Genomic DNA, 71,900 nt, shown 5'->3' on the forward strand with positions numbered 1-71,900 from the left:
TTCAAAGCGTTGCCCCTTTTGTGAAATCATTTTATTATTAGGGGTTTTCCTTCTAGACTGTAAGTCCCATGAGGGAGGGACAATGACAGCTTTGCTCAGTCTTGTATCTCCAGTGCCTAACACAGTGCCTGAAGAAGCTGGTGTATAGTAGGTGCTCAATAAAAATGGACTGAGTGAAGGAAAACTTGGCCGACAGACAGGAGGAAAGAGGGAAAGGAGGAAGAATGAGAGGGAGGGAGGGAGAGAGGGAGGGAGGGTGGGGAGGGAGGCTGGCTACAAACAGTAACAACCAACTCCAACACTACGTGAATTCCTCACCATTTCTAAATCCCCAAATCCCTGAATCCTATACATATCACTTCTCTTCTCTTCACACACTTTTAAGTGACTCAAGAATGCAGTGCTACAAAGAGGAGAAGGAAATGAGAAGAATGGCTGGTTCTCATGATGACTGGCCCATTCAGTCTTTCCACAGCTCGCCACGCAAAGGGCCCTGTGCTCAATGCCGAGGAGAAGCGTGTGGCACAAGGGTGGGAGCTGGGGGATCTCAGCTGAGTCCACCTTACCCAGGACCTTGACCAAGTCACCCACCCGCTCTGAGCCCCAGTTTCCCCCTTTGTAAAGTGAGGAGGTTGGTGACTCCTAACGACACTTCCAAAGCTAGTGTTCTATTGCCCCACACTGGATAATGATAATAATAATAATAACAAAAGTATTATTAACTGAGTGCTTAGTCGGTGCAAGACACTGGAGTTTCCCTACATGACCTCATTTGATTCCCAGCTACCCTGTGAGAGAAGTACAGTTATGCGTGACTATTTTAGAACTATGGGAAACTGAGGCAAAAGCGGTTGGCTGACTTGCCAGTGGACAACAAGCTAGGCAATGACAGGGTTGAGATGTAAAAAAACATCCCCGACTCTCCTTTGCTACACAACCTCAAATTGCACAAGGCCCTCTAACAAGTCTAGAGGTGGCCAGTCTCAGGGTCACCGTGCGAGATGACAAGGCACATTTAGTTCTGTGTTTAAAGCAGGAGACTGTCTCCACGTGGGGTGACCGCCTCCCATTGGTGCCTGGGAGACGTCTTATCCAGATGTGTGACTGCTTAACTGGACTTCGAGCTCACAGGTGCAAAGCGATGGCATCAGGCAGCACGCTCTCACCTGACCAATGTTCACAGCTGCTGCGGGCATCGTCCAGGAGCTAGTTTCCCCCACTAGACAACTTCCTGACCCAAACCTTCCCTGGTTGTCTCCTGCCTCCATCTGAGGTCATGAGCTGGGGGCTCTCAAGCCAGATATGATTGCAAATAAATTTTATTTGGCCTCACAACATCTGAAAATTGGAAGATTTTACATAAAATTCCAGATGTGACTTCGCTTGAAAAACCAAAAGATCTGGCTACAATCCCACATGGCAACAATCAGCTGGATCTGAGCAGGAACTGCCCCTTTAGATAGACAGGCTCTCTTCTCTCTGGCTGACCTCAGAAGCCACCACACCTTATTGTCTCGCAAGGACACTTGCAGGCCTTTGAGTTTGGCAGCCCTGGACCTCAGGACAAAAGCCAAAGACTTTAGCCTGGCATCCAAAGCCCTTTGCAACCCGGACCCTAATTTCTCTTTCCAGCCAACTTAAAACCCTGCTCCCCATCTTTCTGGAGTGGGCCTGCCTTGCAGACTTATCTTATTTTATTTATTTTATTTATTTATTTTTTTTTGCGGTACACGGGCCTCTCACTGCTGTGACCTCTCCCGTTGCGGAGCACAGGCTCCGGACGCGCAGGCTCAGCGGCCATGGCTCACGGGCCCAACCACTACGCGGCATGTGGGATCCTCCCGGACCAGGGCACGAACCCATGTCCCCTGCATCGGCAGGCGGACTCTCAACCACTGCGCCACCGGGGAAGCCCCTGCAGGCTTATTTTAATCACACCTCATCCTATGGGTCTTCCCTCTCTTCCCAGAGAGGGTAGGTAACTGCCCCTACCCCCAGTTACATTTGCTTCTGTAACCTCGGTTGTCTTTCCATTTGCATGTGGCCTAACTGCTCAGCTGGACAAAGAACAAAAGGGGTGAGGACCCTGTCTTTTTCGGGTCTCTGCACGGGAGAGCTACTGAAGGAGGGCCTGTTGCCTGATTCCTTGCTGCTAATCAACTTGTGATCCACGGCCCAGCCACTTTGGCATTGCCTGGGAGCTCAGTAGAAAGGCAGAATCTCAGGCTCCGCCCCACAGTACTACATCCAAATTTGCATTTTAACAAGATCTCCCAGGTGGACAGTGTCACGATAAAGTCTGAGGGGCCAGGGCCAAGTCAAAGCCAGGCTCAGCTGCAGGTCCGGGCTTCGCCCTTAAGCCCACCCCTTATCTCTTCTCCAGGCTTTTCAGCTTTTCCTGCGTCCCAACAGCAGACTCAGCGCATGGCCAGTCTCTGAAGAGGGCAGAACAAAGGGGCTCAGGGCCCCAGGAGCAAAGGCCCTGCACAGGGTGAGCGCTAACCCTGTATGAAGGCCTAGAAGGTGGCCCCCAGGTCTCCCCAACCCCGCTGGGGTTCCGCCCCTGTGTAACCCCCTTCCCTTCTGTGTGGGTCACACCTGGTGACTGGCTTCTAACAAACAGGAATATGGCAAAAGCACTAACACGTCACATCTGAAATTAGATCACAAAACGCTGATTTCCGACTCTCTCTCTCTCCCCGCTCTCTGGCCTCACCGTGGAAGAAGAAAGCTGCCGGGTGGGAGGAGCCCTATAGGCCCATGTGGCAAAGACCTGATGTCTCCGGCCAACAGCCAGCGAGGCCCTGAGGCCACCTACAGCCCTGTGAGTGAACTTGGAAACAGACCATCCACAGTGGAGCCCTGAGATGCCCGCAGCCCCAGACGCACTTTGACCATATTCTCGTGAGAGATTTGGACGAGGGGCACCCAAAAGCAATGCCCATATTTCTGGTCCACAGAAACGGTGGCATTAGAAGTGTCTGTTATCTTAAGCCACTAAATTTTGGGTAATTTTTTTACATAAAAGACAATACATTATATAGGCAGGTACTATGATGCATCCGTTTTATCTATGATAACACTGGAGCACAGGGAGGTAAATTAACCTGTCCCAGGATGCAGAGCAAGTAATCGTCAGAGCCAGGGTTTGAATCACAGCAGTCTGGCTTCCAGAGCCCATTGACTGAGGACCACATGATGCTTCCATAAATGATCGCATTTGATAAAGTATCTATTTGTACATCTGCTTCTCTCATCAGACTGTGCTCTCCGTTTTAGTTCTTCGTGCCTGGCCCCTGGTCAGCACCCAGCACACACAGAAAGCACTCAGCAATAATTGGCCAAATGGAGCCAGGAGGGTGGCAGTGAGCAGTGCAGGCTGCCCAGTGACTGTGGCTTTGCACCAGAGATGGGAGATGCAGTAGGGGTGGGGAGAAATGTCCCCGGAGTCCTCATCAGCCCCAGGTCCCCTGCGTGGAGATGGAAGCCAATTTTTTGCTGAGACATACAGCTCCAAGCAAAGCATGCTAGATTCGGCCCAAGTTTTATATCCTTGATATGATCTCCTAATCTTTTTCAGGTGCATCTCACATTCAGGAATCTTTATTTGGCTTCCAAACAGCAAGTTGTCTCTTGTACCAAAAAATATGTGACTTGTATCTGTTTATCTTAAGTAACCACTGAAAGATATGTTTATAACTTTATGGGAATGTCCTACAAGCCTGTTAAACAACATCTGTTATTGTTGTGTGTACACTTTCGGATCATATATTTTTTAAGATGAACGGTTAGGGAGAATTTTTTTTTTCACTTTTCTGGGGCTAAGTAAATGTGAACTCATGTCTCCCAAGCGTGTAGCTTTGCCCGAGAGGGTGAGAAAGTCCAGGGAGCAGACCCTGGGCGGGGGTGGGGTCAGGTGAAGATTGAGCTGGCCTTGGGGCGGGGCTCCAGGGCCAGGAGGCAGGAGGTGCAAGGAGGGGATGCACGAGGCAGGAGGGACAGGGATGGGGTGGAGATGGGGTGGGGTTGCCTCTCCACCCAGCTCAACAGATCTGTGTGATGATGAGAGCATGCCATTAGCACCAGGTTGAATCCTCCCGCTGCCGCTTCTGCTGTGGACTTTGTCTCTGGGCCTCAGTTTACGGATCTACAAAATGGGAGTCTTAATAAACCCCTAGACAATACAAGTAGGGGTTTGCCTCGAATACATTCTCTCAAAGTGACACCTTTTCAACACTGTTTAGGTAATAGATGAAAAGGTATTAAAGGAACCTGCTTGAGAACAAAATGTGCAATGCTGAGAAGGGGACTAAAGGGGCACCTTTTTCTGTGCTAGTCCCCCCACCCCCTGGCTTGCCCTCCTTAGGTGGAACCTGTCTCCCTCACTGGAGGTAGGTCAGGAAGGCTTTTCTGGAAGCCTGCAGTGTCCTTGGCTCTATGAAACAGATGCAAGTAAAAGAAGAATTTGGTACTGCCTGGGGGTGCTGAGTCCGTTCCCTAGTGTCTTGCAATTCCAGGCGTACCTACATATGCATGCTTTTTTTTTTTAATTAATGGGCTTTTTGAGCAGTTTTGGATTTACAGAAAAAAACTGAGTGAAAATACAAATTCCCATATACCCCTTCACACACTCCGATTTCCCGTATTTTTAACATCTTGCACTAGTGTCGTACATTTGTTACAATTGATGAGCCAATACTGATGCATTATGATTAACTAAAATCCACAATTTACATTAAAGTTCATGCTCTGTACTATACATTCTGTGGGTTTTGATAAACGTTATAGTATCATATAGAAAAATAGCTTCATTGCCCTGAAAATCCCCGGTCCTCCACCTATGAATCCCGTCTTTTCTCCTCAACCCCCTGCGCTCGCAGCCATTGATCTTTCTCCATCTCCATAAGTTTGCCTTTTCCTGAATGTTCTATGGTTGGAATCATATAGTATGTAGCCTTTTCAGATTGGTTTCTTTCACTTAGCTATACTCATTTAAGGTTCCTCCATGTCTTTCTGTGGCTTGAATGCTCACCTCTTTTTATCACTAATATTCCATTGTACGGATGCACTGTAGTTTGCTTATCCATTCATCTACTGAAGGACATCTTAATTGCTTCCAAGTTTTGGCAGTTATGAATAAAGCTACTACAAACATTTGGATGCTGTTTTTTTATAAACAAAATTTTCATCTCGTTTGGTTAAATACCAAGGAGCACAATTGCTGGATCAAATGGTAAGAGTATGTTTAGTTTTGTAAGAAACTACCAGACTGTCTTCCAAAGTCGTTTTACCGTTTTGTATTTCCCCCAGCAATGAATAAGAATTCCTTCAAAAAGAGTCATGTACCAAAATGTTCATTGCAGTTCTATTTACAATAGCCAGGATATGGAAACAACATAAGTGTCCATTATCGGATGAATAGATAAAGAAGATGTGGCACATATATACAATGGAATAACATTCAGCCATAAAAGGGAACAAAACTGAGTTATTTGTAGTGAGGTGGATGCACCTAGAGTCTGTCATACAGAGTGAAGTAAGTCAGAATGAGAAAAACAAATATCGTATGCTAATGCATATATATGGAATAAAAAAAAATTGTCATGAAGAACCTGGGGCAAGGTGGGAATAAAGATGCAGACCTTCTAGAGAATAGACTTGAGGATATGGGGAGGGGGAAGCGAGAGAGTGGCATGGACATATGTACACTACCAAATGTAAAATCGATAGCTAGTGGGAAGCAACCGCATAGCACAGGGAGATCAACTTGGTGCTTTGTGACCACCTAGAGGGGTGGGATAGGGAGGGTAGGAGGGAGGGAGATGCAAGAGGGAGGAGATATGGGAACATGTGTATATGTATAACTGATTCACTTTGTTATAAGGCAGAAACTAACACACCATTGTAAAGCAATTATACTCCAATAAAGATGTTAAAAAATAAATAAATAATATCTCAATAAAGCTGTAAAAATATTATTACCCAAAAAAAAAGAATCCTATTATTCCACATCCTTACCAACATTCGGTGTTGTCAGTGTTTTGGATTTCAGCCCTTTTAATAGGTGCGTAGTGATATCTTGTTGTTTTAATTTGCAATTCCCTAATGACATGTGATAATGAGCATCACATCCATCATTTTATTTTTTTAATTTAATTTAATTTATTTATTTTTTATACAGCAGGTTCTTATTACTTATCTACTTTATACATATTAGCATATATATGTCCATCGCAGTCTCCCAATTCATCCCACCACCACCACCACTGCCCGCGCTTTCCACCTTGGTGTCCATACGTTTGTTCTCTATATTTGTGTCTCTGTTTCTGCCCTGCAGAAATCTCTACCATTTTTCTACATTCATCTGTACCATTTTTCTAGATTCCACATTTATACATTAATACACGGTATTTGTTTTTCTCTTTCTGACTTACTTCACTCTGTATGACAGTCTCTAGGTCCATCCATGTCTCTACAAATGACCCAGTTTCGTTCCTTTTTATGGCTAATATTCCATTGTATATATGTACCAGATCTTCTTTATCCATTCGTCTGTCGATGGGCATTTAGGTGGCTTCCATGACCTGACTATTGTAAATAGAGCTGCAGTGAACATTGTGGTGCATGTGTCTTTTTGAATTATAGTTTTCTCTGGGTATATGCCCAGCAGTGGGATTGCTGGGTCATATGGTAATTCTATTTTTAGTTTTTTAAGGAAACTCCATACTGTTCTCCATAGTGGCTGTATCAATTTACATTCCCACCAACTGTGCAAGACATCCATCATTTTAAATAATGAAATAAAGGAAATAAGTAAAAACATAATCCGCCTGCTCTAAAATGTGTGCTATGCAATCGTGTATTAGTGTACAAATACCACTGAGGATCACAGGAGATAATGGTTCAGGCCTCCTTGTCAAGAAAGCTAGGCTTCTTTTAATGATCAACCTGCTCATTTTCATAATCAGTCATGTGCTTTGTTTACTTTTTTCTTTGGCTACCAGGAATCTCAAAATGATCCCTAAAAATGACACCAGATTTATTGTAGGTATTTCTACACACCAACTTTATCCCTTATTTTATCTTATAGTCTATCTCTATTTTTAAAATTTCCTAATTTATTTGGAGCTGAGGAATGGACGAGGAACTAAAGTAATAAATATGTACACACAGGCTTCTATTGTGTTGGACCACATGTTGAACTGGCTTGAGCTGCCAGCTCCCTCCCTGGGTCCAACCTAGAAGAGAGGAGGAGACTGGTGACCCCAGAATCTATCACAGAAACTGTGGGAACTCCTTGAGAAAACAAAAAGAAAACAAAAAAAAAATGCACTCCTGAAGCTGTGGCCCTGGGGGTGGCCACTGATGAGTGATGGGAAATGAGAACTAATCATAAAACAAATGAAATAAATAAGATAAAATGAGAGGAAATTTGCATGAAGAAATTATGCTCGCCATGACATGCCATGAATTGCTCAACCCAATTTTGTACACCTCAGTGCCAAATAACAGAAAAATGAAAAGACCTATCAAAATAATAAATGCAATCATGCTAAACTATAAAGCACGTTTATGAGCATTGGTTGTTACTATCATGTACTGATTTGATTCTTATTTGAAGCCTTGTAAAGTAAGCAGGACGTGCATCATTATTCCCATTTTACTGGTAAGAAAATTGAGACCCATTATTCTTAAATTTAAGAGGCCATTTAAATCTACCTGAGGATTCAGGCCCAACTACCTGACCTAGGATCTAGGGAGCAAAGGCTGGATGGGCCTGTTTCCTAAGAAAGGACAAGAGGAAAGTTTCTGAGAGTCAGCCCCAGGACCAAAGGTGAGTTGCTGTAAGAATTTGCAATACCTTTGATGTGACTTTGGGGCTTTCTCTGCATTTTTTACTGTTAGCATTAATTGGTGTTATGGGTTGAATTGCATCACCCCCAGAAAAGATATGTTGAAGTCCTAAACCAGTACCACACGATGTGACCTTATTTGAAAATAACATGGTTACAGTTGTAATTAGTTAAATTAAGATGGGCTCATACTGGAGTAGGATGTGCCTTTAAGCCAAGATGACTGGTGTCCTTACAAAAGGAGGAGAGAGACAAAGAGGGAAGATGGCCATGTGAAGACACAGAGACACAAGAAATCACCATATGAAGATGGAGGCAGAGATTGGAATGCTGCATTTACAAGCCAAGGAAAGGCAAAGATTGCCGGCCATCAGCACAAGCCAGGCGGAAGGCATGGACCAGATTCTCCCTCACAGCCCTCAGAAGGAAGCAACACTGTCAACCTCTTGATTTCAGAATTCTAGCCTTCAGAACTGTGAGAGGACAAATTTCTGTTGTTTTAAGCCACCAGTTTGTAGAATTTTGTTATGGCAGCCCTAGGAAATGAACACAGTTGGGGTAAGCTAAACAGCTGTAACCAACACACCCAAGATGTATCATGGCCCAAACACAACGTTAAGTTTACAGTAATGGTCCAGGGCCGAGTTCCATATTAGTGGGTAGATCTGCTGCACACAGTCATTCAGTGATCCAGGCTGACAGAGGCTCTGCCATCTTTGACGAGTGGTTTCCAAGGCTGCCCTGGTCCTCACCATTCCAGCCAGTGGGAACAGAGAAAGAGCATGAGAGGTTTGATGGGTCAGGAAGAAATGGCCATATCAATTCTGCTCACATTCCACTGGAGGGAACTTAATCCCATGGCTCTACCCAACTGTAATGGGGGGACAGGGAATACGATGCAGCCGGAGATCCAGCCTCAATGATTAGAGCTCCTATTTGAAAAATAGTCCACACACTTATTCCCAGGAAGGCTAAAACTGGGGTCTAGGGAAACAATGTCCAAGTCTTTGGCTAGTCTTGAGGGTAATGAAATTCAGGAGATGGATCAGATCAACACTTCTGGGAAAAGAATAGGAAACTAGAGACAATCAAGGAAGTGGCCCATAGGGTAGAACCATTAGAAAACCCATGAGAATGCCCCATGATTTCATCCAGTCTAAGGAAGCATGAGAGGAACTCTTCCCCATGACTTTGCTATAGGTCTGGTGACATATTTCTGTACTTCCTAACAGTAATCTCTCACTTGAATTCCCCTGCAGCCATCATCGGGTGAGGGACCCTCAGCCTAACCTGGAGGAGTTCCCGTGGGCCTCACTGCCTCAAGCTGACATTGGAGAATAGGCATGAACACTGAGCAGAGTCATCCTGCTTCCAGCCACAGAGAACTTGAGAGAGGATAAAGTCAACATGGCATGGCCAGAACTGAACTCCTAGGAAGACTGCTGTAAAGTAGACATCAAGGGCCAAGATGTTCACCAGAGAAGATTCAGCTTGTTAGTTGCTTGTGTGTTGGTTTGAACCTTTGCTTTGGTGGTAAAGTGTCAAGAGTGCATGTTTGGGAGTCAGATAGAGCCGGATTTAAATCCTCCTCTGTGATCTTGAGCAAGTTATACATCCTCTCTGGGCAACAGTTTCCTCTTCTGCAAAAGGGAGGTAGCAAAAACCAACTTGCAGGGCCACGATGCAGAGTAAATGAAACAAAGTTCGGCCCGATAAATAGTTATCTTCCTTTCCTCCCTCTCCCTCAATTTTGGAATCAGTGCGTAGACCCCATGTTGTCTTCTTATAGCAAAGTGTACTCATGGGGAGACAGTAGAATCTGTAGTGAGGTCACCTGCCATCACATTTCACATGTTCATGTGATGGAAATGTACATAGTTTATTTCAGGTTTTGCTCACACCCTGCACCTATAATGACCTCCTCACTCTTTTCCACCCACCAGAATTCCTTCCATATTCCAAGGCCAAGGTCACAGCCAGCTCTATGGTGAAGCCCACTCAAGCGTTCAAGTAGGATTCGATGTCCCCAACCTGAGTGTAAACACCCTGAGGGCAGGGTTTATGTCTATCTTGTTCACAGCTATATCCCCAACACTTGGGAGAGTGCCTAGCATAAAATAGGTACTCAATATCAGTTAAACGAATTTATTAATTAATTAAACATTCCCCTCTCTAACACCTACAGCCCTACTCATCCCATCACCATTCATTCGTTCTCTCATCTGTCAGTAAATACGATGAGCCTATTACACAAGGCATTGTGGGAAATGCTAAAATGACTGGGGACACAGACTGACCTTAGCAGAAAGGACTGCCCTCTAGGAGGTCATGGCCAAGGAGAGGAGGTAGGCATGTACTGTGTATACACACACACACACACACACACACACACACATACATATACATATATACACATACATATAATAAGAATAATATCAGGTAAGTGTAGTACTGTGGCACAGGGTTTGTTCAAAGGACAGGAAAGCTGCCTTCCACTGGAGCGATGGAATGGAGAGAGCATTATCAGATAGAGGGTTCTGATTTTAACATATCTCTCACTGCACATCTTGTTACTTATTTTCATACCTGACTGCTCCGATGGCCCACAACTCACTGGAGACATAGTCACCCCCTCATCTTCTGGGTCCCTCACCCTACTTGGAGGGTTCACCCTCCTTCCTGCTCCTGGCACACAAAAGTGGCTTGAATACATACTGTTTTATTTATTTATTTATTTATTTTTAAAATTTTGGCTGTGTTGGGTCTTCTCTAGTTGCGGCAAGTGGGGGCTACTCTTCGTTGCGGTGCACGGGCTTCTCATTGTGGTGGCATCTCTTGTTGCAGAGCACGGGCTCTAGGCGCGGGCTTCAGTAGTTGCGGCTCGCAGGCTCTAGAGCGCAGGCTCAGTAGTTGTGGCGCACGGGCTTAGCTGCTCCGTGGCACATGGGATCTTCCTGGACCAGGGCTCGAACCGGTGTCCCCTGCATTGGCAGGTGGATTCTTAACCACTGCGCCACCAGGGCAGTCCTACATGCTGTCTTAGAATGCAGGTATTGCTGGGCAGCAATTGCTCAGGTAGAGCCTGTCTGAGCCACAGGAAGAAATGTGTCTTTACGTCTCTCCTTTTTAGACGGTGAGTAAATCGGGAAACAGTGCCAGCTCAACACAGGTCCTCATTTTCCCACTGAGTTAGTTTGAGGGGTTTTGCTCCAATTCTGCTCCCAGAGCGAGAGGCTGAATCTTGAGGCTTGACATTTGATTCCTTCAAGTATCATTTTTTAATTTGCAATAAAAATACAGACATTCTCCCTCTTAACTGGGTTGGGAGTACACGCATGGATGAATATGGACCCAGGTATGTGGAGTCTTAAGAGAACAGACTTTTATCTACAGCCTCTTGCCTGTTACCTTCTTGTCAATGGCAAATCATTCTGTAAAATCTGGCCCACATCCTGTTAAGCCACCCCTTGCCCCAAATTCACCTGTGCTAATGGCCCTTCATGAAGGCAGGGGTCATCTGCTAAATAACATACCATTATAACATGAACAAGACGTCTCAGCTTAAAAATATCCATCAATTTTCTTGTCTCTAAAAATGTTAGCCTTCACAAACCCAGCAAGCACCATGTATAGAAAAGGCAATGAACCTGGAGCAAGGACATCAGTGCCAGGTCTAGGCCCAACTCAAGTCATACCTCTTCCAGAACACTGTTCTGACAGCTCTATCCCTCACCAATCTATCCTTTCTTGGAATTTTTATTTCGTTAATGATCTGTTTCAAACGATTTACATAATGTGCTTAGCACATGCTTGATAGATAGTTGGCCCAGCAAATGTTCACTCTCATCATTATCACTGGTACTACACAGTCCACCCCTGAATATATTCCATCTTAAATTATGCTCTCAAAATATCCTGTGTAAACATCCTGTATAATCAAAAAATCTTAACGTTTGAGAACAGGAACTTAGATCTGTACTCCCCTGGGTATACAGTAAATATTTAATACTATTATTTTTGTTTTTCAAGTTTGAAACCACAAGAGAATAAGCATGCAAGTAATCTGTAAGTACAGGAAGAAAATGTGGGAGAATCCTCTGTAACATCTAACATCAGTGGCCCATATTGCTGGCATGGCTATAATCTTCAAGATTCAATTCAACAGGGAAATGTGTTAAGCAGACTTCTTTAAAAAACAAAATCAATCCAGACTCAGGATAAAGAAATAATAGGTAAAGAATCTATACAACAAGGGCACACACAAGAAAAGCAGAGAACCATAGTGGACCACAAAGCATATACAAATACATTGCAAGTCATTTGGGTCGGGCTATTTTTAATGGAAGGGACTGCCTGGGAGTGGAGAGAAAGTTGCATAGTGCTTGTTCTAGGATAAAACAGAGCCACTTAATCAGGATTGCTTTGAACTATCACAATTCAAGAATGATGTGGGAAATATGGAAAAGATTTAGAATAAGTTCGCAAACAGGTCCTAGGAAGAAAGGCAAAACCCTCAAGTGAATTGTTACTCTTGAGCCCGAAGAAAAGGATAAAGACTGAAGTTGTGGCAGTCTTCATCTGTGACCAGGTAGGACAGAGGAAGAATGGTGAGCAGCTGTTCCTCGCTGCACTGAGTCCGGAATGGAGGAAACAGTCAACAAGCAGAATTTAGGTTAAATGTCAGGATTAATTTCCTGACCATGAGGGTTGTTAAATGCTAAAGTGGTTGACCCACAGTTGTTAAGGACTCTCCTTCGTTGACACTCATTAAAAGGAAAAATGAATGAAAACGACACTTCTGTCTTGAACAACTTAGGTGAAGACTACCTCCAAGCAGATGGATACAGCAGACGGCTTTTGAAACCTCAGGCCCACGTATATATGTGTTATTTTATACATGTCTGTGAGATGGGAGGTATTCAAGAAATAACTGCTACACACTCAGAAGATAATACTCTGTCCAAGTGCACGCTTCTCCCTGCGACGATGCTTGAGGATGAGAGTGAGTCCAGCATCACCAATTACCGCCATTACCAAAATAACCATCTTTAGGAACACACTCCAGATCCGCCAAGCTCAACATGCCCAGCAATGATGCTCTATAGCCATCCCCAAAGATGGTCCTCTTCTCTTAAGCTGAGTAAGTAAATGGAGCAAGAACAAGCTGAAGCTGTCCAACCTGGGCTGAGTCTGCCTGTTTGGTGACATGACCAGTCTTGGTTTGCAGAGGTGGGAAGGGTGCACTGTGCTCAGAGGCAGGGGCCTCAGATCCTGTCTTGTGTTGGAGACCAATCTGCTGTGTGGCACCAGACAGACCTCACAGCTTCCCCGATACAGTCTGTGTTCCCATTTGTGAGATGGACTGCCAACAAGAACTGTTGTAAGTTAGGATTAGATAGCACTACAGAAAATACCAGAGTTCCAAGGCACCATGTGGAGTCATTATTGCCAAAGTGAGTTTCTCCAAAGGAACCCTCTGCTAAAGAAAAGGCTGCTGAGTAATATTCTATTGTATACATGTACCACATCTTCTTTATCCATTCCTCTGTTGACGGATGAAATTGGGTCATTTGTAGAGACATGGATGGACCTAGAGAGTGTCATACAAAGTGAAGTAAGTCAGAAAGAGAAAAACAAATATCGTGTATTAACGCATATATGTGGAATCTAGAAAAATGGTATAGGTGACATTTGCAAAGCCGAAATAGAAACACAGATGTAGAAAACAAATGTATGGATACCAAGGGGGAGAGGAAAGGGGTGGGGTGAGAGGAATTGGGAGGCTGGGATTGACACATAGACACTATTGATACTATGTATAAAATAGACAACTGATGGGAACGTACTGTATAGCACAGGGAACTCTACTTAATACACTGTGATGTCCTAAGTGGGAGGGAGATCCAAAAGGGAGGGGATATATGTATATGTATGGCTGATTCATTTCGCTGTGCAGTAGAAGCTAACACAACATTGTAAAGCAACTATACTTCAATAAAAATTAATTAATAAAAAATAATAAAGTTGAGATGAAATATTTTTTAAAAAGGAGAGAAGAGGCTGCTGATTTGGGCTGAGCTGGACTGAGCTGGTAGTTCCTGAAAGCAGCGTTCAGAGCCGGCAGAAGGGAAGAGCAGGACAAGTCCTTAGTTTTCCAAATGCAATTAGCTGCCCTGGGGGATCAGCCAGTTGTTGGGGAACTGTGAGTCACAGCTCCCTCTTTCAGCTTCACACGCTCACATGTTTCAGACCAAAGGTCAATTTAAAGAGCCTACCCTGTTTAGCAATTGGCGGATCACTCTTCAGAGAAAATGATTTCTGGATGGAACCTGGACAGGGTAACAATGAAGAGAAGCATTAATGACCCAAATTTCCAGTAAGTCAAAATAAAATCACTTCCTCATGAGAATGTGCAGCTGTGTTGGAGATCCTGTGATTCTTTCTTATAATTATGATTGTTTATGAAAAAACCTTCAGGGCCATTTCCAGTTGTAGATTCCCAACCTGTGGAAGTAATACTAGAAAATGCCCTTCCCCTTCTCCTGTCACCTTCCCTAAGGACACTCTTCAGCCTGCCTGGTACCCCAGATTTGGTAGCAGAAAATCATGAGGGTGAAGGTGAATTCACCAAAGTTGGACTTAAAGAGGCCTGGGAGGCCATCAGTGAAACGAATTGTCCATTAAGGCGGAGCAGGAACCCTTGATGTGGAGAAGAAGACAAGCTGGCGCTCGCTGGCAGGTGATGAGCAATTCATTAGTGCCTCTTTTTGAGAGTGATGTAGGTGAAGCAGCATGGTTTGGTACACAAAGCAAAGGACTCGGAGATAAGAAAACACAGTTCTAATGCTGGGACTACCATGACCTGAATTAGAGGCCTCAGCAAGTCTTCTCTGGGCTTCAGTTTCTCCACCTACACATAAAAGAAATTGGACTAGATCAGCGAGGGCAGACAGAGTTTCCCTTGCACGTCCCCTCCAGTTGACTGACAGTGGTTGCTGGGACACTACATTGAAAGAGATTCCAAGGCTGTATCCTGGCTCACTAAGAAAAAGTGCTGTGATCCATTAATGATGCCTGCCATGGGCACAAATAACATTTGTGGCACGTGTGCCATGGATTTGCCATCCCTGAGGTGAATGAGCTCCGGGTTGCGTTCCACGGTGGTGGGATTCTGCAAAGCCTTTACAGAGTTAATCAGAGCCCAGAGAGAAATCATCCTTCCCTTCTACGAATCAACTTGAAGGTTCTTCAAGTTTTAACTGCTCACCTCCCCACGCATGTCCAAATTGCTGGATCTGAAATGCCTTCTGCAGTCCCACATTGTCCCACATGTCCCAACACACACCTCACTCAGTCATAATCTTGCCCTGTCATTTAACATGGTGGGAGATGACACCCAGAAAAGAGGTGAATAGGAGCTGAAATATTTTTTCATAAAATCATATGACAAGGCCAAATCACATGACTAAAGGTAGCTAATGCGACATAAAGAGAAATGAGCCGTTGAATCAGGAGTCCTGGATTGTAGCTCCAGACTTGCCATCAACCTGAAGGCTCAGACACACCTCACTCCTCTGAAGGACCCCAAGTCCCCCCTCTTCCACCCCTTGTGGGTGATGTCCTCACTTGCTCCCTCTTCACTTGTTACTACTCTGAGATTGTGAACGTTCCCTGAACTTTTTTATGGGAATTAATTACCCCTACAACTTCAGAGCTGAAATGGAACTCAACCTCTTCCCTTGGATAAGGAAACCAAGGCCTCAAGCAGAATGAGGCTTCTCCCAGAGACCTGAAACTGGGATAAAGTCGCTGGGCACCCAGGTGAGGAGGCCAGAGGTATTGTCCCCCCTGTGACACCCAGTCCCATCCCTATCTTACTCTCTCCTTGGATAATAGCTGTTCTTCCCACCTGGACTGGAGGTTCCTATGGGCGGGCAGCATTGTGCAAACAGCAACAAGATGTCATGGAAAGTGTACAGATTAGCATCTGTCTCCTGTCAGTGTTGCCACCCTCCCAGTTGGACTCAGCACACCTGCCACCCCCTTTATCAAGCCATCTCCAAACCCTCATCCACAAGACAGAACGATATACTCCCTCCTGGACCTTATCCATCCTTCCTAACTCACAAATCACCCGGCATATGGTAATTTACGACTTGTCTATCGTCCTACTAGTCTGCATCTCCTGGGAAGTTTCTTCTTCATGTTTCCTGTCCCCTAGTCTCCAGAGCCAACTGAAGTAAGGTCATGTCTTCAAACCTCAGTTTCCTCATCCCAACTAAAACAAACAAACAAACAAACAAAAAACACTAAACTAAACTAAAACAAGAATAGCAACACACACCGAGGGCTGGGCGATCTCTCGTCTGCTGGCTCCATCACTATTTCCATTTCACCAGTGGAGCAACGGAGGCTTAGGGAGATTGAGCAACTTGCCTAAAGTTTCTCAACAAGTAAAAGCTGAAGCTGGGAGGGGACCCCCGGCAGGTGGAAGCCAGGGTCCCCTAATCACCACAATGCAGGCCAGGCCACCTCTGCCAGAACCCCCGACTGTGCCCACCCTGACAGATGGCTGTGGGAACACATGTGACCCCACCCCTCCCTCCCCCATCCAGGCCAGGCATCACCACCCCACCCCCCACCCCCGCTGCCCAGCATGTCCCTGTAGGATTCATCTGAGTCCTTCTCAACTCTGACTTTGTCCCATCACAGTCCAAACTCAAAGGCTCCAGAGAGATGCAGGAGGAGATTTTTTAAGGGGCTGGCACCTTTGGGCACTTCAGGTCCCCTTTCCACACTGCCGTCTAAAAGGAGGGATGTCCTAAAGGGTAAGACCCTTTGTTTCAAGGCAACGGGGACCACACGACCCCCCAGGGAAGCATAGGCTGGAACTAGAAGATGCTTTGTAAAGGGTTTGAAGAAACTCAGAGCATGCTTGCCTGTAGTGAGAGGTCAAGGCTGGCAGTGCCCCAACCAGCCTACAGCTCCCCATGCACCTAGGTCCCCCTGCCCAGAGCAGTTCCCAACGAGCACATCTGTCATCCTGATGGGAGAGGAAGAGGCAAGGAGGAGTGATAGGCAGGTGCCTGCTACATGCCAGGTGCTGGCTAGAGTTCATGTGTGTCCTCAAAGTTAGGACCACCCTTGAGGTGGGTGTTGTTGGACCCATTTCACAGATGAAAACAGAGAGGCTCAGAGGTGAAGTGACTTCCCCAATGACTCTCCCAGAGGACAAAGGCATCCTAGGGTCATACCCCCTGTTCACCTCTTTCCAAGCATGGGGACAGTTTGGGGTAGCGGCAGGGTAATGGTCAAGAAGGCTGATGTGACGAGAATCTGCCCATTCTAACTGGGCAGAAAGTGATCCTTCCCTGCAGCCTTCTTCTCTCTCCCTCTCCCACCCCCTCTCCTCTTAGGTATGGCTTGGCTGTAGATGTACAGGCAAGTGAGAAGCACGTCTAAATAAAAAGTGACCCCAACAGACCCTCTGATCCCGAGGCCTCGAGGCGAGAGGAACAAGTGGGCTGCAGCGGCGACCACATTCAAGGAGGGGCAGCCAGAGGCAGGCCAGGACTGAGGAGGAGGTGAACTTGGACTCCGAGCTTCGGCCAGGAGCTTCTGAAGCCGCCCCGGGCTAACTGCCACGTGCCTGAGTGAAGTTAATAAAGTTGCATCCTAATAGCCTCCGAGGTCTCCGGGGCTGAAGTCCCCGAGGGGTCCAGGCATCAGGAGGTGCTTTGTTCATTTCTTTTGGCAAGTTTAGCTCTGTGTGCTTCTCACTGCCCTTCCCCGTCTTTCGCAAGCTTAATAAAGTCTTCGTAATGAGGCTCTCCTTCAGTGAGGTTGTGCAGAAGCCACTGAGAAATGGGGCAAGAGTGACAGGTTTTTTCTTTTTCTTTTTTGAAAAAGAATTATTGTGTTTGTAACAGAGAGAAGTAAGGACTAATGAACTTCTACTCCATTTAGAGGCTACAGTCCCCGTTTCTATAATGTATCTCTTCTAGGGGCAACCCATTTCTACTCGATTATTTCCAGGTCTAGCTCTTACACAGTCCCTCTCAGGAAGTGGGGCTCGGGAAGTAAAGACACGACATCCCCGAGAGCTGGGCAGAGGCTTTGATATCCACTCAAGGGTAACACCTGCTCCGTCTGTGTGGCTAGCCCTATGCTAGATGCTGGTGAAAACCACGAAAGAAAGAGAGGGGGCAGAGGTGGAGGCCATTGCTTGACCCTCCCAGGATGGGTGGCGGAAGGTGAGGTCCATGTACCTCGGGGAACAGCGCACAAAGCCTACACTCAAGGCTGGCCTGATGGTGTAGTCAGTAAGGGCAGCTGTGACTCACTGCAGGGAAAGGACTTTGGAGCTAATGTTCCTCAGGGAAAGCTTCCTGGAGGAGGGTTCTGACTTTGGTCCTGAAGGAAAGGGGAAAAGAATGAGAACTACTATTTGCTGAACATCACGTTAGGTATATTACCTTATCCACCCACTCTATGAGGGAAGTATTGAGATTATCTATATTTTCACAGATGAGGAAAACGAAGCCCAGAGAGTTTAAGCAACTTGCCCAAGGACCCACAGCAGCATCAGAACTTAAGCCCACAACCGTCTGACTCTAAAGCCCACACCTTTCCACTCTTCCTCATGGTCCTGGGGAAATTTAGGACTTGGATTAGCAAGAGAGATTTAGGGAGAAGTTCACAGAGAGAAAAAGGTTTAAAAAAAAAAACATGAAAAAAAGTTGAATGTTCAATCTCAAAGGATGAAGGTCAGTGTGCCTGCAAACCAATTATAAATTCTAAAAAGAGAACCCAGCTGAAGCTCAAAGAAAATTTCTTCCATCAAAGACAGCTCTACTTTACCTGTTGCATTAATTTCCTCAGGTTCTCATAACAAAGTACCACATCAGAGTGGTTAAGACTACAGTAATGTATTTTCTCATAGTTCCGGAGGCCAGAGTCTGAAATCAAGGTGTTAGCAGGGCCATGTTCCCTCCAGAGGCTCTAGGGGATAATCCTTCCTTGCTTCTTCCAGGTTCTGGTAGCTCCTGACATTCCTTGCCTTGTGGCAACATCACTCTGATCTCTGCTTCCATCTTCACATGGCCTTTCTCCTATGTCTCTCTGGGTCTCCTCATGTTCTATCTTTTATAAGAAAACTGGTCATTGGATTGAGGGCCCACTCCAATTCAAGGTGGTCTCATCTCAAGATCATACCTATATCATAATTACATAATTATTATGTAAGATCATAATTATGTAAGATCATACTTACATCTGCAAACACCCTATTTCCAAACACAGTTCCATTCACGTACCAGGAATTAGGATTTGGACATATCTTTGGGGGAACACAGTTCAACCTACTACACTTGCCATGTTGAAAATTTAACTGAATCCATTTCACCCAGTGAGTGTACAGTAACCAGACCTACAAAGCAGTTTAATAAGGGATTAGTGAACTCCCGGTAGAAGGTATGGAATACCTCCTCCCCAGGGGAGAGCAGAACATATGGGGCAACGTCCATGACCTCCCCTCCCTCCGTTGGAACCACAGTCAAGGGGTGTTGTGACTGGTCTTACGGGTACTGGACATACTTTTCCTTCCAACCTCTGTAATGTCTTTCAGATGTATACCTTCCAGGCAGCATGGCAGAACACAAAGAATGAGCCTCAGAGTTAGATGAGCTGGGTTCAAATCCCACGTCTGCCAGTTACTAGCTCTGTGATCTTGTAAGTCATCTACCTGCTTTAGCCTCAGTTTCTCCACCTATAATGCAGAGAAATAACAGAACCTTTCTCATCAGGATATCATAAGCGTTGACAAGGCAACCCTTGCAAACTTTCTGCACAGTGCCTGGTACATGTTGGCTAATATACCTATTGGACCTTTATCTTATATATCCCTGCAGCTCTAGCACCTAGTACTGAGCTCTGCCCATCCGGAGCAATGGCAGGCGATTCCTAAAGGATGTACACATAAACTGAATCAGCTGCAGCCCTAGAATCGTGAAAGGTGGTAGATGCTATGGGTTGGTTTCTCAACTTCCTTTGCTCCCTACTTCTTTACTTCTTAAACTGCAGAGGATGGAAAGCTAAGAAATACACTTCCAGAGTGCTTTACCGCTGATGTACTGGATGTAATTTGGGTTCTGTCAAGATTTGGAAGGCTCCTTTCGATGTTTTCCCCCTTCCCCTTCCCTTTCCCCCAAACCAACAAGGAAAATCATGGAGAACAAGGAAATTATACAGCAGGGTTCCAGAGTCTCCTTTTCAGTTTCCTGAGTATCGAGAGACATGTGAGGTGGAGGCAGCTTCCTGATTCCTGATTCCTGACACCAGGATCACGGGGACTCCATGGTGGTCGAGACAGTCCCTCCCCTGGGGGGGGGGGGGGGCAGTTTGATAGTGCGGTGTTCCAGGACTCATTCCTGGAGGCCCAACCTAGACCCTACTCCTCCTGTCTTTCCCGTGATTATGTAAGCATCTAATTCCTTCTATGAGATTCTTCCTGCTCAAAACATAGATATGTGTATTCTTTAGCTTAATACCACACTGACTCGATTACTGTAGCTTTATAGGAAATCTTGAAATCGAGTGCTGTGAATCCTCCAAGTTCATTCTTCTTTCCAAAAACCATTTGGCCAGTGCATGTGCTTTGCTATTCCACACGTAAATTTTAGAATCAGCTGGTCAGTTTCTACAAAAAAAAAAAAAAAAAAAAAAGCCTCTTGCCATTTTGAATGGGATCATATTGACACTTCCTGAAAATATCTAGAGTTGATTTTGCTTCCTGTTCTCTATCCAGTCTGACAAAGTCTCTTCCCTGGACCTTAATTCTGGGCTGCCCCCTCCATTCAGTTCACCTGGGGTCCCTGTTCAACTAATGACAAAGATATGAGCTCTTTTAGCCTCTCCCCAAGTCCTGAGCCATTGGCTCCAATGGGCAGCTACTGAAATACACCTCTCCATTTATTCTTGGTGATGTATGCCTCATCCCCCATCCCCCTCTCCCATTGCCTGACACTCCATTTTTCTTCCCTCGCCTGGCATCCTCCCTCTTCTGAGCCCCTAATGCCACCTATCACCTCAGCTTAAGGTTAAAAGACCTTTATGCAGATTTATTTTTGCACAAGGAAGTACAGCTCTATCCATTACCCTCATTTCCCTCTCCCTCCACCCACCCACCACACTGCCAACCCAGTTCCCTGCCCCAATACACAAAGCCACAAACACTCTCCTCCAGTCCTAGAGAAAGAGATGACCAAATCCTTCCTCTTCTAGCCTCCAATTGCAGACTTCCACAGTTGGGGAAATTATAAGGTGTGAGGCCTTAGAAAGTTCATAAACTTTTATGCAGATTGGTTTTAGTCTGGTTTAAATTAGGCAACAAAATAGAATTTGCAGATGTTCTATTTGGAATTAACTTGGCTACAGAGGAAAGGCTACTAGGAGGAGTTGGTAATGGGGCTATTTTTACATCCCAGAAAGGGAGTCACAAAAAGCATATGGGCTTGATTAGAAGAGAAGAACCTGCTGGCTGGCGCATTAAGAAGACTGTTCTCATTTATTCTGGTTGAGGACACACAAAGGTGCAATGAAACATTCTCAAGCCACTGGGAAGATAAAGGGCCAGGGCAATGGTGTTTTGTTCCCAGCAGTCAGCTAAAAGCAGCGTGAGGATTTGGGGCAGATGTAAGGAATTCTTTGAATATAAGTCTGATGCTTCTCAAGCTTTAATGTGTGTTTAATGAATCCAGAGTAGATCTTATTAAATGCAGACTGCGATGAGTAGATGATGCCATAGCTGCTGGTCCACAGGCCACGTGTCATGGAGCAAGGCATTAGGGGGCTAAAATGGAGCTAGAAAAGAAGATCCACTTACACCAGTGTTTCTTAAGGACCTTCCATGGATCAGACCCATATCCAAAGGCTGGAGTGGGGGAGACCAAGAGGGAACATGTGAAAATTGGACATTAGCAGAATCTCCAGTGAAAGTGAAGTATGGATAAATGACTAAACAAAATTCAATAAATGGGTCATAGATCTTTGACTCAAAGTGCTACAGGGACCCTGAAGAGGGAGCAGCTAATTCCGTGGGAACAAAAGGAGGTTCAAACAAGCCAGGTCTTGGAGATGATGGTGTGTCAGGGAAGAAAGGGAAGGGCATTCTTTGTGAGAGGAAGAGGATGTGCAAAGTCCCAGAAGCCACGAAAAAGCCACAACATGTTTAGGAAACAGTGAAGTGGGTGGAGCACATGGTGGATGAGAGAAGGGCTAGAAAAATATAAGGAAGCCAAACTGGAAAGTCCTTAGAGCCTTGCTAAGAAATCTGAAGTTAGGGCAAAAAAAAGTGTAGCTTGGGTTTATATCAAGGGTGAAAACTGCAGAGGAGGGGATGAGATGCCTTCATCCTTGATTAAGATGAGATTCTTAAACAGGATTATTGCTGAAAACAGAAAGCCCTGATTTCTAGACTTTGCTCATTTCTGTGGTGTAAATATGTCCCCTCAGCTCATTTCAAGATACCAAATGACATCGTTGAACTGAGTTGGGCAGAAATGCTAACAATAGGCTCTTGTGAGTGGATAAGAGTCAGATCCCTCACACCACTACATGGAAGGCCTCCAGGCCTGACTACGGTCTGTGCGTGGGTATTTCTGATAGTGTCGTTGGCTTCCTGGGTTGTATTGTCAATGTCTCTTTCTCCCATTTTATTCTAAGATCCTCTACTATCTTACTCTAAGCCACCATTATCAATGGTGTAACTCTTTCAGCAGCCTCCTGTCTGTTCTTACACTTTCTTCTCTTGTTCCCACCCAGATAGGGTAACTTCTTAACACACAATCTTACCAGGTCAGTCCCTGGGTTTAAAACTTTCAGTGGTTTTCCATTTCTATTAGGATAAAGTCCAAACTCATCACCACTGCCCACAAGGCTAGTTTTGACTTGGCCCCTGCCTGCCTCTCCAGCTCCATCAGGACCACTCCTGGTTCAGCCACACTGACCAGCTTTGCGGTGTTGGCTGAGCCAAGTTCCTCTTCAACTCTGGGGCCTTGCAGTGCTTTGCCTCTGTCTGCAAGGCTCTTCCTCCCCCACTGTCTCCTTAGGTAACCCCTACTCATCCTTCAGGCCTCACTCAAAGATTTCTTCCTCAGAGATACCTTCAGTGCCCACCCCATCACCACTATTGCTGTCTACCATAGAACCCAGACTTTTATTTTGAAGTGCTGATCCTGTTTGTAATCATACATTTATATGTGTGGTCCTTTGTCTAACATCAGCTTCCCACAATGGACTGTAAACTGATGGAGAACAGAACCATGTCGGTCTTACTCCCCATCAGATATTCAGCATTTAGCCTAGAGCCAAGCACGTGGTAGAAAATAAATGTTTCTTTTTAATTGAATTAACACATTAATGGTCTGTAAGCCCAAAGAGATAAGCAATATCTTCATGATGGCCATTCCCAACATTAATCTTTCCAGAAAGAGGAGGAACCCCAGAGAGAAAACTAGAAGTAGGAGGGCAGGCATGAGACCACAAGGGAGGCACGTGTCTTTCCCTACATCTAGGGCTTCCCTGTCTTGAACTTGGACTTTGAGGAATCAAGGAGTCTAGACACATGTCCTGGGTGTGGGTGCTGAGGAGGTGTGCACCCGTGAAGACGGTCACACCTATAATTCAGGTCCCCTAAAGGCCCTGGTTTATTCCCCGGACTTGGAAAGAGTGGATGCATTTAAGCTGGTTAAGCGGAAATCAGGAAGCCTTGAACCTAGCATCTTCTACGTTTGTGATGGGATCAGGAAAGGAACGTATTTTCTGTCTGTGTTTTGGTCAAAGAGTAAAAAAGGAAGCAGCAGTCGTCCTTAAGGTACTACTAAGCGGTGGTGTGGGGAATTAGCAGGAGAACCCAGGAGGATGCTGAATCTCAGGACCAGGACAAGACGTAGAGCTCTTGGTCTCACGACGGCCAGCCAAGTGCAGACTCCCTCCAGGCCCAACCTTGAAGGATCTGGTCCTGGTTTTGATGAGGCATAACAGGAAATGTCTTTATGGTCCCATGGCCTACGGTCTCTGATCCTCCAGAGTAAGGGCTGTAGATCCGTGAGAGCTGCTGCATTCAGGGTCAACATTAAGGGGCCAACTGTAGACGCAGGGCCTCGGGCCATGACCTCTGAAGGAACTATGCACAGGCCTAGCCAGGGTGGCTGGATTGTTCCTGGGAAATAAGGAAACTAGGACCCATCAGGAGCTCGCATGCAGTGATGGCAAGGCAAAGACGGACGTGGATGGTCCTGGAGAGCGGCAGACAGATAGGCCAGACCCTGTGGCTCTGCTAGGAATCAGAGGACCATGAACTCCGACTCCCCACACCCATCACGCAGCTCTGGCTCCCCCTCTGTCCGGGGAGGTGGGCTGTCAGTCCCTGCAGGGAAGGAGAGACCAAAAGGGAGCCCACGCCTTCCCAGAGGCTGCCCAGAAGTCCTGCCATAGGGACCCTAATCAGCTCCTCTCTCACTTCCAAATCACTTCACTCATCCGATGCTGACATTCCAGCCCACTTTTCTTAAGGTCTACACCGCATAACTCTGCAATGTATATCATTCTGGATTTGTCTCCAGTCCATTCACCTCCAGAGTAGGATGTATGAAGAAAGAATAGGAAATTCTACTTGTGTTTTTATCTGGCTAAAGAGTAACACAACCTTTGCAAATAGCTAATTCAGGATTTGGCATTGTTGCCCCTCACTGGTTCATTAAGTTAGACCCTCAGGCTCACAGTATGGTGGGAATGATGATGACTCCCTCACTCCTCTGATTGTTTCAGCATCTTGTGACATTACACAGTATATGTGGAAGTTATGGATTACATCATCTTAAGTAGTAGAATATTTACAACACTTTGTAATAAGATGTGGAGTGACCATGAATATCTTTTGTACCCTAAGAGGAGTGTAGGTTATCTCTTGGCAAAGTATTTTGTTAAAAATAATCGATTTTAACATGAGTTATATAGTCTTCTTTTGCAAAAAAAAATTGTTCTAAATTTGCTGGACCTTTTTGTTACGAAACTGGCTCTCATACTGTAACAGCTGGAATATTCTTTTTTTTTTTTTTTTTTTTTTTTTGCAGTGCGCAGGCCTCTCACTGCTGTGGCCTCTCCTGTTGCAGAGCACAGGCTCCGGACGCGCAGGCTAAGCAGCCATGGCTCACAGACCCCAGCCTCTCTGCAGCATGTGGGCACGTGGGATCTTCCCGGACCGGGGCACGAATCCGCGTCCCCTGCATCGGCAGGCGGACTCTCAACCACTGCACCACCAGGGAAGCTCTGGAATATTCTTAATTAAAAAAAAAATCTATCCTTTCCAGGTAAAAGTAATATTTTAACAAGGAGTGATAAATAACTTGTTTTGCCAAAGTAACGTATGCTATAGCAAAAGTACTTTGAGCACAGATGTTTGGAGATGTATCCATTATTGTGTAATTTTCTTCTTCAAGATGATATATGTAATACTTTTTCCTTAAAATGCTCTAGTATTTGCATACCTAAAAAAAACTTGGAAACAAGTTTCTAACCTATTTAAAAATTCTCTGAAAGGAGAGCTTCAGTAGATCTTGAACCCATTTGTTAAAAATACAACTTTTGATTAGCTTACAAGAATTGACATTAAGGAAGATGGAAACTGACTAGCTGACTAGATGAATTTCAATAAAAACCTTTGCATAATTGCTGGATGGGATTTTTTTTAAATGAGTACCTTGGTTTAGTAAGCATAGCCAACATTGCATTTCTTCCATTTAGATTTCTATGTCTTTATAAAGATTCTTTTTTCAGCTCTGACAACCATTAAAACTAAGTATTTTTTTAAAAGCTAAACTTAGGACCAGAACTTTGAATCCAATGATCTATCACAAAGGGTTAAACCAACATTAAAACATATTCAAATACATTTTTCTAAAACTAATAATAATTTTGAAAGAGAACAAAATGTCTTTTGCCATTAATAAATAAAAATAACTTTTTCAATACTAAAAAGTATTACTTAATGCACCTTTATTGCATCCCCTTTTGTTTCTATAAGTATTTAGTTTCCTTTGAATTTATTTCTTTTTATATTTAGTTCCTTTTGTCACATTGATAAATACAATCTTTTAAAATTTTATTATAAGTATTGACACTCCTTACTTTGTTTTTAGCTCACTCTCATTAGTCTCTAACTTTGTGTATGTTTTATCCTGAATATAACACTAGTGTAGAAAGAGATACATATGGTTTATAAATAAGTAATCATAATGGGGGACTGATGGGGCTGCATGATCAAAAGTGTATAGTGATCGCTCTTGTTTCATGTGAATGCCTGCTTCACCAATAGACTGAAGGCTCCCTGGTGACAGGGAGAGTGACATAATTCTTCCACCACTTCTCTATCCCACCCAACACATGGCCACTGCTGGTCAGGAAACATTTGTTGAATGGAGGGATGACAGATCAGTACAGTCAGCAAAGGATGAATACAATTGTCGAGGAGGCTTGGAAGATGCCCTCCCCTCCTTGGAATTCCACTTGCCTGGGAGTCAGAAGACCTGTGCTCAAGGCATAGCTTTGCCACCAACTTCTTTAGTGACTTTGGTAAGGGTATTACTAATTTTTTTCCTTAGCTACAAAATTAAGTTTCTCAAACTTCAGGCCTTTATGTACCGAAAGGATTTTTGCCATTTTCTCATAATCCTTAGCCTCTGATTAACCTAATACTTCTCTTTTTTAAAAACTCACTTTTTCACAAGGCTTACCTTAAACAATAGCCTGAAATCATGGGATTAATGAAATAATTATTTTTGTCTACTACATATTAAAATAAGTATGTAACTATTAAAATATAAAATGTTCATAGTCTTGTTAGCCAGAATGTATGCACCATTCTTTGGAAAACGTGGAGCCAGATGGTATTTCTAAGGTCCATTCAGCTCTGAGCCTTGTGAGTCCGTAATTCTATGAATGGGGAGATCCCCGGCTTCCTTGGGGCTCTACAAGTCTGGGCACCAAGTTGGGACTGAGTCTCCCACCTTACTTCCAAAACTCAGGAAACACTTCCTGTTTTCCATCTGGATCATGACTTCAGACAAACTCTTGAGGATAAAAGTAGGATCACTTTTATTTCAATAGGACAAGCTCTGTCACATTGAACCACTCCAAACCAGAGCAATATGATACTCTATTCGTGAATCTCTGATGATTTCTTCTTAAATTCCAACTTTTAATGCAAATCTTCCTTTCCACCCACAAGCACTGAAGCAACAGTCAAAGTAGTATTGCCAAGACTGTGGACTCTATATGCGAAGTGACGAGGGGACTGGTTTAGAATCAGGGGACTGGTTTCTGGGTCCAATTTTCTAGCAACTTTTCAGCACTGTCACAATGGGCAAATCACCTAAAGTACCTCAGACGTGAGTGGATCTGTGACTGGTCCCATCCCTTGCGCAAAGGATGGAGACACATATGACTATTTGAGCGTGTGCACACACTGCTGCTGTTACTCATACGACAAACATTGCTGTGCTCCAGGGCCTGCGCTGAGCATGGGGGACACAGCAGCCGTCAAAACAAAGAGCTCTGCCCCCATGGAACTTACATTCTACTAGGAGGAGTCAGACAATGAAGACACTACGTCATCAAACAGTGGGGAATTTTAGGAGGTGGAGAAAAATAAAGTAGGGTGGGGGGATGGGGGATACTTGACAAGACTCAGAGACTCATTCTTCCCTGGACTGCAATTCTCCTGCATAACCTTCCTATCAGCTCCCTTGCTTCTCCCCCCACACTCTCCCCCAATTCCTAAGCCCCCCATGAGTCAGGCCCCATTACTCAGTTCACAAGTAGTAGCATGAACCTTCCACCAGCCCCCAGACCCAGACATTGTGATGTTCCCCATCTGGTCCTTGTCAGACAAGCTATTAACCTGGCCCTGAACTAAACCAAGCCAGACCTGGAACCTCAAATCTAACCACAGCTAAAGCAGAAGCCCAGGCAGGCTGCTTGTAGGACCTGGGTAAGTCACTCGGCTTCTCTGGGATGTCAGGTCTCCTTTTCTGTGAAATACAGAGGTGGGACTAGGTTATTTCTAAAGGCCTTTCTAGTACTAAAATTCCTCAAGTGTAATTATCCACCACAAATAATAATGCAAAAAATATTGAGAGAAGTGGATTATACCCAAACCCTGATGATGCTCCTAAGACCCTATAATGACATTAACCCTGAAATGGGGGCAGAAAATGGAATTGATATAGCCCCCAAAGCCATCGCTGACCTAAGAGATCTTGGGAAAATATTCCCTGTAGGACGTACAACACGACAACACTGAATTCCTGTCATCTGCCAAGCACTGTGCTAGATATTCATTTAATCGTCCCCAGGGTCCTACGAGAGCTGGCTTAGACCTTCACAGCACTTTATACGAGATGAAGGTCCAAGTAGATTCTGCCAGCTCCTGCCATTCCCGGCTCCACAGTGCCTCCTGCTTGTCCAGAAGAGGGCAGAGTTTCTGGGCCAGAGGTCATAAACTGGAGGCCTGCATCTGGCCCACAGACATTTGACTTGACCCACACGTGCAGTTCACCTGTACCGTATTTTCAAAAACTATTAAATTGTAAACAGCTAATTTCACACTAAAAAAAAAAAAAGACTTTTTTTTTGCAAAAATCTGAGACTTTAGCCCACACTTATATCTGGCACTGGCTGGATATGGGCCACAATAGCCCCATGAGACAAGGCATGTGCATTTGCCACAGACTCCACCACTCTCTATTGCCTCTGGGTCAGCCCCCTTCACTCATTGAAAATACTTACCTGGACTAGTTCCAGACTCCTGTCCTCTGTTCCAGACTTCTGTCATGCCAGGATCCAATGAGTAATGGGACTCTGAAAGGTTCTTGGCCAAGTGAGCTGTAGTGAATGTACATTAGATTTATGTAGAAGTCAGAAATGAAAGTAATAATAGCTACCCTCCATGGAGTGCCCACCCCACCACAAACCTGTGCAAAGTGCTCTCTCACTGGTCATTTCATCTTGTCCTCATGGCAACCCTTAGTAAACTTCCTTTCCAAAAAAAGGACATAGAAATTCAAGAGAGGTTAAGTGACTCGTCCAAGGTCACACTTTTGATATTTCAAGCCTAGACCAACCCTACTCTGCCTTAAGCCAGACTTCCCCTCATCCCCACACCTTGCGTTTGTCTAGTCCTTTTGACTTTTCCAAGATGTGACCTCTGGCTCCATTATCAAAATCAGGATGTTGTTCTAAACTAAATGATGTTTGAAGGGGTCAACCAGATATATTTACTCTCTTGTACTGATGGCGAGGGCAGAGGCAGGGCTAGAGGCAGACGGAGATCGCCTGGCAACAGTTGAGCCATGTCAAATTTGGGAGTGTTTGTGAGACCCATTAACAAGCAGGCCTGTGTCTTTTGCAAGACTTCAGACATTCCAGGCCACCAGGCTGATCAAACCAATTTAACGGGGCTAGAGGTGAGGGTGAGCTCAGATTTGCTCAATGTTAGGCTGTGTCAGCACCACTGCAGCAAGGAGAGAATTCAAGAAAACTGCAAAATGAAAACTGCACATGTTGCTGGTGTTAGATTATCCTGCTGTTTCCTGGTTTGTTTTTGTGACAGATGATCCTCTAGAACCGGCTCTCGGCCCCGATCACAATGGGAGAGTTGTCCTTTGATTCAGCCCGTCCTTACTGAGGGTCGTTCTGTGCGAGGTATGTGCAGCAGACGACTCAGACGTGATGCCTGCCCTAGGAGAGACTCCCGTGCCACTGGGGACAGACAGACGTGGAAGCAAAGTGTTCTGGGAGCCCCTCTAAAACTCTGAATGAGGAGTTGGGTCACTTGGCCATGAGTTTTGTGACCACTCCGGGGTTCACTTTTCCTCTCTCCACAAGGGTGACAATGTAATACCTACCCCACAAGTTCATTGTGAGAATGACCTTACTGGGCACCAACAAATCTTAGCTCTTCTCTTCCCGATCAAAAGGGAAATTGGAGGGCGAATACTTCCTTTGTCCTCTCACCTCACCCCAATGAAGCTTGACACCTTGGTAGATGTCCCTGGGGCACTCAGAAAATCCTCAGGCCTTGGGATCTAAGGAAAGATGCTACGACCCAAGATCTCAGCATCTTGAAGAAGAGACTCTGAAGTTTGAAGAACAAAAGAGGAAGGTCCTAAAAATAGCTAAGGGGAAAAAAAGAGGTGAGGGGGTTCAGGGGCCTTTTGCAAAAAATATCCAGAAGGGCAGATGTCGATTTCAATTCAGTTACACATCTAGCTTTTGAGTGCGCGCCTCCTCAGCTATCAGGGTGAGAGTCAAAAAGACGAATCACAGCCCGCCCCCTCTCCAAGCGGTTAGACTCTAGATTCGTGAGACCTCTGGGATCCAGCCCCTAGTCAGTCAACCTTGTGCCTTGCTTACCATGCAGACGCCCAGTAAGGGTTTGATAAAGGTGTGACTAGACTCCTGGTACCTTCTCTGTGTTCTTCAAAGCCTACCCACCACTATATCCCTGCTCCATCGTCACGCATGTCTCCCCAACCTCAAGCCACCCCGGGCCCTGCAAACCCCTCAGACTTCCTAGGATCACACTCTATACCAAGCGCTTTGAGACCAAAGTTGATTCTGCCTGTACAGTACACGAACTTTCACTTGCCAGCACACAGTAGGAGCACAATGAAAATTAACGAATTAAAGCTCCTTGAGAGCAAGGACCGTGTATTTATCTATGCCCCAGGCCTATTTGGTATGTTAATACATTCTTGTAGCTGAGCTGTGCGGTTGCCACACACAGAGAACACGAAGCAGCCTGGGAGAAGGAGAAGACAATGTCAGGAAGTGGGCCTCGAGGCCAGAAGTGGCACTGGCCGTCCATCCCAGGGCGGACCCACGTGGTCACACACAATGGCTCAACAGCCAGAGCGCCTGTTAAAAAGACCAGCCCTCTGCCTCCTTCCGCAGCTCAGAACCCCAGGCTGTACCTGCCCGCGGTCTCAGCCGCTGCCCTGCCCAGTGAGTGCAGAGCAAACGTTCTCTTGGTGAACAATGCTGAAACCTGAACCCGCTATGGGTGAAAAGCCCCAAAGAGGGAAAATGGTTGTTTGCCAAGTGATGCTTTTCAAAGCACGCATTTGAAAAGTTTAGAAGAGATGGGTCACAACCCTTAGCCTTTCCCCTCTTAGGATCAGGACGATAGTAATTGAAGGATAGCTTTAGAATTTTTCCCAAATTCAGCGGCATTAATCTATTTAATTAATTAGACAGACTAAGTCAACATCTTTCTGGTTTGCATATTTAAAGAAGAAATGTGAAACTGTTTAAATTTTCTGGAACTTGGCACTCATTATTTTCCAGTGAAGTGATAAGATGTATAGCTCCAAAACCAAATTCAAGCCATTTAAGAAATTTCATGTCAAGCCCCTCAAGGCCAGGTTTGGTCTCACATAATTTTTCTGCTCAGGCTCAAGTCTAGGCGAGGAAGTGGCACAAGGACCACAAGATGTCACAGACTTCTTAAGGCTGGATGGTCCTCCCACCCGGAAATTCTCTTCCAAAATGTAAGTAGCGGAGAACCTACCTACATTCTTAAATTCCAGTGAAAAAATATCTCATCCTGGTTGTGATGAATTTGATACTTTTGTGCTCTGTGCAATATGTGTGATATCTAATCCATATCAGGATTTCTAATCCTAAATGTCATATGCATCCTGGAAAGAGAGTAATGCTTTGCTAATCTTTTTGAATTTATTGCATTTTCTGTCTGGGAATACTCGATTCTAACGAATCCACTTCTGGCCTTAAAAATCGCTCACCGTGCATCCCTCGTGGCGCAGTGGTTGAGAGTCCGCCTGCCGAGGCAGGGGACACAGGTTCGTGCCCCGGTCCGGGAAGATCCCACATGCCACGGAGCGGCTGGGCCTGTGAGCCATGGCCGCTGAGCCTGCGCGTCCGGAGCCTGTGCTCCGCAACGGGAGAGGCCACAGCAGTGAGAGGCCCGCGTAGCACAAAAAAAAAAAAAAAAAAAAAAAATTCGCTCACTACATTGTTTGTCTATCTCGTAATGTTATCAATGGAGTCCAGTTATTTATTTGATGAAGAGCAAGGATTGTCCTCCAAGACCCCTTTCTCTGGTTCTTTAACAATTACAATAACTGAATCATTATGCAGGAAACTAAACTCCCATTCAAAATGAATTTTAGATTTTGTGCCTATGCTTTCTGCACACTGAATTGAAAGTTCATGAGTTTTATGACCCGATTGTGAGGGTGCAGACGAGTGCTAGGGAGGGGAGGGGGCATTCTCTTGGATTGTCATACAGAGAAATCACTGTATAAAATTTTAATTATCTATCTTGAAGTAATAATAAATGTTTGATGAGATAATAATGAGACACGCAGGGAAATGTTAATGAACGTGTGGAACATTAAGAGTTTAAATAAAGGAGGAAGCGGATCGCTCGGTAATCTGCTGTTACTATTCATGTGTTTGCGACAGTGTCCTGGAAGGACGCCTCGTGGTCTTCCTGAAGTCGGAATAATATTGTGTTTGTTTATGGTGGAAACAAAGATCTTTGCATATTTTTCCCCTGGCAAAACTGTTACCAAAATAACTCCTAGATTTCCCTGGGATCTGGAGCCCTGTCCTGAAGTTCCATTTCATGTTTTTCTCACTGGATCTCTGTGCTGGTTCCTACTTCCTTGTCGCTACCGTCCAGAGAGAACTTGCACAAGAATGAGGACGGTACCACAGTGTCGGAAGCCTCAGGTCGCTGACGTCGTCAGCAATCGAGGTGCTGGGGAGGTTCCCAACTTAATTTCAGCAAAAAATCAGAAGGTGTTTTCTCTTTCGGTGGCGTTGTTTACTTGGAAAAACACCATATAATTAAAACCACTTTATGAGTTGTTGCAAGAAGAGAAGTGATGACTCACGCGGCAAGATTTGTGGTTGGCGGGGAGTAGGGGGAGAGTGGGGGGTGGGGATTCTACTCAAGTGAGAAATAGAAAGTTGTGGCCAGATGGGACATTTGCAAATAGTTTTAATTTTTCCCTTATGCTTAGCGGGGCCTTACCCCACCCAGGACTCCAGGAAGAGGCAGAACCAGAAATAAGTAGGATGTGCGAGAGCCTTTATCTGCTGCAGGACCAAACACCTCCTCGGCATCAATTCTGAAGCAAGATTTGAGCAACACAAATGCCCTCGAATGTGGTAGAAAGAGGATGGGGGGAGGGAAACATTCAGAACTGGCTGCACGCAGACTTTACATTTGACTCTTGCAGAAATACTTAAAGGACCAAAAGGACATTTTCATCCGATAACAGAGGGATGGCCAACACTCCAAGTCTTACAGCAGCAGAGGTAACTTTCGGTAGGTACTTACCATGTTCTAAGGCCTATATTAAGCACATCACAGGTATTAGCTCATCTGATCCTCAAAACCCCAAGACATAGGTACTCCTACACCCATTTTGCAGATTCCATAACTCAAGGGTGGAGAAATTAAGAATTTGCCTCTAATCACAATGCCAGTAAGTGAAAGAGCCAGGATCAAAATCTAGTCTCTCTTAAGTTGAAACCTGTGGGTTCTCTCTGTGTGAGGTGGCACTGCCCCTCCAAGCCCTTCCCCTGCACTATTGGGGTGACATATTCCATGCATCAACATGGGGCACACCTCCGGCACCGACTGTGTTACCAGCCCTTCCAGACCCATATGTACTTGCTGCAGAGGTTGGGGACAGATGGCCACCTGAACTGTCAGAGGCCTCAGAGCGGAGTTTAGGGACCACCTTGGACAGACCCCTCACTTTGCAGACCAGGAAATGGGGAGGCCTCGTGTGGGTTGGGTGGGAGGGGGTAGGAGAGTGGAGATAGAAAAGATCTCCCACCTCACCGCCCGCTTTTCAGGACCTAATTGTTCTGGTCAACTTCATAAAATCACCTCTCCCGGCACACAATGTGTCAGAAGGGCTCTGCCCTTTAGAGCATCCAAGTAGGGGCTTGATGGGAGGAAGGGGAGGAAGGAAGAGAATAAGAGGAACGAAGAAAGAAAAAGGGAAGAAAGTAAGAAAGAAAAAGCTGTGCCTGAATTCAAACAAACCATATTCCGTTGGGACTGAATTCCTTTTTGTTTGCATGTACCACCGACTCAGCATTTCAGAGGGCACACCAACGGCATTCTCACACAAAGCTAAGTCAGACTCAGAATCCACCATTACCACTTACTATATCCAGTATGTAATTTGTACTTGACGGAGAGATATTTGGGGCCGTCTCCCCTCCCACTCCACCCTTCAGACTCCCGGCTCCACAGAGGGCGGTACGCCTCAACGCAACACGACCTTCGTTTTCAATCTTCTGATACCAGTGGCGGTTGGACGGCTGGAAAATTCCATCAGTCTCCTCCGAGGTCCTTGGGCCTGGACCCTGGTTCTCTGGCAAGAGAGCGGACACTCCTGGGTCCTGCTTCGCTGACATTCTGGAGCAAGGCCCAGAGCCCGGAGAGAAATGGGGAGCAGAGGACCCCAAGCCCTTCCTCCAGAGAGAGTTACCTCATCAAGGTTGGTGCCCTCCCTCCTCCCTAAAGTTAGAGATTAGCCCGGTGGACGCCGGCTCTGAAGGTGGACACAGAGGCTGTTTTCCCTTCCGAGGCCCTCTCTGTACTGCCCACAGTGTATAGGTTGGTCCACGTAGCTGTTCACCAGGCCAGACAGGCAGGCTTTGCACACATGCCCCCCACCCAGGATCTGCAGAGCAAGCTGGGTGGTGATGAGGACATAATTTAAACTGTTGCCTAGTGTTCTCCTAAGCCATGGCCTACTTTGGGGGGAAAAAAAAAACCCTTCATCTTCAGGCAACAGCTGGAAGGCTTGGATGAATGGTGTGGCTTCAATGTGGAGGGTCACAGAGTACTGATCTAAGGGCTGCGAAGTCTTGTTCACCCAACTGTTGACACTCAGTAAACGAACGGGGGCAGGCGGGGCTGGTGTGGGCATCTGAGGAGGAAGGCGCCCACCCCACCCCCAGCCAGAGAAAGAATAGGAAGCGACTTCTATTCAGGCTTCCCAGGGGTCCCGGCCCCCCTCCGGCCCCTTCCAAAGCCCTGACCAGGCCCTATCCCTGCCTCCAAGTTACCTTGTATTATAACAGGATTAAAGTATATTTAGCTCCTCTATTAGCATACTTTAGCCCCATTTTGGCCTACTTAAGGCTTCCGGCTGGCTTTGATCACTTTTGCGTTCTACTGGCCAACAGGAGGGCCTGGCAGGCCAAAAAAAAAAGGTTGGGGGGAGGGGAAATCAGACTGTGAAATTATCCTAATGCTCTGCTCTTCTCTCCTTCTCTTGTTCCGAGTATTCTGTGGGCTTTCTTAAACGGCCCAGTTTACACCCAGAATGGGCAGGAAGAGAAGAGGGAGGTAGTAGGAACCAATAATAATTAGGTCTTAGTTGGAAGAGGAGAGAAAGGGTTTGAGCATCTCCTAAGAAAGGAGGGGGGCGAACCCTATAATTTCTACAGTGTCTGCCTTTTTATTGCTTGCATTTGCATATAAATTAAATCCATATTGTAGCTTTAAGGCAAGTCCGGGCTTAGAATTCCACACAGCTCGGGGTCCCATTGTCTTACAACCAGTTCTAGGCGGCAGGGAAATGAAAAGGGAGGGGACAGCAGAGGAAGGAGAAAGTCAGCTTTGTAACGGTTTTAATTGCCTGTTTGTTTTCTCCGCCAATTACGGGCAAATTAATATTTAAACTTTGGGAGGCTGTGAGGAAGTGCTTACAAAATAGGATTCAGCCTCCGAGGTGTGCGGCCGGCTGTTTTCAGCCATCCTATGGCTGAAATTTCGTGGTGGTGAAATAAAAAAATCATCATCGGAATGAAGGAACAGCGTGGACCTAGATCCTGTTTCAATTTCTTCTCTCATGGTGCCCAGGGTGCTGAGATGCCCCTGTGCTTCTGGAATGACCCAGGGTTGCCGGGAAGGATGCCGGCTGGGTGTCCCTCGCTTTCTTCAGTTTTCCTGTTGACCAGAGGTCTGGCCCAGTGACACTCAGCTGTGTGACAAGTGGCCTCAGGTTAAATTCTGATTCTGTGACGTGTCGCCAGGGAGCCTTCAGATGCTGGGTGAAGCCACTTTCAGAAACCCACATGCCTTCCTAGCAAGCACCTCAGAACAGGAGTGATCTCGCAGGTCTGCGAGGAACATGGTGGGAAAGGGCCACCCTGCTCTCTTAAAACTATTCTGAAATACTGGGGAGGAGTGGGCTTCTCCCTTGATGTTCAGCCTGGTCCAGCCATGGAATGGAAGCACGTTCTAGGGAACCCCTGAATCAAAAAGTAATCATTTAGGGGCTTCGCTGGTGGCGCAGTGGTTGAGAGCCCGCCTGCTGATGCAGGGGACACGGGTTCGTGCCCCGGTGCAGGAAGACCCCACATGCCAGGAAAAAAAAAAAAGTAATCATTTACACAAGGTTCTAATAGAATGCCAAGGAGGCAAGAAGTCCCAGCTAGGCCCGTGTATCCTTTTTGTGGGATGTGTCATTTGGGTTTATTTCTTTAATTAATATAGGTACCCTACACTGATCCCTCCTCCATCCCACTCCCCTCATCTCCCAAAACATTTCTTCTCCTTATTGCTGCTGTGGAGGTGTGTCGTCTAATTTGGGAGGAGGGGTCAAGTGAGTTTTTGTTGTTATTAAGTTCCTCTTATAAATCTCCGTTCTGACATTACTTCAATAAATGGTTCCATGGGGTGCTTGGCACCTATCTGGAATTATTTGCCTTTGCTAAACCCCCTCAAAGCCAGTTTCTCTAAGTTCTGTAACCGTTTACACTCTTGGAGTTGATCTGTCTAGAGGTTTTTTGCTCCCACCCGTTTCCTTTTTTTAATTTCCATAAAGTTTCTTTCCTGGAAAGAGAGCCAAAAATATTTCAGCTTCCCAAACACAGCCTCCCCTTTCCTTTGTACACAGAATCTCAGAAAAAATCCATAGTTTCCCCCCATGGACAGACACTGCTTCTCCCCTGCATTGAGGTCTTCTGAATCTCATTTTCCTTCTCTTCAAAGACTACTCCAAAGGTTCCGTGTTCCTCGCTGAACTGCACAGGATTTTTTATTTCTTTGAAACAAACCCTTCATGACTCCTCCCTGACCTGGTCCCACGTGGGCACTGCCAGATGAGATGCGGTTTCCTGGGAAACAATGGTGAGTCTAACTGGGTACATTTTGCCCATTTGCCTGATCCGTATCTCTGGAAAACGTAAGCTGCCCACACGGGAGATGCCAATTCCAGCACGTCCCACTGTGTGTCCAAAAAAAGAAAAGTTCAACCTAGTAACCAAAATTTCTTAAGATCAGTCATTGACTGACTAGATGTTATCAAGTTGTTTCAAAATAATAAGAATGATAAGAATGGAAGCAAATATTCTTGATGGTTTACTCCAAGTCAGGCTAAATGTTAAGTATCTCATTTTTATCCTCACGACAACCCTAGATGAGCTACGTACTATTTTTTATCCCGATTTTACAGATTATATAACACAGAGAGGTCAAGTAACTTATCCTAAGTCCCACAGCCTACAACATGCACAGCCAGGATTCAAACCTAGGCCACCTGCCCAGAGGCCGTTAATTAACATAACCACCTGCCAACAAGGTCACTTCAGTGACACCAGGTAACACGGGCATCTGGGAGGGGCTGAGACTCCACGCCACACCCCCATTCACATCGCCTAGTGACAGCCCGCAAGGTACATCCCCATTTCGCTGATCAGAAACTGAGGCTCAGGAAGGTTAAGGATCTTGCTCCTATCTATTGTTAAAAGATCAACTGAGGCATATTAAAATGTTTGAGTTTATTTGAGCAAACATTGATTGGAATGCGGCAACGCCAAGCCTGAAGTAATTAGGCACCCCACCAGAGGAGCCAGGAAAGACTTTATATAAAGAAAGCACAGAGGCAAAGAAAGGAAATTATTTGATTGGCTAAAGCTTAAAGCCTAGCTGGCTGTTTATGATTGGTCATCCTTAGAGTTTTGATTTCATAGCTCTGAGGCATTTATAAGCTTAGATTTGGGCCGGCTTCCTTAGGTCACCACCAAGGCTCATCAGGCTAACGGCTTCCTTGCCTACCTTTAGCACTATATTCCTCATACGCATAGAGCCCACACTCAAACCCAAGGCAGCAGGGCTCCAAATGCCACCTTCTTCCCGCTGTGCCACCTGCTCCCGGTAGAGACGACACCTGGGTGTAAACAGCCATGCTGGTAATACCCACTGACCCCCACAGCTAGCTGACTCCATCACCACCCTTGTAAGTACCTGCAGGTACGCATGCAGCACTGCTGGGGCAGGTCACACGGGTCATCACAGACTCTGCACAAAAGGCTACGTGACTGTCCCTGTCCTCACAGACCACACCCTCCGGGGTTGGGGGACAGAGGAAGTCAGACAGACACTGGGAAATGCGCCTGTGATTTGACCTAGCCATGTGTTTTCAAGATCACGGGCAATTCAAATGCTCTGTTTTGATTCCAGTGGACTTGAGGGTTCCTAGACCTTCTGAGCCAGCCCGGGTCCTCCCCACTCCCAGGCCTTCTCTGGCCCGCAGGTGAGCCAGTCCCAGGCAGAGCCTCACTCCCAGGCCTGAGTCTCATCAAAGCCACTGTCACCCGGAGTGAGACTGTCACTAGGGGGTGAGATTGGCCTGGAGATCCTCCTCTCTGAATCTCAGATAGCTGAATTAAAAGCCTTTAACACCGGGAACATATGCACACGACACAAAATTCAAAAGGGACAAGAGAGCACACAGTGAAAAGTTCCCCTCCACCCAGATCCCTCAGCTATGCAGTCACCCAGTTCTCCTTCCCAGAGGCAACCACTGCCACTATTTTTATGAGTATATCCTTCCAAAGACTTTCTGTGCATGTGTAAGCAACTTCATATATATATGTCTGTGTAGATACATAAACACATATATATGTATATCTATTTGTTGCTGTTTATAGAAATAGTAGCATTTGTTGTGCAATTATTCTTTTCACTTAACAATACATATGAAGGATTATTCTATATCCATATACAACGCTGTCTCATTCTTTTTAATGGTTATGTAATATTTTATTATATGGATATACCATAATTATACCATAATTTATCTAATAAGTCCTCTAAGTAGTTTCTTAATTACTTGACTCTTATTTTTTGTTCCCAGTGCTGTAGTGAAAATCTTTGTATGTGATCACCTTGCAAGTGTGCTAACATATTTACAGGAAAAATTCCTGGACCTAAAAGGGAATGTGCATTTTTCTTTTTTTTTTTTGCGGTATGCGGCCTCTCACTGCCGTGGCCTCTCCCGTTGCGGAGCACAGGCTCCGGACGCGCAGGCTCAGCGGCCATGGCTCACGGGCTCAGCCACTCTGCGGCATGTGGGATCTTCCCGGACCGGGGCATGAACCCGCGTCCCCTGCATCGGCAGGCGAACTCCCAACCACTGCGCCACCAGGGAAGCCCCATTTTTCATTTTGATAGTTGTTACCAAATTATTCTCTGCAGAGATTTTATCAGTTTATACTTCCAGCAACATTATATAAAAGTGCCTGTTTCCCCATAGGCTGGGGAGCACAAGGTGATATGGAACTCTTTGCTCTTTTCCAGGCAGGTGAAAAGCATTATCTCATATTTTAACTGTGTATTTCTACTATTATGAGTGAAGCTGAGCAACTCTGTAGATGCTTAAGAGCCATTTGAACTTCCTCTTCCGTGAACGATGCACATCCTTTGTCGTATTTTCTGTTGAGTTGGTGGTTCTCTTCTTATTAATTTATAATGGTTCTTTATGTATAAAGAAATTCACTCTTTCCTGGTATGATAAGTTGCAAGCATTTTCCCAGTTGTTAATTTAGTTTTGTTTGCTGGTTTGTCTCTTTGTTTCACCTAAGGGGCCATTTTACAGCCTGGATTCTACTTTCACGGTCCCAAACTGTGAGTTACTTGATCAACACGATGGTGTTTAGAGATGCTGATACTGTTGATCTTTTCAGGAATCAGATGCATAATAACACTGCTGACATTCAAATTGCCAGCAGTTCAGCAGCTCTGGATCTCAGTGTCTTGGCCTGTGGGATGGGGGGATGAGACTAGATGCTATGTAACCTCCAGTCAGCTCCTGCGTCCTGTCCTTCCCTAAATCATTCCTACAGCTCCCGGGTACCCCTGGGCCGAGGGTCTGGCTGCCCACTCTGCTACCGGGCATTGCTGTTGGATGCAGATGCGGGAGGCTTCCTTGGCACGAGGGCCTTGCCTCGTCTGAGCCATAGACTCTCGTCCACCTCCATTGGGGTAAGCCTCTGCCATCACCTCCACTGGGCAAGTGTATGAATTCACACGCGACACTCTCTGGCCTGCAGAGCACAAAGTAGACAGGGATCTGGGTCACCAACTATAGCCTTTAACTTCAGCCTTCCCCGTCAAAAGCCCCAAAACATCCTCTTACATGTAGATGGTCACCGAAGCCCCCGACTCTGCCTTTGGAGTCGCTTTTTCGATCTACGCTCAGCACCTGCAGTCGCATGAGAAGATACCCACTGTTTGCTTTCAATTACCTGGATAATATAAGCAATATAGACTTGGGGGCTTGGGGTCAGGTAATGGACTCCAAAGAACCTGAACAGTGGTAACTGTGCTGGCCTTTGGTACTGCCATCATGCTTTTCTGGACAAATGCTGATTTCCTTCAGTTGGTCTGTGTCCTCCCCTGGGAAATTTATATTTCTTCCTGGCGTCCATCCTACGTCTTCTCTGGCTACCATGGAGACAAAGAACTCCTTCCCCGGCTTTGAGAATGGCTCGTTTTAGAATTCCTCGCCAGCGTCTCAAACAAGGCCCTGCTCTGGAATATAAGAAGCCCCTTTTCTCCCTCCTGCCCTAACTCACTGCCTCAAATGACATTTTCTGAGATCAAAAACTCCTCTTTGAAACAAAACAGCAAAACTCCTCTTCTGGCCGCATGGCAAAGGCCTGTCACTTAAGCACATAATTTAAAGGGTATTGGGGTCTTTGTAAAAAGGAATATCCTCTACACCCCTTGAACTGAGCTGGCCGGACATTTTTACCTTCAGAATCACTCCTTTGAATGAGAAATAAGTAAGACTGTTATCTCCAAATGTTCCACTAGGATTGACTATTTTAAATGCCCTGGGCCAGGGCTGGGTGCTGGGGCCAGAGAGGTGAGGGGGTCGGTTTGCCCCCTGGTGACCCAGTGCAGGCAGCCAGGAGAGCCCAACGAAGTTGTAGTGGATGGGGCTCACAGCCCTGCCTGGGAGACGAGCTCAGGGTAACAGGCTTGCTGTTGTTCACCTTGGGAGGCCCAAAGCATCTCTGAGCTCGATAAGATGAGCTGTGGGGCAGGGGAATTTCATGCTGTAACAGCTCTGTGGGTGCATCAAAGGGGAGCAGAGAGAAGAGGGACAGCTGGAAGGAAGGAGGTGCCCAGAACACCCCCCAATTTTGCCAGAAGTAAAGCCTGGGTCCAGTCCTGATGCAGCATGCTGGCCAGAGCCAGGGCCGTGCAATGAACAGGCACAGTGCTGCATACAGACAGTGGGGACAGACTCTGGGCCAAGGGCTCTGCAGGCGTTATTTTACTTAAAGTATCCCCACTAAGAGGGAGAAGAAACAGGCTTGGATGAATAGAATGATTTGTCCAAGGTCACCCAGCTAGGAACTAGAAGAGATGAGACTAAAATGCAGGTCCGTTCCCCCAAAACTGACATGTTTAACCAATTGCACTTGCTGAGTGGGACAAGGGCCAGAGGGACGCAGAAACCTTTGTTCTTTCACTGTTACCCGAAACAGACCAGAGGCCACTGTGGGCCTGGACATGTGATCAAGCTTCTCTACAGAGTAGGGACCCGTCTGATGAGCAACAGATCACACGGCGTCAGGCTAGATGGAGTCTCAAAAAGCATCTCGTTTTGCAAGGGTTCAAACGTGCTCCAAGGAGCCCAAGGGGCCAGCACAGCAACCAGGCCGACCACGAGGCTGGCCGGGGTCTCCATTCTCAGCCAGGTCAGCATCCTCGTGGTCTTAATAAGCTTCTGAATAAGATACCATTTAAACAAAGGGATCCTCGGCCCCAAATGTTTACAGACCACTGAAGTCTGAAACCCTCAAAGTGTCTGGTGAGGGGGTGTCAGAAGGTTGAGTTGTCAGGGGCCTGGGCTGGGCTGAGTGCAGATCCCAGGTTTCTCTGAAGTCCAGCTCCATCCTCAGGCTGGGAGCACTTGTGAGAAAGTAGAGTATGCAGGGAAACCTGCTCCTGTTGGGTAGCGTGTGCCCCAGGATGCCAGCACAGGGTGGATCAGGGGGCCAGGGGATCTGAGGACCCCCAGGCACTGAGGACCGGAAGAGAACACCTGTGCTTCAGGTCAAAAGGCCTGGGTTCAGCCAACAGCCTGCACACAACGTGAGTGCAGTCAAGGGTCTTCACGTTACACATCAAGCCTGTTTATAATCCATGCTCTAGTCCGCAAAGCGTGGCTTTCTGTGTATGTCCAAGTGAGCCTAGCTACCTTGCTGAGTTTCATTTTCTTCAGCTGCAAACTGGGGCTCATCAATCCTTCCCCACACTTTGGACCTGAAGGCCTATTATTTGATTTCCTTGTGCCTCCGTTTCCTTGTTAGCAAAAGGAAGTTAGTAATTCCACCTCCCTCGTATTCTTCCAGGGGTTAAATGACTGAACATAGCTAAAGCACCTGAAACTGTCTTGCACGTACTAAGTATTCCACGTGTACGTATACATACATACTAATGTCTGCGCTCGTTCTTCTTGTTGTTGATCACGTTAGGTCACTGTGGCTGTGTCTTTGTGAGTTTGGGTGGCTCCTGTTCTCTGGCAGGGGAGGCCCTCATCTTCTGCGTCGTTTGGTGCCCCTGTGGTGCCTGGAATGCTCTTCAGCCCACAGTGGATGCTCTGTGACTTCAACCCTTCTTTCATCTCTTCAGTGTTCTTTCACCAAACACCTCCTTATGCATCTCCAGTCCCCAAAGGGTCCGGCAGAAAACCGTTACTATTCTGAATTGGCCAAGTGAAAATAACGATTGTGGCCACACAGCCGAGGTGATTTGGGCCAAACTCAGAAGGCCTTTGCCTTTCACAATGGGTTAAAATGACATCTTCTGGATTGCTACCCTGACTCTGCACCTGGGTCGACAGACAAGAGAGATGCAGGAGGCTGTCTTCCTTTGCTTTTCCCACAGTGGAGAGGAAACTCTGTCCAGAGCCTCCCAACACCTACGGCCATCCATTCCTTCTCTGGGCCTGCAGCACACCCACCTCGGGCAGGCCCAGATGTGCGGGGTCTCCCAGGGGGCAGACCCCGGTCCTGGGCTCGGAATCTTGCCCATCTGCGCTGGCATTTTTCCTTCCAGCTTTTGTCTCCTGCCTTTCCTTCCCACAGCTTCATGCGACTTCCAGAATGGTCCTTTCCAAGGACGTGTTGTCATCACACACACACACACACACACACACACACACACACACACACCCCCCACCTCCATCAGGCTCATGTTCATAGAACCTCCACCCCCGGCAGGCCTCTGCCTGCCCCCCGCAGCCATGCCCTGGCAGCCTCCGAAGGCCCCTGGGCCCTGCCACGGTGCCTGCCCCAGCACACAGGCCCTTTATAAGTCCCTTCAAAGGGGCTTTACGGCTGAGTACTTGCGGAAAATTTGCCACTTCCGGAGTTTTCTCTCTCTCTCCTGTCTGCCACTGGGGCAGGTAGGCCAGCACCCTTTTCATAACAGCCCAGTTTGCTTTTCCATCCAGAGTTTTCCCCAGAGCCCTCCAAGGCAGCCCATCCTCCTGAAGGAGGGACAGGAAGGCCACTATCCCTGCGTCTGCCTCGGGCAAGCTAAGCAAACTGGGTACTCAGGAAGGTCAAAGGGATAATCCCCCTGCCTCCAGGCAAGTTATTTCCGGACATCAGCTGTGCTTCCAGAAACTGAAATTCAAAATCCATTCCAGAATTTCAGAGCTGGGTGGTGAGCCTTGGCTCCGTCCAGTCTGAGTCCCTGTGTTTGACAGTGAGGGAAGCCCAGCCTTGGAAGTAGGCGTGACCGCCACCAGCCGCAGCAGCATTCCCACTACCAGTTATTGGGCACCCGCTGTGTGCAGACACTGCTCATTCAATCCTCATAACAGCCCTGCCAGGAAGACTCCATCAGCCTTGCCTCTTTAAAGAGGAAGAAACTGAGGCACAGAGAGCCTAAGGAACTTGCCCCAGATCCCTTGGAAATATGGGATCCAAGATTCAAGCCCAGGCAGAATTCACCACTGCACTGTGTGCCTGGGAAAGCTTAGACCCAAGTCCTAGCTCTGCCACTCACTTGCTGTGTGACCTTGGGCAAATCACTCCATCTCTCTGAGTTGCTGACTAAGATGGAGGAAATAATACCTACTTTTGGATAGCTAGCAACGATGCAGGTATAGGCCTGCCCATAATGAGGGCTCAATAAATCAACCCATTCATTCTTGCCTGATCCTTGTAAAATCTGAGAAAAGCCCACTCTCGGCCAGAGACGGTTTAATGTGGTTGCCTCTCTTGTTTGCATTAATCCAACGTCAACTGGAACTGGTTTCCCAGCTAACACATCCAGCCTCATGATGGAAGCCCGTCCAAGTTCTTGTGTAAAGACAGGGGTCTGCAGTAGGACTTTCTCAGGGTCACAGGTAGATTTGCCTATGAGGTACACCTTTAACCTGAACTGTGCACTTTATGTGTAGACACCTTTCAGGAAACACATGACCATACATGGAAAGCCTCTGTGCCTTTGCACATGCTGTTCCCTCTTCCCGCATCCTTCAAAACTCACTGTGGGCAGCATCTCCTCCAGGAACTCTTTCCTGATTGCACCCATGCCCACCAACTCCTGGGGCCTCATGTCTCCCCCTCTAGGTTTCCTTAGCGCCCTGTCCCAGCAATTACCATCCTACTTTCTTTTAGCACTTAAACCACTCCATCTCAAAGGGCTGCTTCTCATCTTCCCACTCATTGGTCCTCACCTTTCCAAGTGCAACAAAATCCCCTGTGCAGCTTTTTAAACAGACACACACCAGGGCTGTATCCTTGGAGCTTCGAGGTAGGTAGGTCTGGCATAGGACCCATGGAATCTGGATTTGAAAAGCTGCAGGGGTGGTTCCGCTCTGCACCAGCAGTGGGCAGTCTTTAGGGCCAGTCTTGCCTCCTGGTCTCCATGGTAACCCCAGCATCCAACAGAGAACTGCGCCCAGTTGGTACCCAACAATTATTCACTGGATTAATGAGTTTTGCCTCTCTTTTCCTCCTATTCTCAGATTTTTACCAACCTCTATGCACAATTTTGAGAATACAGTGGAGAAGGAGTCAGGAGGTAGAGGGGAAGGAGAAGGTACTTCCAGGAAGAAAATGGGGAATTCAGTAATTCCTTGGCCTGCTCGGGCCCCTAAAGGCCCTTTTGAATCTAATTGGTAACAACTATAACCTTAACACCCTTGCTTTGGTGGTTCTCGATGGTTCTCAAAAGCGTTCCTCCTATGAAAGAACCGGGCAAGCGTGATTAACCCCATTTCACAGATGGCCTCAAAGAATTTCAGAGAAGGCAGAGGTCCAAGAGATTATTCTAGCAATAGATATCTCGTGTATTTGTAGATCAGGAATGAGGTCCATGGAGAGTAAGCAGCTTCTGATGGCCAGAATGAGAACTCAGGTCTCTGGGCATCCATGGTCCCTTGGCTGCCTTAGGGGGCTGACCCTGTGCAGCCAGGAGAAGGGAGGCTAGTACGGGGAGGGGGTTCAGCTGCCAGCTTGACAGCTCCACCTTCAAACAGACCCCCTGTCTCGCCCTTCCCTGACTTCACTCTCTTTCCTTATGGCTCCTGACGTTGAAGAAAGTTCTCAAAGGTCTCTGAGGTTCATGGACCCAAGGAGTCAACAGCCTGAAGCTGGGCCCCTGCAGCCCTCTGGTTGTTTCAGGTCTTCTCCCCAGTTACAGCCTCAGTGCCGTGCTGCATGTGACACAGCAGATGGCCTCTTCCCTGGAGAGGCTTCCAGGACAGCTCTCTACCAGAGGCCAGGCACTCCCCACACACTCCATCACAGCTTCCCACCTCTGGTCCGTCTTCGCACATCAGTGATTCTCAGGGCATTTTCCTGGGCCCTCTTCTCCTTTCCTTCCACACCCTCCCTGAGCCTATCTTGCTCGCACCCACGCAAGAGACCCCAAATCTGCACTTCTGGCCCATTTGTCTCCTGGACTCCATGGACCACCATGGTCATGTCCAACTAAATGTCTAACACACATCCCCAAACTCAAGATGTTTGCAATGAATCTCACCATCAACCCTCACAAAAGACAAATCTGCCCTCCTTCCTTCATTCCTAGCCTCAGTCACCCAATCCCCAAACCTGGAAGGAGCCTCAGCCTTTGCCACCACCGCCCCCTTCTCCAGTCCCATGGATTTTTTTTAATAAACATCTCTTAACTTCTTCCCCAGCCAGCTCTCCTTCCCCTGCCCACCCACCAGACAAGGCCTCAGCTGCCAGCCTCCCTGCTCCCCACACCGCGGGTCAGGGCACTGCCAGGCCACATCACCCTGCTCTGCCCGGGCCCAGGCTCCCAGAGGGCAGGGAAAGGAAAAAGTCTTCTCGCACTGCGCATCACAGTGTTAGACTAGGAAATAAGGTTTTGTGGTGCCTTTCAAACTCTTTTTCTTTTTGGCCACAAAATCATAGTTAAAAATAAAGTCACACTGCAATCCAGTACACATGCACACATAAATTTTTAAATTGTAAAATTACAGCACTCTTACTACGCAGTAGAGACAGACTCATGTTCCTATCCTATTGTATTTATCTATTGTACTTTTTGTTTTGGAAAGTTGGTTGCAACCCAGTGAATCGATTTTGTGACCCACTAATGGGTCATGGGCCACAGTTTCAAAATCACCTGTCTATTGGAATGGAATTTAATTATAGAATTTGCATTTTGAGGCTGGTGGATGATGGATTGTAACCAGACCTGGTCCTCAGAGGGAGGCTCCATACGACCAAGGCTCTTCTGCTTGTGCGGCCCTTTGTGTTGGGAGTTTGGATGTGAGTCCCACAGAGGAGGCGAGTTCCCTATGGCAGCCGACGAATGTGTGCAGACTTCTGTGGTCGCCAGGGTCTGCTGGATCAGGCCCTTGTGTATGTCGATACACGTCAGAGGTCTGTATATGGGGGCAAGAAGCAACTCAAGTTGATGTGACTGGAAGTGTCTGTATGTAAGCGTGAGTCAGTGGGTGTGCACCTGCTCTGAGAGAATCACAGTGGAATCACAAGCTGCACCTCTCAGTGTTCCTGTGGACTTGACCCTACTTATCTGCCCTTTCTCGGCAGCCCCCCACCCCTTGTGGCAGCAGCAAGGGAAGGGCCCTGAGAGAAGTCCCAGGAACCCAGCCAAACTCATGAAAGCCTCTGGCGAAGGGCTCCAACCCTGAGACCTGGTGGGTTCTCAGATGACACACGATTCATTGGGGCGGGTGAGGGAGCACACAAGGGAGAAAAAAAGAGAGGCATCCTCTGTCCCCCCCCGTATGTCTCCCTTTCCCCCCCGTGGTCACAAAAACATCACAGTTGTGATGTCTTGTCTTCTGAATCGTGGGCTCCGAGTATCTCATTGGCAACAGCATGGTGGGCTACTTCTGTCCGTTCAACACTTCCTGTTTCTTCCAGTAAGACACGGCACGTGTAACATTCCCAGGTACAACTGACCACAACAGGGTCTGCTGCTAGTATTTACCACTGCATCTAAATATTCTAAAACATGTAAATGTTTAAACCGTAAGTCAGATATGGGCACCCCAGCCCTGCTCAAAGCCCTCCAGTTACTCCCTGCACCAAGAATTATACCCTAACAACCTGTGTCCCAGGCCAGAGGCCCTGCCTGCTCCATCTCCTGGCAGCCCCCTCACTGCATCCGGCTCCACCGTCCCTCGTGGGTCCAACACACTGGCCCTTGGCTCCAAACCTCTTCCCCCAGAACTTCACATGCCTGATTCCACCTCGTCTTGAAGAACTTGGCTCAAACATGAATTAGCCCTTCAACAGTGTTGGTGCCAGAGCACGGGCTTTGAGGGATGTTAGTTTCTTCCCCCTATAAAATCCAAAATAGCTCACTCCCAAAGACACCTCCAAATAAACTCCCAACTTAAGAAAAAAGTCATTTCAAAACAAATACTCTGACCCCACTTTCCAACCAAATATCCTCCAGACCCTTCCATATAAACTTCAGCTGCAACTGCTGACTTCCCAATTTAAATACCTATCATCCCTCTTTAGCATTTGTCATCATGGGAAATTCTTATCTTTGTGTTTACCTGTGTATTGGGTGTCTCCCAGGCTAGACCATAAGCTCCGAGATGGCAGGAGTCTCGCGTGTCTCCTTCAGGCCTGTATTCTGGAACGTAGTGGGGGCTCCATAAACAACTGTTGAATGAATGAGCTGACCGCATAGCCATGGGCTGCTTATATAGAGACGGCTGTGCTCACCATCACCCTCTCCAGGTTGCTTGAGACCATCTGAAAGGAGGAGGAAGGAGACAGTGGTAAGGGACTAAGGTTTATTGAATGCCAGACTCTTTGCAAACATGACCTCATTTAATCCTCATAATAGTTTCAAGAAATAAATACCAGCGACGCCTGCAGCACCGCCCTAACCTCATGGTGTCTGCTGGCTCCCACCTGCACATAAAACCCAGAGACACACTGTCAGGTGGCTTCTCACCTGCCCTGTCCCCTCCCCAGGCAGCCCAAACCCCTCTGCATTCTGCTCCCACAATCCCCAGGCCCCGACCTCAGTGACAACATCAGCTCTAATGAGGCCCCCCAAAAAGAAGCAACTAGAAATGCAGCCCTGGTGGGAGGCTGCTATCTATCAGGACACCCCCAGCCCGGGGGGATGTAGGCAACCATTTACAAGTTTGTGATCACAAAGGCAACAGAAAAACATGCTCTAATATCAAAGTCTAAAGAAATAAAAAGACTTAAGGTTGTGTCTACCTGGTGTTTACATCTGCGTCAACATGATACGAACAAAGAAATGGACAGGAGCTGGAAGGGGTGGAAGTGAAAAATGATGACTCGATGGGAGAGTGGCAAAACTACGCAATGAGTGATTCTTCAAATTAATTGTATTATTGTTTAAATACTGGTTTGGAAAAGCAAATACTAGGTAGGACAGAGAGAGAAGGAGAGAAGTAGGGAGTGAGGAGGGAGGAAGCCAAGTCCTTTGCCAGTTTTTCCTGGAATATGACTGCCGTCTACAGAGCGGGGGGCCACAGCAGCCCCTGCCACCAGTGGGCAGAGAGCAGTCTCTGGTAGCCAAAGAGAGAGGCAGAGCCAAAGGTGTGGGAAAAAGCCAGGCGTCCCACACCTGTCTCCTGTCCCCAGAGCAGCAACCACAGCGGCGTCACTTCCAGCCTGACCCTCCCCAGGGCCTCAGCCTTCCTCCATCACCCCGAACCAGCACCCCATCTCTCCCCTCCTCTCCTTTACATATGTCCCCTCCAGCTCAGTCCACACCCTATCCCTCCATCCCCTGCACCCCTTTCTCCTTCAAGAGCCTTCTTAGAACTCTTCCCCCTGGAAGCACTTCTGGATGACCTTTCACTCTATGAGTCTTGCTAATGTTTGCCTTTATACTGTAAGATATTTCATCGTAGAGCAGCAAATCTTTAATATTTGGAAAGACCATAGTCTTTAAGTTCCAGCTCTGCCACCCTCTAGCTGTGTAACCTTGGGCAAGTTACTTAACCACTCTGAGCATCAGTGTCTGAAATAAAATAGAAATACTGATACATCCTAAAGGGCTGTTATAAAGAGTCAATGAGATGAGATACATGTAAATAGCCCAGGAGAGTACTGGGCAAATAGGAAGCAATCAGTAAATGGTAGTTCTTACTATGACATGTGGCGTGAAATTCTAAGAAAACAATCCTGTAGTTGTATTCTTAATTGCATTACCTCTATAAAAACTATATGTGAAATCACTGAGGAAGAACACTGTCCCTCCTAAGTCTTCTGTCTCTCCCTGACCCATCCCTGTTCCCGTCAGAGCATGCAATTCACAGTCAGGGAACAGGCAAGCCATCGGACCCCTAAGCCTTTTCATGCACACTCCCAAGACTCTGCCCACTAGGGCAGGGTGGCTGGTCCAGCTCAGGGCCAAGAAGGAGCTGGGAGAGGGGTGGGCTCGAGGTGGAGAAGGAGCTGGAGACTCTGCTCCCTAAGATTCAATGCCTGGGAGTCGCCAGGAACCGTCACAGCCGCCTGCACTAGAAGCTGCAGCCAGTGGAACCTAAGAACATTTCCTGGAGGGGCTTGGAATCCAGCCTCACAGTGGCTCCCAACCATCTCCCCATGAAGAAGGCAACGTTCCTGTTATGCCCACATTTTGAAAGCTTTTGCCAACCAAATAAGCTATAATAAAATGAACAATAATAACCACCATTTACTAAGGGACAGCAATACGCCAGGTGCCTTACAAATGTTATTAATTTTTAAATATGTGTTAAATAAGAAGACATTTGTTTTCCCATTTTTATTAATCAAAGGTGCACGTACTCAACAACTGCCGCCAGAGCTCCTGGTCAGCACGAAACAGCATCTGTGAGCATTATAAGCTGCTAGACCCTCACCCCCAAGCAAGGAAACACCAGGTTTGGCTGGCCAGGGCAGCCTCAGCAAGTGGAGTACTGGCGTACTTCCAGCAATTGCCTGAAACGTGGGACTTGCTCTAGGTGCCTCCCCCTCTAATACTCCTGTCAAGGACCTCAAGTAGCAGACAGGGGACGGCTGAGCTAACCCAGTCCCCTCATCTTGCAAATGATAGGCCCACACCAGGAAGTAACAAGAGTCCCACCCCAGGTTATACTCCTGGCAGCCGAGGAGGCTTCCTGAGCCCAGTGGAAAAAGGAGCCTGGACCCCCTGGGGCAGTGCTCAGACCTCCCAGAGGAGTTGCCCTCCCCCGCCATCCCCCCCCCCCCACCGCCGCACTCTGCACCTGTCCCACCCGCCCCCTTTGACTCTGGGCTCTGGGCACACAGAGAACTCTCCCTCCATAAAAAGAACCCGCGTCCAGCAGGGCCCCATCAAGCACTGGCTTGGTTAGAGTGCCCACAAATATGATTCAAAGCAAAACAGCGCTGACCTGAAGTCTAGGGAGAAGGAGACCTGAGACAGCTTTGAAGCTTCCCCTAATGACTGTGTTGATAACTGTCATTCAGGTGTCAGGTATCAAATTCTCTGCCCACAAATTGTTTTGGAAGCCCTTGCTTTACTGATGCCACGTGCTCAGGGCTATCAGGGTATATTCTGCTGCTTGCTACCCAGCCCTCTTCCAATGTCCTTGTTTCTAGAAGAAAGGGCGGGGCATCCTAGGGCTCTTTAATATATATATATATGATATAAATATTATATATATAAAATAAATGAGTGGAAACAGGAAACATGCTTGCTACAGATTAGGTCTCCTGTCAACAGAAATACATTCTCAGAACATGCCTCATGGCCAATGAATTTTTATACATCACTGTTGTCTACAGATCTACATTATGGGAGAAAAGACTTCAAGATGCATGTAGAGAGTTCTGTAAAAGACACCCCATTGCTAGGTTCTCTCATTCCAGACATGCTATCATGCCTTAAACTAAGCCATTTGACTGGCGTCTGAGAGGCCCGCTCTACCATGTTTGAAATGCGAACAAATCTTCACTTGCAATGTTCACTAGCTCCCCAGCGCCCACTGGAGCAAGGCTCGGGCAGCTCGGTGGGTTGGGATGGGGTGAGGTGGGGTAGGGAAGGTCTGCTGTCCATGCTTCAAGGTCGGAATTTTCACCCACCCAGAATTTCCACAGCCAGATATATCTTGTCTCCTTCCAAAGAGACACACCAGAAACTTATATTTTATTCTAACTACACTGCCATGCTTAAAAGTCCTAAGAACCCTTCTTCTAGAAGTGCATCAGAGCCTGTGGCACAGTCTTTTGAAATTCCTCAGTGCTGGAGAATTTTCCTCCTTCAGGGAGGATCTGAGTTTGGGCAAGAGTTGCAAGTCGTTCTGAGCCAAGTCTGATGAATAAGGCAAGTGAGTTTTGAGCAACAGTGAGGTTCAGATATAAAATAACAAGACTCCATTTATGTGTCTGTGATGGGGTGTGTGTGTGAATATAAGATTTGTAAACTAACTTCGGAAAGGGAAGCTCTTAAGAGATTTGAGCAATTGCAGTATTCCTGGAACAAGGGCATATACTTTAAAAGTCATTGCTTCAAAGAGGTCAACGGGTATTGGCAGATAGAGAGTACCAACCCAGGTCTGAGGTCATTACCTTGGAGCCCCACTTGGTGAAAGGTGAAAGTAGCGAGGTTCTATTGAGGGCTGGAGCAGAATTCCCTCCGTGGCCAGGCACTGGGCTGCGCACACATTAAGGAAGTCACCTCGGTGGGAAGGCTGGGAGGGCGCTGGGCGGCCCCTGTGGCTGGCCAGCTCTGTTCTGAATGACACAGCTAATTAAGGTAAGTACTATCGCAGCTTTGGGCTGGAGCTGCCCAAACGGGGCTAGCCTTCCTTGTGTCACAGCTTCCAGATGAATCCATATTTCAGGGGTTAACAGCTCATCTGTAAATAAAATAAAATGTCCTCTGGGCTGCAGCCAGGTAGCCTATTCCTGCCTCTGGCCTGCATGTGATTAGCACATTGGGGTAAAGGCAGGGAGGGAGGGAGGGGGCAGCGGGAGGAGGGAATCAGTGGGATATTTTTTTAAACCTCTCAGAAGGGATTTTGGTGACTGATTTCCAAGAGGGGTTCCCCCTTGGAACACTACCTCCCTAGCCCTCAACTTTTGAAATGAAGCCCATTTTGAGAAAAAAACCTAACATGGTAAATTAGCTACGTACTGCTCAAGGCCTCTGAACAGACTTAGTAAGGCTGGGGCACGGGACACGCCTTGAAGGTGCACAGATCTTCCTTGGACTTGGAGGGGAAGGGGGTGAAAGGAGGCTGGGTTTCAGGTTGTGCCCCAGTTTTTGTCAGAATCTCAAAGGTGACACCAAGAGAAACTCAGCAAGATAACACGAACTATATCTGTAGAAGCAAACAGGCTAGGAGGTTTAGGAGGCAGTACAAGCACGAGGCACCTCCATGAAAACAATTCATGAAAATCTGGTCCTTCAACTAAACCTAGCTTAAAAAAAAAGAGAGAAAGAAAAGAAAAACACTATTTGAATACACTTAACTGTTATTTTATTTTCAAAACTGAGTTTGTGTGTGAAGCCCCTGCCTCTTCTTCAAGGTAGACAGGAGCCCTGATAAAGTTACACAAACTACATTGTATCTAACTTCAGAAGGAAGCTTTCTGACTCTTGAGAATGTACGCAGGAAGAGGTACCCTACCCGCTATTGTAAACATAAAATTAAGGCAACAATCTTCACAAATTTTTCTGTAAATCGAAAACTCTTGGAAAGTAAAAAGTTGATTAAAAAATAGCAAAGCGACATCATTTAGGTGTAACACGCGCCTATGTAGCAAAGAGTCATCAGTCATACTGGGTTAGGTTTTGTTTAATTTTCCAAAATGCCCTAAGTGTGTGCCCAGGTGATATTTTTATGTCTTTTTATATGTCTATCTATTTAGTCTCTTAAATAAGCTTGGAATGATGATGCACATGGGTTCCATTAAGGGCTTAAAAAGTTTTCTCACATCCAGCCACGCAAGAAATTCCTCCCGGTATATCTAACTTGTCTGTGCGTCTGCTCTCTTGTTAACTTTCCAGCAACCTTTCCTTTCTTCACCCCAATTTCAGCATGTGGTGAAGGCATTAGTGAGGGTAGCAGCACATTATTTCCCGGTTCCAGTTAGATGAGGAGAAACAGTTGACTGTACTTTTAAAAGCAAAGTCAGCTTTGGAAATCATGGGGGTTTTTGTCTTTTTTTTTTTTTTTTTTTTTTTTTTTACAAACAGCCCAGCTGTAAGAAGCCCGTCATTTCTCAGCCTGCTGGAGAACTCCTAAAGCCAAACTCTAGCAGTTGTCTTCCCACACACACACACAACTCAGCTTCCATATTTCTAATACCATCCTTCAAAATACTTTTAACAAATCATTCCTACATTGGAGTGCCACAGAATACGTTACATTACAGAGAAAGGGTGACAGAGTAAGGGTTTTTCTACAATCCAGATCTGCACAGGAGTTTTCTGTTTCCCTGAAAAGGTTTCTAAGATGTGCACAGAAAATGAACTTCTGATAATTGTCTCCACAGTATTAACGTGTATCTTCTGTTGGGGAGAAAATCTGTAACCTCATCAAGGAATAGAATTCAAATAAATTTTCATTGTCCCACTGCACAAAGCTAAGCTTAGGCGAATCCTAATTTGTTATTCATTCTTCTTGTTTAATTCATAATTTGATGCTAAGCGTAGTGACACAGCAGTGCCCCACAAATTCAACTGCATCTGTCCTCAGATACATTTCCTGCAGCTACAAGGGCTTATGTTTTGCACTAAACATGTTTTTAAGCTCACCGAAGTGCAACATAAATGAAGGATGAATTATTTCTTCTTTGTGTAGCAAGGCAACATTAATCTCTCTCCAAATTCTGGGTCCCGTTTTCAGTTTTTTACCCTTTTGTCCCCCATTCTGGCTAACTGTGCTTCTCAGTATTTCCTGAACCCTTATTTACAGCAAAAATTCCTCCTGACAAATGCTTTTGTTTGCCCCAACTGGGTAAATGCCATAGAAGCGAAATGGTTTTCAAAAAATATTCCACAAACTGATTTTTAATTTACTGCATCATCAGCTACTTTTATGATAATATTTAATCTACTGAAACAAAACCAGCTTTAGGGGAAAGAAAGCAAACAACGAAGAGACAGTTTATTTTTAGCAGCTTCATTCTCACGTAAGGTGGCTACTGAAAAGGCAAACGGTCTCACCTAGGGACAGTAGCTTCTCTCTTCTTTCTTTCTTTCTCTCTTCCTTCCTTCTTTCCATTAGTTGTTTTCTCTCTTTTTTTTCTCAGTAGCTGAGCTAATCACATGAAAGTTCATATTTCACTAAGTACAGTTACAAGTCTCCATAAGCAGAAGGCTTTCAGAAAGAAACTATCCCCCCAACCCACAAAAAAAAAATTTATAGTGTGGTGATAAGCGTAAATAGTCAACCGTGGCCCAGATGTGCAAAACCCCCAAACGCAAAGAAGTTTAGTGACTTCATGAGGTCAGCTTGGGAAGATTTGGCTCAGATGTCCCAAGTGCCAGGCCACGATAGTAATAGTGTCATTATTTAGAAGTCAGGAAAGTAGGGAAGGGAGACAATAAAATGCCTCAAAATTCAGAGGGTTCCTTCAACTCAGGCGCTTCTGACTCTTTGCTCCAGAGTTCATTGTTTTAGAGAAAAGTCAGATGGGAGAGATGGCAAAGCAAACTAAGCATTCTTCGGGCTTTTATTGGTCTCTAAATTCTATGTCTGTTAAGACAGATTTCTTAAGAGCTAAGCGTTCTAGTGAGAGACAGTTAAGCCTAGCACTGTGCAGATAAAAACATGCCTGAAAAACCATGCCCTGAAGATGCAAACTGTAATGGAAACTGAGCCAGGCCGGTGGGCGCCTCCCCCCATACTTAAGGAGCTGCTTCCAATCAAAAGGTGAACCCCCTCCACATGCCTCCGCATTTTTAAGCACTGGCCTATATATATATCAGGCAGCTCAAAGCCATTAGAACGGGCCTTTCCTGAGTGGGAAAGACATGACTGAAGTTTCGACTGTGTCCTTTTGGTAGAAAATGGTCCTTCCCCAGGAGCTCTGTGCTGGTGGCTCCTTGTTCAGCAAAGTAGAAAATGTCACTTGCGCATGAGCTGTGACAACAGCAAGTACATGCCCGCACGTACACTTTCCTCTGCTGAGCAGCTGCTGAGCTGCAAACTGCAAAGCAAGATCAAGAGGACTAAAGAGGCCAACAACTCCAAACCCACAGCAGCTCCGGCCACGGAACACTGCGAGAGAAAGTTCAGGTTATGTCAGGAGGTCTCCCCTCAGAATGAAAGGGAAGTTTCCTCTAAGCTCTGTAATTAGCTTGTTTGAGAGCTCTCTGATTCACCTCCCAACCCTAATGCTTGAGATCATGAATTTTGCATTATTCTATGCACAATAATGCACATGAAATTAAATAAACAATTTAATTAATTTAATTAAAATTAAATATTAAACATATTGTGTAGAAGGAACCTGTGCCTTTGATTTAATTGGGCGGGAGTACCCCAAGCAGTTTGGGTAACAGCAGAAAATAATTAAAAACAACAAGTACGTTAGCCTCTGGGTACAAGAAATAGTTGGGAGCCTCCTCTTGAGAAAGGTTTATTTAATTAAAATTAAACTAATCTTTGGAAAACATTTGATAAGCATTTCATAAAACAAATCATAATCCAAAAAATGAGGCTCAGCCTGCTTCTTCACAATACAGGAAAATCGTGTTAAATAATTTATCTCTGGCAGTAGGTACTTCCTCCTTTACACATGCACAACACACACGCACATGGAGTAATTCAGGAGACAACATGTTCGCTAGTTTCGAATTCTAGGCAATATTCGATTCACTTAGAATCTAGATAAACATTAGCAAAGTGCATTAAGCGGACTGTGTCTGTAGTGAGAATTTAGGAGACCTAGTGCTTGATTTTGAACTGGGTATTGATTTTCACAGCCAACAAGCCTCCATCCAAAAACATCCTCGTGACTTCACTTAAAAGGAAAATGCAACTGTTTTGGCAAATCGCTATCTTGGTCAGCGCTAATATAGCTCCAGATACATGAAGACCGGGGTCCCACAGTTATCCTCAGATGCATTTAACTCACAGGGCATCACGGTGAGTGCTTCCAACCAGGAGAGGAAGACAGTTTAGGTTCCCACTTCCGCCCCACCTACCCACCCCCAGTTGCTGTGGCTGGATCTGTTATTCAGTTGCAGAGCGTTAGATAAGATTAGACACAGACCACAAAAGAAAAAGAGCCACCAGGCCCACGCACACACGACCTCAGGAACTATTCCTAGGGCCTGACCTGCCAGAACCCCAGACGTCCATCGTCTTTACTAAACTAGGGCCCAGTTTGACACCTACAAACCCGAGCAGGAATATTACCAAAATCAGCTTGTGGTCCAATTCCAAAGTTACTGAATGCATGCATCTCAGCGGGCAAGTACCTAGAGGCATAAGTCGAAGCCTAAAGAGTCTAAATACCAATTATCCACCTCCTAACACATCACATACCCCTAAAGGAAGATCAAAGTTAGATCATCCACCGGCTCGAATAATTCCCTTCACTTCTATTTCATTATATAGAACGACTTAGTTTACCAGAGGAGTTAAAATATTTTCGTATATTCTAATGATTCATAAAGGGTAAAGCAACTATATCCACCTCAGATAACTGCTGGGAACGTATAACAAAGCATTTTTGTTTTGTCTTCACAGCAAAAGATTTCAATATATGCCTTGACGACAAATCATATTCTCCAGTGGTCACATGTAACCTAAAAATCATTGTGTGGGCTGTATATACCCACAGGTGTCACGCACATAGAAAAATATGAACCAAACCTAGTCCTGCCTATACCAAGGTTATTTTGTAGTGTCTTTGCTCTGTAAAGAAAGCTATAACGATATACAACATGCTATTTTATAAGCAGTAATTCATAATGGCAACTAATAATTATTCCTGCAACATCACGCATTCTTCAAAAAATTCAGCTAAGCTTTTAACCATTTTTTTCTGTTTGGTTCAACTTTTCTTTGATCAGAAGAACAAAGTACCTTTGGAGACTTACAGTTGGGCCGAGAGACACGGCGATCCAAAGGGTGGCTTGCCTATTATCAGACTTAAATTAAAATAAAAAAATCTGGAGACTGGGCAGAGCTAAGAAGGATTGCAAGCAAAATATCCCAAAGCCACCTCCAGTTCAATGAACTCTTTCACATAATTATTGGAAAAGGATGTTTAACCCTCTAGAAAGCACACAGCGAAGAGCCTGGGGCAGCCCTGGCCTCCTCCAGCCAGGACCACGGCTGCAGAGGGTTTCTCCTCTGCCATCCAGGGCTTGTCAGTGGTGCCCTTCATTTGCATGTCAATCCTTTTACATGATTAATATGTATTTATTGACCAGGAGGCCTTCCCAACCTAGGACAAAGGGAGACAGGCAGTCAGTCCCCTTTTACAGGGCAGCCATAACTTTCCTGGCAGGACTGACAATTGTGCACAGAAATAATTCTCTCCCAGATAGAAAGTTCCCACCATTCAGACCCAAGAAGTGATGGAAAGAAAACAGTCTAAACTGAGCACTGTAAGCTCAAGGGCACCCTCCACCCCTTTCCCCTAAAGTTGTTAGTCTCCATTTCCTTCCACCTCAACTGGAGGGTATGGACAGGAACTCTGAGGACCAGAAAAAAATGACCCAGAACCTGAAGTCTGCACATCTCGTTGGGCCCATGAAGGCCTCTGAAACTGAAGCTTGCCCACAGGCGAGGCCTAACCAGAACCCTGAGTTACCTGAGGGAGGAGACCTGCCTTCTTCCGAACGAACGTGAATCTAGAAACAGAACGAAGCTGTACCCGACACAGCCCACGATCCAACGCCTCATCAATCTTTTATCCATTCAAAGAAACATCACATTTCCCAGACTGACATGTGGAGTTTTATTTATTAAACAGCAAACTCCATTTTTATAAAAAAGATCAGCCTTATATCTACCATGGAAGATTCCCAGAAATTCTCTCCTCTTACATCCCTTCACTCGTCCCAAAGAGGAAAATAAATAAATAACAGCCTAGGTGGTCAAACAGTGGCATAAACTTCCATTTTCACTCGGCAATTGCCTCTCTGAATGTCAGAGCTGAGACTCCAAGATAAGTTTAGAAAAACTGCACAGGATTATGATGACTTGTTTGTCCTGATGCCAAGGATATCGAGTCAGAACATCCAAGAAGGTTTCTTCATCTTTAGCCTGGGTGGTTCTGGGACTTAGTTTGATCGTTGGTGTCCCACCTCTGTGCATCTCCGCCCCGCAGAGAGGCTGACAGCTCACCGTCTAGGGTTTCCAAGGAAAAGTACACAGATCCATCTCTTTTATAAAGTCCTTAACTGTAGAAATTAAGAAAAAAGGGACTTTCCCTTAGGTTGAAGCGGTTCATGTGCAGCCTCTACGGAAGCACCTTAACCTCTTGAACGAAATGTGTACACATTCATGAGGGGCCTAAAAGGACCAACCAAAAAGAAACGAGTCATCTTTCCACTCAAAGGCCGGCTCTGAATTCCTCCCCTGAGAGTCAGCATCCTGGGATTTTATGAAAGGTATTCATTAGAGGTAAATTCACTTGATTTTAAAAGGGAGTTCTGGGGTATCAGTCCCCCCAGTCTGTCCCTTACCTACACCCTATCAAACTCTAGGAAGCTGGGGACATATGGTACACTTTGCAGGAGGATTGGCCACAGGCCTGCTCTAGACCTGCTGTAGTCTGGTCTAGATAAGATGAGGAAGCAGTTTAAACAACCACATTGCTGTTTGACTTCAACCAACTCTTATTTCATTCACTGTGTCATTTTTACTTAAACTGGTTTACATGTATAGACTGTTCCTAAAAGAATCCCAGGAAGAGTCCTAGAATTCCAAGAATGTAAACTTCAAGGGCTAGGCCTGCAATGGTGAACTTACCGCAAGCAATTTAACATAAAATGGCCCCAGTCGGATGTTTCAAATTTCTGCCCAAGTTTTGCCCATACAGAAATGCGATGCTTATGTTGAAGAAGGTATTTTTCTTAATAATAACTCTGAAGAATATTGCCCCCAAACAGACCTGGAATCGTTTCAACCATGCCCCTCTCGCTTCATACGTTTTATATGATGTCCAGAATGCCAGGAGTCACCCTGGCTCCCAGCTCTAAATGCCCTGTTCCAAATTCAAGTCTACACTTCTGAAAACTGCTTGAGACTGCTCCGTACAGCCATATTTCTCAGGAAAATCCATCAACAATTCAGGCACAGGCTTCCCTAGTGGCGCAGTGGTTGAGAGTCCGCCTGCCGATGCAGGGGACACGGGTTCGTGCCCCGGTCCGGGAAGATCCCACGTGCCGCGGAGCGCCTGGGCCCGTGAGCCGTGGCCGCTGAGCCTGCGCGTCCGGAGCCTGTGCTCCGCAACGGGAGAGGCCACGGCAGTGAGAGGCCCGCGTACCGCAAAAAAAAAAAAAAAAAAAAAATCAGGCACGTGTGTAGATAGCCCCTGAGAACAAATACAAGGATGAGGAGGGAAAGTATCAAGGAAAATAGAATATAATATCTAAATTCTGTAAATCTGTGGTTTACTCTACCAACCCGAACAGATCTATGTGGTAAAAGTAGGGAAATAATTTTTTTTTCCTGAAGCTACTGACATAATAAACTAAGGTAAGTGCATCTAAACCTGCCTTTGTTTTCTATTTCACAGATCATAAATTCAGCTAAGTTAACCAACCAAAAACAGTCCCACAGGTATTGCCTCTGACATTATTAAAATTAAGAGATGGGCTCCGATTATGTTTACAATATTCCAAACAGCCAGCCTTCAGGAATTCATTTGGCTAATCTGGGAATCTGGGCTGTACCACACGTACATGGAAACCTGGAACACTGGGAGTGCAGCCCACTGGTGCCCACCTTAGGGCATCACAGGCACTTGACTCAAGTCAGGTTGAGCGACTGAATAACTGGTCAGGACACAACAGAGGTTTTCCCTCCGATGTTTGTCATCATTAGAATCCAACCTCTGCTCGTGAAGGAATACTTTTAAGTTTTCAATTCACTGACCATGACTACAGGCATTTGGTAGGGGGAGGGGGTAGAAACGACAACCAAAAACAACCCTCTAGATTTGAAAGAAAGCTTGAAGACTCCCGAACACTTCTACTCTCTCTTTGGTCCCCTCCTCCTCTAATTTTGCAGGCCATCAATCCAGAAGGGGCACTAGCGCATTTTGGTGTTTGCTTTCACATTAAAATGACTGAGTAATTAATGAAAGTGGGCAACTGTTCATGAAAGAAGCAAGCCTTCTTTTCTCCTTCCCTGACTTGGTGCGGTGTCATCACATCTACTTCCTGTCACATCCCGTCCCCACCCAGCTAGCCCTGCCTTCCCTCACTACATCAGTGGAACCTCCCCAGGCTCTGCGGGGTGACCTCGCTCTCAAAGATCCACTTAGACTGCCCCTCTTGGCCACTGAGGACCTTCGTGGGGAAAGAGTCATCGTCTATTAAAGGCAGAAAGAACAACTACATGGGCTTGACTCCCTTGCAAGCTATAAACAAGTCACTAGCCATCTAATAAGGGAAACTGCATTATTTCCAGGCTGGTCTGTGTTGATACCCCAGAGCAAGTCCTGCACACACACTTCCATAAGATAGCGCCTTAAGAAAAACAAACCCCTCTAAAACAAAAGCAGAGCTAACTTCCACTTTCCCTGCAACCTGTGAGCTGGATAAGGTGAGAGAAAGAAGGGCTGGTGGTCCCTCCTGGTTATCCACACCCTTTGCAAACAATAGCCTTTGTGTTGGAGGGGCCCCCAGTGTGGGATAGCTGGAATTTGGGGGCCACCACTGTGTTGCAGTTAATAACACAATGTCACAAAGGAATTTAAGCCTGAACTTGGGACATTCTCCTTCTAGTATAGTTTTTCCTCTTCAAACTTCCTTACTCTGTCTCAAAAGAATAAGAACCCTCTATCATTCCCTCCCCCCCTGCCACCCCGAGGTCATTTCACTTCCTTCCAACTGCCTCTTTGTGAAATGACCAAAGAATCCCTGATTATGGAGGAGGCAACCACCAGGCCACTAGGAGAGTTTTGGACACCAAAGGTAGAAAGGCTCTGGATCCACTTCCAAAACGACCCACCCTTTCCAGAGCGGAGTGCCCTTGAGGGCAAGCCTGCCCTTGAGGCTGTGTATATGCATCAAAATAAAACTGTGGCCAGAGAGCTGTCACTGTGGACGCAAGCTCTTGGCCAAGCAGGGTCAGGGAGGGCTAGTGTAGGGCTGGAATGAGAAAGTGAATGAGGTCAGGAGCGGGTACTGTGTCTCCTGGCTCTCTCCTGCAGTGCACTCCAAGTTCGGGTCCTCAAGGGTGACACTCTAGACACCCCCCCTTCCCCTGGTCTCACATCCCTCGACTCTGAAGTCAGGGGTCTGTAGCTAGGTCTTGACCCCAGCCAGGGGGAGCTTGCTGTCTGCAGCCCCAGCAAACAGCTCTTCCTTTCCTTAGGTAAGCCCACTGCAGGGTCTTTCCCCAACGAGGCGGTCTCACAGCCAAGTGAGCTTGTGAACACGGAGACGGCTGAGAATCCGGGACAAGGAGCTCGCTTGCTCGGGCTTTGCGGGGCCGTGTTTGCCATTTGCGGGAATAAATGAAGCATCGGTAATCTCCATAAAAGAGCTTTCACGCTTCATTCTCTGAAACTAAGTTGGGGCTTAGACGGAAAGAGAAAAGGGGACTTTTAATTTAAAGTAATGATCATCAACACTCTGGATCTAGAGGGTCTCTAGGGGAGGGGTCCCCTCTCCACCCCGAGAAGCGAGAAGTGGGAGGGAGGGCCACTGTTCCCTCGCCTCTCCAGGTGGGTCTTGACTTGCTTGGATTGGTGGGCCAAATTCAAACTCGGGAGGCTCTACCGGTTGTCCTGGAGAAAGGAAAGTGAGCACGCCCCGTGGCGACCCGGCCACGACTGGGGGCAGAGGCGTCCTCTTCTCAGGGCAGGCAGGAGTCAGCTGTGGTGGCGCCTCCCCAGAACCCCGCGCATCTCTGGTTACTTTCAGCCCGTGGCCGCTTCTATCTGGGGCCCAAGTTTGCACGTGGGGTGCACAGAACACTCAGAATCTCCCCCACCTCGAATCCCCTGGCCCTGACCTGTCCGAGGGTCCCCAACGGTTCTATCCCCGAAAGAGAACTCTGTTCACTTTAGCTGAATGAAAGTAGTGTAGAACAGGCTATATCCTTCAAACCCCCTTCCCCTACACTCACCCAGCACCCGGGGCCCCTCACTACCGCGCCAGTCCCCAAAGCCACAAACGCTAGACTTCGCACTCTGCACCTCCAATGAGGTCGGCCCTGTGAGGGCATTTTGGAGAACAGATAAGAAACCGAGGCCCGATGAGTATGGAACAGGGTTCGGCCATCCTTGCAGGTGTGGGATCTGCGTCCCCATTCCCGAAGGAGCTCTTGGTTTCCGCTGGCTGAGAACAGCGCATTTGAACCCACCCTGAAGTTGGGAGACGAGCAGTGAAGGCCAGAGCTCAATCTGCTGAGGGAGGAGGCAGGGGAAATCGAGCAAAGGATCGACGACCGCGTCCCAGCCCGGCCTCGGCCACTGTCGCGCCCGCCTTGCCGGCCGCGCCCTTCTGGAAGCTCTGCAGGGCCTGGGTGGGCGCCGCCCAGAAAAGACGTAGATCGAGGGCAAGTTGACTGCGCTAGTTTTAAAGAAATTCCAAGTAGACAGTTAACCCGAGCGGGAAACCACAGCTGTGCCTAGGAAAGCGAATTGGCCAAATATCTCCAGAAAGGAAGGAAAGGGGAGGTGGGCAAAAGTCTGCGCCCTAAAGGTGGGTCTTTATTGTGGGAAGAGGCGGCAGGGGGCAGGGCTGCTGCTGCGGCTGCAACTTTTTCTCTCGCCCCCAAAAAACGATCCCGCATCGGGAATTTCGGAAGGCGCTCACCTAGTCCGGGAAAATGCAGGTGGCGGCCCTTCGCGAGCCAGGTCCGCCCCAGCCAGGCACCGAGGAGGCAGGCGCCGCAGCCCTCGGACGCCAGGGCCTCCGGGCCAGCCAGGGCCGCTCAGGGCGCCGAGCGGGCGGGCCGAGCCAGGCAGCCGAGCCAGCGAGGGTTTGGGATCCCCGTAGCGGGTGTGCGCGAGGGCGCACCTCGTCTAACCGTTCAGGACAAGTTGAAACAATACAAATAAAGTCGGGTCTCCACAGCCTTGAGGTCCACCCCTCCTCCTTCCTGGTTTGACCCCAGGCCCGGCCGCTCCGAGACACGGTTTGCGCAGCCCAGATTAAAAGCCTCTGCGCGTTACCGCCAGGGGAGGGGCGCTCCCCCAGTGGCCACGACTTGGTAGCCCCGGAGTCAAGGGGGGCCGGGGGTGACAGGGGAACACGGTGAGGGGAGGGGGGGAGCGTGGCCGCCTCCAAGGTCAGCGCTGGTCTCCACGCGCCTGCCCCGGCAGGGGAGCGGAAGGTCGAAACGCCCCGGCTTCGCTCAGAACAGCGGAGCGAGGCAGTCTGGGGAGCAAACTTGGGAGCCGGGCTGGCGACCAAAGGAGACGGAGGGCAGAGAGCCAAAGGGACGCCCCCGGCACACTCTCAGCGAAGGCCGGGTCCGCGCAGCCAGAGGGGTTGGCCGCAGGAGGGCAGCCTCCGGAGCGAAAACGGAAACGCTGGAGCAGAGGGCCAGGAGGACCCCGGGGGCCGGGAAGCCCATAGGAAATGACCGAAAGTAAAGCGAACCCGGCCTAGACACAAATCGAAACTGTACAAAGACAGTCGCTTGAGAGAACCCGGGCGGGCGGGCGGGGAGCGTCGGCGCCTGCGGCCGGAGCGCGGGTCCCCGTCCATTGCCAGGAGCCCGGCGCGAGTAAGCTGCCGGGGCGGCCTTCCCCTCGGCGTGGCCAACGAGCCGGTGGGCAGGACCCGCGCCCCGCGCCGGACCAGCAGAATTGGGGTTTCGCGGTTTCTAGAGGGAGGGCGAGCCCCAGATGCGCCCCGATCTCCAGCCCGCCTCTACTGGCCTGGGCAGTCCGGGCCTACAGCCGTCGCTGCGCTGACCGGAAGTGCATCTGCGACGCGCCCTCCGCGGACCGCGCTGGGCCCAGGCAGCTGCAGCCCGGCTGGAGTAAGACCAAAGGACGAGACGCCCTGGGAGGGCTGCGTCAGCTTGACCCAGCCTGGGCTCAGGGGGGAGAGGAGGGCGTGAGGGTGGGCACTGCTGATGGTGGGTGCAGGGGTTCATCATAACGGGGAAAAGATCGGAACCTCCTAGGAGCCTAACCTGAGACCCAGCCGGCTGGAGTGGGGTTTGAGAGCAGGAATTCGGACGTGAGTTACTAGCTTGAGGGAGGAGGGGAGGGTGAGGGTGAGGGCTGCGGACTAGTCCTACTTAAGATTCCAGAAGAGAGAGAATAGTCCTTAACCCAAATCCATGCCTCTCCCTACCTTGTGCTGAAGTTTCCTTACTGCGGAAACTTGATAGTGCGCCGTGGGAATCGTCCCGGAATTTTATGACACATAATTACAGTGTAAGGTTTAATGTGGTTTGGCGTGACCTTGGACCTCGTTTTTCTTATCTGTAAAATGGGGATGATACTAGCCGCCTCAAAGAAGGGTGTGAAGTGGAATAAAGTACATTGTGTCAAATGGCTACTAGCAATGTGCGACGATGGCTCTCAGTAAATAGCGATTATGTTGTTATTTTTAAATTTCTGGGAGTGTCATCTTCTGAATTGCCTCTACCCTACCAAATGGACAAGTCCTGCACGTGGAAGTGGCGGGGGGGGGGGAGGGGGTGTCGGGCAGGGAGGGACCTGCTGAGGTGGCTGCTGGGACTTGCTTTAGTTTTCTTCAGTATCTACGTTATATTCAGCTCGGATGATATTGGGACTCTTAATGGCCGCCTCGCTCCGGCCCCATGCAGACGCGCGGCAGCAGCAGAGCTTTATCGGTCAAGCTCACCACTGCGTTGGCATCTTCGGATGGCACAACTGTGGGCCTTTCAGCCAGAATCGGTTGACCTCTGTCAGGGCCCTAGACCGCTCTCGCAGTGGTCATTGCCGAATTTTAAATGCCACTGGGTCCCTCTCTTCTTTGGATTCCTTCCATCTTACCCACAGGGGTCTCCTTCCCCTCTGCGCTGTGATTGCTGTTCCTGGGGTGCCAGCAGTCCAGGTCTTCCGGCCACCACCGGGAGGCTGAGCACAGGCAGGACGGCGCTTCCCACCACCCCTGTGCTTGCGTGGCAGTGGGGCCTGGGAGGAATCTTCTGGTGGCTGCTAATCCCTAAAAGGTTGCTGGCGTTTACACCCCATCCCCTGGCAGAGTTGAGGAGCGGGGAGGCTTGTGCTCACTGCTTCCCCCCTGCACAGCGCTCCTCCCCTCACCCCATTCCCCTGTAACCAAAACCTGAGTCTGGAGCGGTGGATCCGAATCCTCTCTTCAGAATAAGATGTGTGCGTCTGAGCACCCACAGTGAATCTCTGCTTTTCTGCAGATCCAGAGTCTTCTATTATTGCAACCTGAAATCTTCCCAAATGTCCTCACAGCAACCCACACCATATCTATGGATGGGGAGAATTCCAGACTGGAGGGACCCACTCCACCTCCAGAGTGGGTATCTCTGGGAGAGGCTGCATTTAGAAGCAAGCTCAAGGAGCAAATTGTAATGGCCCAGGACTTACCCAGATCTCTGAGAAATCAGTTTCAGAAGTCTGCCCCCTCCTTCCCTGGGCCTGCTCCACCCCCAGGAGGTACACCTGGGAAGGTGCAGGGTAGGCAGGAGAGAGGGAGGGACGGAGACAGGTGTAGCAGCGTATGTGTGTCTGAGCCCAGAGTCAGCCAGCCACAGCTATCTCTGGGGAGAGGAAAGGGCTGCTTTGACCCCAGTCTTTCCACCCACATACAATCAATCCACCCACTTCAGCCCCAGTTCTCCCTGGTGGCCTCCACGGAAAGGAGGGGGCAGGCAGGTATGTCCCCAGCCCTGGAAACAATGTCCCTGCACTGGCTAGGAGCAAAGCCCACCAGCTGGGGCATGCAGGTGTATATTGGACACCAGCAGGTGTATTCCTAGACCATGTATATATATGTGCCAAAAACTTCTACCCGGGCAGTGGCCATGTGCTTGCTAGGAACCCACCTCTGTACATCAGCTCTAGGTGTCAGCCCATGGATACTTGTTCGTATATGTGTACATAGTTTACATATGTGTACGTGTATACACACGAGTGAGTGCATTTCTGTGCACCTGGATCGGCGGAAGCGTGTGCGCGTATTCTGTGTGGCTGCGTGTGCATTGGTACCACCGCTCAGTGACACACTGAGGCTCTTACTGGACTCAGAGGAGATGTCAGGATTTTGCCTCTCACTTCCTGTAGAAGGCACTTTTCCCTCCCAGATCCCACACTTCCACTCCCTTCCATCCCCGCCCTGCCCCGAGCCCTAGTTAAATGAGACCTTTTATTCAAGATTCCCTGCAGGACCCCTCCAACAATGGGACTGCATTAGGTGACTGGCCTAAGTCCTTTGGGGAGGAGTAAAGGGCTGGTAGAGTCCCCAACCCTGCCCCTTTCCACAGGTTTCCACAACCCTTTCACCTGGGTTCAAAGCCAGAGACAGCAGAAGTCCCAGGCGGGGGGGGGGGGGGGGGGGGGGGGGGGGTGAGGGATGAAGCAGTCCTTTGCCACCTCCCCCCAGATGGAGTGAACAGGATTTCCAATGTAACCCATGGTGACATCCAGATTAAACGGGCCCCAGGCTGTGAGGCAAAGCTAGGAGACGGCTGCTTCAGGGGGTGCTTATTTTGCCAGAGGAATGGCTTTCAAGAAGAGGAAAAGAAGTTCCTCCTTTGGAGGAAGTGATGGCCCCCCCAGAGAAGCCGGGGCAGACACCTTCACGGGGCAAGGAGTCTGGGGAGGGCCTCCCTGACCCTGGCCTTGGCCTCGGCCTCTTGGAGTCAGCCAGGTTCACCCCTACCTCTGCAGTTAGGCCCTTTTACTGAGGGCATTGGGGCACAGTGGCCTCCCCGGTGATACCATCTCTGGAAGCCCTGTCACAGGTGACAGGGCTGTGACGGCCAGGTAGGGGGTAAGCTAGCAGGCGACTCTTTCTCTGTATCCTGGGCTGCCTGGCCCAGAGGGCCAGAGAGCTGGGCATATATACACGCACCCACAAGCACCAAACAATCGTTCTCGGCACCCATACGCTCAAAACACACACTTCCACATCCCAAGCGCAAATAAATGTACTCAATACCAGCCCTGCGTGAACGGCCACACACAACACGACACACACACACACACACAAGCTAACACAGTCCTGCGACGCAGCCCCACACGCCCAAACACCCCTTCTTTAGTCCACCCCCATCCACTCGTCCTCTTCTTGACCCTACCAAAGGAAAGGGAGTTTCCAGGAAGAAAACAGAGACCTTTGCCCTCAGAAAGAGCCAGGGATCAATACTGTTTAGACTTGGCTAGTGTGTATTTCCTCCTGGGCTGAGGAAGATTTAAGTTTATGGTTCAATCCAATCTTAAAAAAAAAAAAAAAGGTAGAAAATGAGGAAGTTGGGATAGCCCACTGCAGTATTTATTTTGATGCAGCCCCAGACTTTAATACACCGGCAGCTGGCTAAGCCAGCCCCATAAATCAGAGAAATCGATGCCTGTTTATGTGTATTATTACTTTCTTTTTTTAGCAGGGGTGCACGAAAAGAGATATGACCAGAGTCCTCCATCCCTCGTCTCTGCCCCAATAAGGAGGATTTTCCAGTGGGGAAGGGGAAGAGTGAGAGAAGATAGGAAAGTCATTCTGGACAATGACCTCAGGGCCTTGGTCAGATTCCTGAAAAAAGGCAGTTGTAATGAGTAGATGTGACAAAGAGGGAGACACAGGGGCACAGAGGAGGCATGGACCAAATGTTTAAGTTCTCAGAGCTTCAGTTTCCTCCTCTGAAAAATGAAGAAAACTCTATTTACCCATAGAGATTGGAAGCTAAAAGGAGATAATGGGCCAGAAATCAAATTACATAATAATGACACATGTATACACTTTACTAATATAATTGTGATGAGAGGTGACCACCTCCTCCCTCTTCCCCAGGGTGAAGAGGGAGAACTCTTGGCTTTGATCCCTTGCTAGAGAGAAAGTGGAGCCTCAAGGAACAGGACGCTTCTTGGAGTTGCTGCTCAAGTTGGCCCCTGCCCCAGGCTCTGGATCTAGTGATCTTGAGGGGGAGTAGGTACCCTAAGGGGCCACATTGAGGAAGGGAGAAGGAAGGGCAGCCCAGTTTCCAGGCATTCAGAGCAGTAAGCTTCTCTGTAGAACTGGGCACCCCCAACATCGTATCTGGATGTGGCCGGGAAACGTCTTGATGTTCTGAGCTGTCTGGATTCCGGAAGGGGTACCCTGGGCCTCAGGTCTCAGATCCCCTAACCCAAAGCCCTGGAGAGCTTGGAGATTGCAGGCTCCTCCCCTGCATCCACCTCCCCGAGAAAAGCAAAGGATGTACTTCCAGCCACTAGAAAACAACTCACCTGGGCCATCCCCAGGGAAGAGCCCACCTTACTGCTTCTAACTCTTCACTCAAGGATTGGGTGAGCACCTACTACGTGCAGAGGTTACTCCATCCACCCCAGAAAGGTGCGAAAGGAATAGAAGAAAGAGATTTACTGCAGTAAAGTTGGGAACCCATGGCAATGTCAAATATGCTCTCCAACTCCAGGTCCCTGAGCCCCAACCCCCCCAGGCCTTGACCAGGGACTTCAACGGTCCTCTGGCTTCCTAGACCTGGTACCTAGCACTGTCACTTCCCCCAGACATAGGCCCAAATCGGGGGGAATTTTTCAAGAAAAACGGCAGACTGACTGGTCACTCCCACTTCTCACAAAATCAATCCAACAAACAGGAAAGAAACCCAAGGGAAGAGCACAGAAGCAGAGCTCCCATGTATGCACAAACACACCTGCAAACACAAATAAGCACATGCACACACACTGTGGACTCACAAACATCCAAGTGTGCATCTAATTACAGAGACATGAACACCCAGTTGCGTAATGCTCACACATGCAGGAATACACAAAACCCCGTAGGGTACTCAGATGCACCGATATCTATCTACACGTGATCACATATACACATGAGGTTTTCGGGACACCTACGTATCTGGCCACACGAGTACAGGTACATACATACATACTACAGAAGACAGGGGAAAACGGAGAGAACAGAATTTACCATTCAAACAAAATCCTGGAGCAAAGGGAGATAAGAAGGGACCTCCTCTTCCTCCCCCTAGTGCCTGAATGGCGGGGTCCAGTGGCTACCCAAGAAAGCTAGGCACCAGGGTCTGGGGCAAGTGTCCAGACATTTCCCTCTATGAAGTCCGGGGGTCCTGGGGGTCCGGGGGGCGTGTGTCTGCGCCCCTCTCGGTCAGAAAGCAAGCCAGGCTTTGTTGGGATTGTGAAAGGGACCCTGCTTAGGCTTTGGGTTAGGGGCGAGTCAGGCCTGTGCCCACGTCGGAGGTCGCGGCACAGAGCGATCCGGCAGCTGACCGAGGGGCTGCCGCTCTGCATAGCTTCCCAGCATCCGGGCCTCCTCTCCCGGTTTTACGGAGCCAGGAGCTCCGAGCCCCGCGAGGCTCGTGTGCCGCCCTCGACCAGCCGTTTCGTCAACAAAATCACTTCTCCAAACGAAGAGCGGGAAGTCCAGGCAGCCCCGAGGCGCCCCTCGCTCAGGAGGGGAGGCAGCCCCTCACCGCTGCCCTGCCCTGGGAAGGCCTTCTGCTTCTAGAGGAGAAAACCTCCAGCAAAACTCACATCAGAAAAAAAGAGACAGAGAAAGAAAAGAAGTAAAGCTGGAGCGAGGAGCAGGTTGAACCAGAGCAGGCTGCAGCCGGGCTGGTCCTGGCTCTGCGCGGGAGGCAGCCCCGAGAGCCCGGCAGTGTGTCCGAAGTCAGGACTGGGGGGTTCCGGCCTTTGGGCTCCTTTCAAGGCAATCGGAGACCAAGAGTGTCCCTCCAGACCCTCCAAACCCGGGCCTCCAAACCCGGGTCTGGGCCGCCCCTATCACCGCGCCCCCCTGGCACCCCGTATTCATTGTGTGGTGTTGGATCTTAAGGCTCGGCCGAGCCGCCGCGGCTCCCAGCCCGGTGAGCGCGCGCTGTGCGCCGGGCCGCCGTGTGCCTGCGCCCTCGCCCTTCCCCAGCCCGCAAAGAGGAGGGCCGCCAGCCGCTCGTGAGCACAGTGTACACTTTATTTCAGACTACAGGTTTCTGAACATAATAAAATCTTTGGCTTGTAGCGGCGGTTCAGTCTCGCAGTCTGTGGGGTCGTATTTCTCAACAAGTCTCCGGAAAACGAAAGGGGTGGGGGGCAGGACAGACAGACCGACAGAGGGGGCCGGGAGAAGGGCAGACACGCGAGGAAGCACACTCTCACGCACACAAAGAAAAGTCCCAGAGAAACGAGGGCCAGCGATGCGGGGCGGGAGGCACCGGAGAAGCAGTAACATTCAAAAGAAAACGAAACTGGGCCGGGGGCAGCGAGGCGGAGGCGGGGGATAAAATAATTATAATAATTATAATAATTATAACAATAATAATAAAGGAGATTAATAAAAAGTCCAGCAAATAGAGATCGCTACACATAATTCTTTTCCTTACCTGAAATTAAATATATACAAGGTCGGAAGCGGTTTGGCTAGATAGAGCTTTAAGGAGTTCGCAGTTTCGTCCCTTATACTGTGAAGAGAGAACTGATCTGATTTTTCGATAGCACCTGTCCAAGTCTTTCTCCCTTTGGAAAAATGTCTCGTTCCAACGCGACTCTCCGTCCTGGGGACCCCTTTCTCTCTCTTTTCCCTGTTGTTCCCTTCCTCCTCCTTTGCGCTGATTATTTCTCCCCGGGCGTGGGGCCGGCAAGGCGGCGGTGGCGGTACCAGGAGGGGGCGCGGGCGCGGCGGCCGGACCGCGCGGCCCCTGCCGGCGGCGGCTACTCGCTCTCGTCTTTGTCCTGGACCGTAGTGGTTGAGTGGTTGTATAGTCCCTGCGCCATGAGGTGCAGCGCCAGGCCGTTCTTGATGCCCGTGGCTTTCTTGATCTTGGCGCGCTTGTTCTGGAACCAGATCTTGATCTGGGACTCGTTGAGGCTGAG

The 71,900-nt window shown here is 47.6% G+C and overlaps 1 protein-coding gene and 2 long non-coding RNA genes across 3 annotated transcripts in view; 1 reads left to right on the forward strand and 2 right to left on the reverse strand.

Moving 5' to 3' along the window:
* Positions 1–10,618: 10,618 nt before the first annotated feature.
* LOC137225916 (uncharacterized) lies at positions 10,619–48,485 on the reverse strand. The gene is made up of 3 exons (XR_010944088.1): positions 48,293–48,485; positions 28,698–28,793; positions 10,619–14,763 (listed from the first exon to the last, which is right to left on the reverse strand). It is a non-coding gene; the product is annotated as an uncharacterized lncRNA (long non-coding RNA).
* On the forward strand, positions 33,198–37,086 carry LOC137225915 (uncharacterized). The gene is made up of 3 exons (XR_010944087.1): positions 33,198–33,267; positions 34,049–34,456; positions 36,964–37,086. It is a non-coding gene; the product is annotated as an uncharacterized lncRNA (long non-coding RNA).
* A 22,498-nt stretch (positions 48,486–70,983) lies between the features above and the next one.
* EN1 (engrailed homeobox 1) overlaps positions 70,984–71,900 on the reverse strand; it is a 5,728-nt gene continuing 4,811 nt past the window's right edge. The window contains exon 2 of the mRNA XM_067742167.1: positions 70,984–71,900. This exon is cut by the window's right edge and continues 155 nt beyond it. Coding sequence (XP_067598268.1) covers positions 71,739–71,900 — 162 coding nt within the window. The 3' untranslated portion in view covers positions 70,984–71,738.

This window comes from Pseudorca crassidens, chromosome 6 (genome assembly GCF_039906515.1).
Source record: "Pseudorca crassidens isolate mPseCra1 chromosome 6, mPseCra1.hap1, whole genome shotgun sequence".
In the NCBI taxonomy this organism is placed as follows: domain Eukaryota; kingdom Metazoa; phylum Chordata; class Mammalia; order Artiodactyla; family Delphinidae; genus Pseudorca; species Pseudorca crassidens.